At 37.8% G+C, this 72,089-nt stretch overlaps 2 protein-coding genes and 1 long non-coding RNA gene across 3 annotated transcripts; 2 read left to right on the top strand and 1 right to left on the bottom strand.

Annotated features, from left to right (window-relative positions):
- Nucleotides 1–32,149: 32,149 nt before the first annotated feature.
- On the bottom strand, nucleotides 32,150–40,552 carry LOC133777492 (uncharacterized). The gene is made up of 3 exons (XR_009868616.1): nucleotides 37,721–40,552; nucleotides 34,457–35,903; nucleotides 32,150–33,624 (listed from the first exon to the last, which is right to left on the bottom strand). It is a non-coding gene; the product is annotated as an uncharacterized LOC133777492 (long non-coding RNA).
- A 16,301-nt stretch (nucleotides 40,553–56,853) lies between these two features.
- LOC133777494 (protein TRIGALACTOSYLDIACYLGLYCEROL 5, chloroplastic) lies at nucleotides 56,854–58,745 on the top strand. The gene is made up of 3 exons (XM_062217131.1): nucleotides 56,854–57,140; nucleotides 57,970–58,144; nucleotides 58,364–58,745. Exons 1-3 carry the CDS (start codon nucleotides 56,996–56,998, stop codon nucleotides 58,455–58,457), a joined length of 414 nt encoding a protein of 137 aa, XP_062073115.1. The 5' UTR covers nucleotides 56,854–56,995; the 3' UTR covers nucleotides 58,458–58,745.
- Nucleotides 58,746–59,108: 363 nt separating this feature from the next.
- On the top strand, nucleotides 59,109–60,946 carry LOC133777493 (chlorophyll a-b binding protein CP26, chloroplastic). The gene is made up of 6 exons (XM_062217130.1): nucleotides 59,109–59,424; nucleotides 59,519–59,603; nucleotides 59,709–59,759; nucleotides 59,851–59,971; nucleotides 60,219–60,353; nucleotides 60,455–60,946. The coding sequence occupies exons 1-6, from the start codon at nucleotides 59,205–59,207 to the stop codon at nucleotides 60,713–60,715; spliced, it is 873 nt and encodes a 290-aa protein (XP_062073114.1). The 5' UTR covers nucleotides 59,109–59,204; the 3' UTR covers nucleotides 60,716–60,946.
- The last annotated feature ends 11,143 nt before the right edge of the window (nucleotides 60,947–72,089 follow it).

Genomic DNA, 72,089 nt, shown 5'->3' on the forward strand with positions numbered 1-72,089 from the left:
TAAAAACAAGTCACAATGTAATAGTACATAACAATCACAATCTAAATTGATTAATAACCTTTGAGATAATAAACTAGCCTCGGGGACCACGATTTCTACTAAATCGGGTATTAGGATCCTTCCTGAGTCCCTAAGTTTGAGTTACTGGGCTTAAAACCCTATTGTGACCAAAACCCTCTCTTTGCACCGTGATGCCCTCAATTAGAGTAGTAGTAGTAGTAGTAGCAGCAGCAGCAGCAGCAGCAACAACAGTTAGTAGTAGTAAGCAGCAGCAGCAGTAGTAGCAGGAGTAGCAGGAGTAATAGTACAAGAAGTAGTAGTAGTAGCAGTAGCAGTAGCAGTAGCAGTAGCAGTAGCAGTAGCAGTAGCAGTAGCAGTAGCAGTAGCAGTAGCAGTAGCAGTAGCAGTAGCAGTAGCAGTAGCAGTAGCAGTAGCAGTAGCAGTAGCAGTAGCAGTAGCAGCAGCAGTGGTGGTGGTAGTAGTAGCAGAAGTAGTAGTAGTAGTAGTAGTAGTAGTAGTAGTAGTAGTAGTAGTAGTAGTAGTAGTAGTAGTAGTAGTAGCAGTAGCAGTAGCAGTAGCAGTAGCAGTAGCAGTAGCAGTAGCAGTAGCAGTAGCAGTAGCAGTAGCAGTAGCAGTAGCAGTAGCAGCAGTAGCAGTAGCAGCAGCAGCAGCAACAGTGGTGGTATAGTAGTAGTAGTAGTAGTTGCGATATTTTTGCTATGCAAGTGCACACAGTCGCAATTTGTAATAAAAATGGTAAAAACCAAGTATCGTCCTCAAGGACTGATTTATCAATTACCAATCAATCAATCTTTTTAATTCTATTTGATCAAACAATTTTTAGAGATTTCAAATAAAGAGGAATACTAACGAAGCACAATGAAGAATTAAACAAAATAACAGAGAAAATAAAATTAGGACAATTATGATCCTCTATTTTCCACCTTTTAATTTCCTAATGCAAGAATTATATCCCCTTCTCCCTATTCAAGAACAAGTTGCAAAAACACTTCATAATCTGGTTAAGATTTATAAAATTCAATCTAAATGACAACTTCCTATATTTCTATGGTAAGTTGAATCATGAAGAAGGCATTAAACACGCAACTCAGAAAAATAGGCAAACAATTTAGATACTTTCGTTCTAAATTGAATTTGCATCCAAACAATCAAAGCATATCAAATTTCACTTTTCAGATTTCAATTTGATTCATGAAATAACAATTAGAGGTGATCAATCAATAATCGCACAAATAACACAGATTGTAAGGAATTGAAAGAGATGAAGAAGAACATCAATTTTTGCATTAAACCATAAAAAGGGTTTCCAAAAGATTCACATAATAGCCCTAAAGAAGAAATTAGCCCATAATATTCATTCTAGCAAAAAGATAATTCAATTACAAACATAAAATTTAAAGAAAAAGATGAAAAACTCAGGGATGAATCCTCCAAGATAGTCCTCTCACTCCCAGCCGTCGAACCCCCTTCAGCCCTCTTTCAGTCGCACCTATGTTTCTCCAAAAATCCCTACCAAATCCCCCAAGTGAATGGACCAAATTGCCCATCAAAAAATGATCAAATCTGTGAAAACCGCGTCTCTAGCGCTGTAGCGCTACTTCTGGAGCGCTATAGCGCTATTAACAGTGGCAAAATACCTCAAAATCTGGTGCACTAGTGCTGTAGCGCTCTTATTATGGCGCTGTAGCGCTAAAGTCAGAATCGACAAAACTCGGTTCGAACAGCCTGCAGCGTCAGCTCATCGTATTTTGATCATAACTCCTTCGATATAACTTCGAATTGAATGATTCAAAAATATATGGAAAGCTAAGAGAAATATCTAAAACTTCTATTTCAAGAAGTGTTTCCAGAAAGTGAATAAATCATGGTAAAAATGCGGCTTGAAGTTTCAGACTTGCGTTATAGAGCATAAATGACGTGTGTTGAGCATCTTCAATGTAGTATTTTCCACACATAATGTCATGAAACTCCACAATCAACACAAAATCCATCGTATTTATCATATTTAACATGTTTCTTCTCATTTCACTCCATATTATGTAACTGACCATTAAAACCTGAAACAAAAAGAAAACAGGCATAAATCTGCGCTAACTAAAAACACAACTTAAAACGATCTCTAAAACAAACCTAAAATAGTAGTAGTAGTAGTAGTAGCAGTAGCAGTAGCAGTAGCAGTAGCAGTAGCAGTAGCAGTAGCAGTAGCAGTAGCAGTAGCAGTAGCAGTAGCAGTAGCAGTAGCAGTAGCAGTAGCAGTAGCAGTAGCAGTAGCAGTAGCAGTAGCAGTAGCAGTAGCAGTAGCAGTAGCAGTAGCAGTAGCAGTAGCAGTAGCAGTAGCAGTAGCAGTAGCAGTAGCAGTAGCAGTAGCAGTAGCAGTAGCAGTAGCAGTAGCAGTAGCAGTAGCAGTAGCAGTAGCAGTAGCAGTAGCAGTAGCAGTAGCAGTAGCAGTAGCAGTAGCAGTAGCAGTAGCAGTAGCAGTAGCAGTAGCAGTAGCAGTAGCAGTAGCAGTAGCAGTAGCAGTAGCAGTAGCAGTAGCAGTAGCAGTAGCAGTAGCAGTAGCAGTAGCAGTAGCAGTAGCAGTAGCAGTAGCAGTAGCAGTAGTAGCAGTAGTAGCAGTAGCAGTAGTAGTAGTAGGAGTAGTAGTAGTAGCAGGAGTAGCAGTAGCAGTAGGAGTAGGAGTAGCAGTAGCAGTAGCAGTAGGAGTAGCAGTAGCAGTAGCAGTAGGAGTAGCAGTAGCAGTAGGAGTAGCAGTAGCAGTAGGAGTAGCAGTAGCAGTAGCAGTAGCAGTAGTAGTGGCAGTAGCAGTAGGAGTAGCAGTAGCAGTAGCAGTAGCAGTAGGAGTAGCAGTAGCAGTAGGAGTAGCAGCAGCAGCAGCAGCAGCAGCAGCAGATCTCTAAAACAAACCTAAAATGAACCTAGTAGTAGTAGTAGCAGCAGCAGCAGTAGCAGCAGCAGCAACAGCAGTGGTGGTATAGTAGTAGTAGTAGTGTAGTAGTAGTAGTAGTAGTAGTAGTAGTAGTAGTAGTAGTAGGAGCAGCAGCAGTAGTAGTAGTAATAGCAGTAGCAAGCCCCAAGAATATGTTTTATAGTCGCTTGGGCATATGACTTGCTTAGATAGCAGGCCCCAAGGATTTTTATCATTTTCATGGTATAAAGTTATGATTTACCCTACCTCGATTAGTAGACAGAGGAACGAGATGGGTTATCATATACTACCATGTGATCTAACCTACCTCGATTAGTAGACAAAGGACCTAGATGGTAAATCACATGCCATGTTAATGAGTTAATGGCCATTAATATTGTAGTCCTATATGTTATACGTTTTTATAGTCATATGTTTAATAGTATATGTATATATTATAGTCTTATGTTTATGATTTATGTTGTTAATAGATTTTCCTTGTTGTGTCTTAGGCTCATTCCTTTATTTTTAGCTTGATGCAGGGAAATGATTATGGAAGGCGGAAAGATTCATGGTAGCTTAGCTTGTGTGTTGAGGATGAATGGATTGAATGGACTGCGTGACGATCAAAATCGAGGATGACGTTGTTTTTAAGTCTTTTTATTTATGTCTTTATGTATTTCCTCATTAAGTATTTAAACAATTAAAGTTTATGTTTTATGTTTTATGTTTTATAAACAATGGGATCCCATACCATATCACATTTTATTTTATATTTTTACCTTATCTTGTATTGGTACAATATTTTGGCTTTTAAATAAAGTTACATTATTTAAAATGTATGTTTCCCAAAATAGTAGCTATGTCTAGTAGTTTTAATGGTCCAAGGTCTTAGAAAGAGTTGGGTCATTACACCTCTACAAGTCAGAGAGCCCAGCCCTCAATTTCTCTGGACATGCGTCGCGGCGCGCGCTAAGGCGATTTGGCGAATCCCCTTAGGCCTTTAAGTTCATGCAGGCTGCAGTGCTCAAGAGCAGTGCCGCGGTGTGACCTTGCGAACCCAAAATTTTCTGCAATTTCATAATCGCAAATCCTTCCCAATCCATCCCAAACTCAATCTCTAACCCTTTTTCAACACCAGAATTACACCAGCAATACAAAACAGTCATCAAACACCCTCTAAACACCATTAAATTTAAAACTCTAGGATCTCAACCAAAACACCAAAAACAACAAACTAAAAGCTTGAGAATTGATATTACCTCTTGGAATTCAAGTTCCCCCAGCTGGATCCTTTAGTTGACAGCCTCTAATTCCCAAAGCCTAGCTCCCAGCTCCCAACTCCCACCAAAGACAGCCCTAAGTTTGAAATTCAAAAAATCCCTTTCACCACCTTGAGAGAACCACTTGCAAAGGGGAGAGAGAGAGAGGAACGTGAGAGAGAGTTCTGAGAAGTTCAAAATTATTAAGTCTATCCCCATAGCCAAATGACCAAAATACCCCTTAAGTATGCATTATCCTTTAGTGGCCCCAAGGGCAAAACCTTCATTTGCCACCTTTATTGCCAATCCTCAAGTAGCCCTATAAATTCCCAATTACTCCCGACATACGAAAATAATCATTAAATAATTACCCACTACCCGGTAAACCCCAAATACGAACTACATTCCCAAAATACCCCTAGGCTCACCCCGAGCCGGGTATTTGACCATGTTATGACTATTCCGCTAATCTGCTCACTAGGATCACCTCAGACCACACATCCCAAATAAATCTCCACAATATTGTGGTCTCAATCACAATAAATACACAATGCAAATATACCCTCAACAAGTCAAAAATTACTAATATGCCCCATTTTACAGAAATGGGCCCACATGCATTTTTAATACACATAAACATGCATATCTAGTCATATTACCACATGAATCATTAACATTGCATAATCACACATATATTAAATTAATTGCACAAATAGGCATGATTATGCCCTCTTGGCACAGTAATCATGGTACTTAGCCTTAATAGCAAATTCAGGACGTTACATCAAGCAAAACACTATCGAGAGCTTGAGGAAGTTGCCCTCAAGACCATCGAAGAGCTATGAAAGGCCAAGAAGGATGCTAAGAAGGCAACGTCGGAGGTTTCCCGGGGAGTCTGGGAGATTTCCCAGCTTCAGGAGAAGCTTGAGGAAGCCAACGGCAGAGCCGAGCTTGGCTAGAGGAAGGCCGTTAAAGCCATGGAGATGAATAGGTCCTCTCACATCAGGTGGACACACTCAAGCAGGAAGTTGATACAATTGTTGAGGACACATTTTTTCATGGCCTAGTTTCATAATCGGGAGATGAGCTTAGACTTTACGAGAGAACCCGAGAAGTACAAACTCCTCTTCCAAGAACATCTATGGGCAACTCAAACTGCAGAGGCGACTTAGACTATGGTTTGCAAGGCCGGAAAGGCTCCGAAAGTTGACCCGATCATTGACCTGGTGGAGGTGGTCCTAAAAGCCATTTGGCATGAATCTTATTTAGGCTTGTGTGCCATAGTTTATTGGGGTATAGACAATTAATGCTCGAACCCCCGAGCTCTGTTGTAAATATGTTTCCATTTAAACTTATATAGATTGCACTACTTTATTGCCATGATTTCACTACTTGGGTTCTTTACTCTTAGGGTCGATTCTTGACTCCTAGTGCAAGTGACTCGAGTCCCAATTTGCATCTTGATATTGAGGGACTTGGTTATTACTTCTCGAGCACGAAATCCATGGAAGTTAATTATAACGTCCCAAAATTACCTAATAAGGCTTAGGGCCTTGATTAGGAGGCCAGGATTGCAATATATGGAGTTATATGCTAATTTTATATATTTTTTTGTGATTATGTAAGTTATATGAAAATATAACTAGTGGTGCATGTGGGCCCGTTTCTTATTAGAAGGGAAACTTTCATAACTTGGCCTGTTATGGGCATAAATGTATATATATATAAATGTGCATATATGTAATATATGTGTGAGACCACATTATTATGTGGGTTTATTTGAGTTACTCGGCACAAGATGATCCTAGCGAGCAAGTTAGCGAGAAAGTCACAACAGGACCCAATACCTGACTCGGGGTTAGCTTAAGTCACTTAAGCCCCAAGGAAACAAAAGACAAACACAAAAATGCTCCTCACTGTACCAACTCACTCTCTCACCTCACTCTCTTTCTCTCTACGCTTCCCTAAGCTAGTCTTTGAAGAATTGAGAATAGAAACCAAAGAATTGAAGGCTTGGGGTTGGGATTTGGAAAGCTTGTTGTTAGGGGATCATCATTCACAGCTAAGGTAACAATATAATCCTTGTGTTTAACTAATTTATGTAAGAATTTTCAGTTGTTTTGAGTTGTTCTTGAACCTTCTAGTTCAAGAATTGAAATTGGTGATTTGATGAGTTTAGTAACTAGATTTTTGTTGGGTTTTGCTGCTGGAAAGATATTAGAACTATTGTGGTGATTGAATTATGGTTTTGGGGTGAAATTGGGATAGTTTGGGTTGAATTTAGTTGTTGAAAATTGAAGAAAATCTGGGTTTGCAGGGCCAAGTCGCGGTTCTATTCTTGAGGGGTCGCGACCTAGTTGAACCCAGGGCCCAAGGAGGCCTCTGTCTGGGAGGCACGCTGCGACCCTCTTGGGAAGGTTGCGGCCTGCATCCCTTTGGTACAGGGAGAGGGCCTCTGATTTGAAGGGGCGCGCCGTGACCCTCAAGGATAGATCGCGGCTCGCCTGGGCAGTTTTGGCTTTGGGGAGTTTTTAAGGACGGGAACCTTTTCCTTAGGGCTCAGAATCGATTCCACTACCCACTTTTGTGGAATTCGAGGCCCCAGAGTTTAAGACTCGGTCCAGAATCCTTTATTGCTCATTATTAATGGAATCCTATATTATGGCTGTTACTAGGTTATTGCTAGGGGCTCGGAACCGGGATCGTGCTCGAGGGTCGTCCCTATTTTACGCTATACTTAGACCTGAGGTAAGAAAACTTCACCCAATACGTGTTATATGTGATCAGGGCTTGGCCATAATATTTTAGTAATTATGATTAGGGCTTGAGCCCCTTAGAACGTTTATGTTTATGTTATTGTTTCACGTGTTGATTGATCCTACCTGAATATTCTATACCTGCTTAAGTGTTTCATGTTTATTGCATGAATTCTGTGTTTAGGGTCTGAGGCCCTGTTAAATAAGTATGATTAGTATTGTGAGTACGGTTACTCGATGGTGTTATGTGGTTAACATACATACATGCTCGTTTTGTTGGGATATGCCTATTTATATCTGTTTCTGTTTTGAAGTTTGAATACCTGATTGTGAAAATATTATACGCAAGTGCACGCAATCTATTCAAGTAATATATGATAAGTAAAGTATCGTTCCCTCGAAGACTATCTTCCAAGTACTATTAATTGTTTTTTATATTTCTATTTGGCAACTAGGACTTTCATTTTCTAAATTAATTTTAAATTTGAAAATAACTTTAAACAAAAAACAACTAAATAAAAGAATTAAATCACTATGAAAAAGACCTAGGGTGTTAATTTCATCAACTTTTCATTATACTAATTTTATTAATCAATTCTAGATTTCTTTCTTCCTATTCTAATAGCAGATTAACATAAATTGATTCCTATTCTTTTTCAAGATATAAGACCTCAGCCTATATGCAAGTTTTCTACATCTCTATGATAAACTTAAACATATAGAAGGCATTAAGCATGGAAACCTAATTACTACACAAGCCATATATGTACTTGCGTCCAATATGCAACATATGTCTATATAATGATAGCATATTCAATTCTCATCTTTTCAATTTTGAATCAAAATCATTAAATCAAGCAAATAGTGATCAAGTATTTACTAGCATTAATCACACATTATATAGACTAGAATATAGAAGAAAAATCAATTGAACATCATAATTCAATTTATAGAAATCCAAGTGACTACATTAAACCCTAGATAAAAATTGTTTAGTTCATATCAAACATGACTAAATCAATAAAATAATAATTAAAGAACATAAGATTCATAAACTTAAAGAAGAAAGAAAAATATAAAACTGCAGAATTACTAGCCTAAGAAACAAAATTAGTCTCTAAGAACGTAATTAAAAACTGACCTAATGACTAAATTAAACCCTAAATACAAATTTATAGTAAAAATTAAAAGAATTTGTGTTTTTCCATGTGCGGGCCGTGACTTGGCCTTCTCTGGGTCGCAACTTGTGTCTGTTTTGGGGCCTTTCCTTCTCGTGTAAAGTCTTCAGGCGCCGCGACTCAAGAATCTCAAGTCGCGGCCCGTGTCTGAGTTTCCCCTTAGCTGATCCTCTGTTTCCCTCTTGAGTCACGACTTGTAAGCCCAAGTCGCAACATTAATTCCTTCCAGCAAGCATATGCGGCTCTGACTTCACCTTGAGTTGCGACTCATAAGTCCAAGTCGCGACTTTAATTCAATTTTTTTCTCATATTAGATCTTTCATCTCATCTCTTCATCAAAAACCATCCTTTAAGCATCATTAGTATCATTTTTAGTCCAATAACCACCAAGAGCCTCGTTTTTCGACCATTTTCGCTTCTTTTTTAATTTTTCACGTGATTCATCGCACCAACCTACGACAAAGACAAACAAAAGTGTAATCTTGCAAAAAACACACATAAAAACTCAAGATTACCACAAAAATACCTTCTAAAATGACCCTGAAATGAAGTTATCAAACTCCTCCAAACTTACTCTTTGTTCGTCCTCAAACAAAGGACTCAAAACAATCCTAAATTCTAAAAACATGAACTATACCAACAACAACAATTATGCCTCAAAATCATGAATGTTAATCATATAATTCTCAGAAAACTACTCAACAGTTTATTCAATCTAGAATTTTGATCAAAACACTCCATCAACACACCTTAGTCTACTAACATTTTGGATTATCGAATCATGATCATTAAATAAATGAATTTGAAATCAATAATGCTCACCAAATTTCTTTCCAATTGATCCATTCAAACCAAATAATTTCATAAGCTTACTTACTTGCTATTCTCCACTAATATAAATCATGATATGCATAAGAATCAATAGGACTTTTATAGGCTTGTAACGATGGCTTAAGTAAAGGTAGATGAAAAAGGAATTTTTAAGCTCACTTTACAATAAGCACATGACCCAAAACTCATGAACTTTACTTCCATAATAATACAATCTCATAATCCCCTTTATTGTTTTTTTTTCCTTTAGATATATATATATATATATATTTCAATAAAAACTACACTCCCCCAAACTTGATATTTTCTATATATTCATATTGGGAGTGTGTTGAAATATATATTTTTTTCAATATATATACTCTCTCTCATTCTTTTTTCTTCTCTTTTTCATTTTCTAAATTGACTCAAATTACAATTACACCCCATTACACATCAGTCCCCAAAATATTTCTCAATCATATGCTCATAGTATATCAAGGACGGATATATAACAAAGTTGCAAGTATTAGGCTTAAATGATGGTTAAGAACAAAAAGGATACAAAATTAGGCTCAAAAAAGGGGTAAACAAAGGATTAAGTAATTTAAGGTTGGCAGGAAAAGCTCAAATGATCCAAATGATAGCCTAAATCATATTCGTAAGCATACATGATATATTATTTCACCTCAAATAACAAGTAAGCAAGTTCTAGAATTGTTGAAAGTTACTTTCACTTTCCATTCATCATTCTACTAACCAATTTCAACAAGCATAATCAATGTCAAGAACATTGTATGCCCTAAATATCCACGAGTTATTAGCGAGCTGGAAAATGGCATAAATCAATCCGCCACGTGGAAACCGTCTACCCGGAGCTGCTGTTACGAGTCTCCACCTCTTTAGCCCAAGCTGATCAAAGAGTTCGCAAGTATACTCGAAGGCAATGGGTCAGCAGTATGGATATCACGAGCTGGCGCTACATCAAGCTCGAGGTGCTGCATAGATCTGGGATCCCCAACCATTTGTGAAGTCAACCACGCAATGTAAACGTGCGCATATCAGACATCATGTATCTATTCCATTCCTGAATTCTCGGACACGCAGCATAAACGTGTGTGTTCAGGCACCCCACAACTGGTTTGGGCCATGCAGCCCATTATCCCCCTTACCTATTGATTAGACAACACCTCATTGACAGGTTTTAGGAATTAATCATAAGTGTCACAAAGATGACATGATGGGTAAGAAGGTCACAGGATGACCCCCTTTACCAACACCCAGATATCCTCTCCCTATAAATATCGAGACCCTGGGCGTTGCAAGGAGTTGGCGTTTTGATTGTAAATAAACACTCTGTAAGGAATACACGAGAGATATCAATAATATTGACTGGTGGACTAGAGGGATTTTAACCTTCGAACCAACTAAAAGGAAAGGAGTGATAACCTTCCCACAATACTAATTTCGCCAGTTTGGAATAAAAATATTTACATATTATGGTTCACTATTCAGAACTAATCCATCTCGTTTATTCGTATAATTATCTGTTGGCGAAGAACCGTGTCAACAAACATAAATTTAACATCATGCAAAATATTCAACAAATGTTATCTAAACTAAAATGTACTAATGGAGTGTTCAATAAAGTACACAGATTTTGTTTCAGATTTCATTTTCTTTGAATTATACTCATAACATTCATTTTATTCTCATCGAGAATTGTTGTCAATTTTCATTCATGTTGGTACCAAACTAAACACACTAAAACAAAACTCTAAACACTATCATAAACAAATCACAAAAACACAACAGTAACGATAAAAAATAAGCTCCCTCCCCCAAACTTAAACTAAACATTGTCCCCAATGTTTAAAAGTAAGTAAAGAAAAGAAAACTTACCTGGTGCGAATCACTTTAGAATGGTGGTGGGTCTGGATATGGATGCCAAGGCGATAGATTAGGGAAGTACTGGCGGTCCGCCTCTTAGTTTGACCATTGGTAAACCAGCTCGTTCTGTCTATCAACTTGAGCTCTATGAAAATCATGAAGCTTGCCCAAATAATTGTCTGAATGCTAGTTCTGCCGAATGATGCAACCTACTCCGACCAAGTGTGGATCTGGTGGAGCCTCCAGTGCCAAATATTGAGGGTATTCTTCTCTTCTCTCTTCCCCAGCTATGCGCACTCTCTCTGTTTGATCATTGGTTGGTATGGGCAACTCAGCTGCTTCTCCTTCCCTACCAACTCTTACATTTTTGGGTATTGGTACTGGTGGCTTTAAGGATGGGGCATTTAATTTATTCATTATAGCCCGAGAAATAGCCCCCATCGCCTTCCTAAAATTACCACTAGGATATTTCAACACCTCCAAAACCTCATACAGATCGATAATCATAGAACCATGCCCCAACCCAGCAGTAGTGCTTAACCTACATAAATCCCTTATGATTTGGCAAATAACTCGCCCTATATCAATTGAAAGCCTTGTCATAATGGCATACACCAAAAGACACATATCAGACCCCACTTCAGACAAGTGGGTGTTTGGCATAAGTCGTGCACTCACAAAAAGAGTCCAAGCTTTAGCTACAGCATTCATTTGGTATCTTCTTAAATGTTTCGGCTCCCCATTCTGTATAACAAAGGAAGCACCAGGAATTCCTAAGGTCTCAGCCACCTCAGTCCAATTTACCTCACTATGATATGCCAATTGATAATACTCTTCCTCTTCTGGAGATAACTTAGGTACATTAAATAATTCATCAATATTATCAATGGCGCATTCAACTGAAAAATTGGCCCCATTGATAAACCAAGGAGCAATTGGCTTTTGGCATCTTATTGTCCACAAATAATTTCCAATCTCGGCGTAAAATTGTATTCCTAATAAAGTAGCAGCAGCAGCAGCAGCAGGAGTAGTAGTAGTAGTAGTAGTAGTAGTAGTAGTAGTAGTAGTAGTAGTAGTAACTTAGTTGGACACTCGTAGCAACACTTGTAGATTTTATAAGTTTAACCTATAGTTTAAGAATATTAATTATAACCTAAGGTTTGATTAATATGACTGATTATGAAGATGATATTTATTATACTATAAGGTTTAGATAGACCGAATAAGATAATAACACTTGTCATGTGCATGTTTAATGAGAAATTAAGTATTTTTTAGGAATAGTTTATTAAGAGTAATATTTGAAAATCCCAGAGTCTACCAGCAGCTTTGAAATTGTTATAGGACTCAGTCAAAGCAGTTTACTCAATTCAAATTAGGCTGAAAAAGTGTAATTACGTGTATAATATTTCAGCGTATGCCGATATATCGCAGCTCTAGGGGGCGATATATCGCCACATGGAGATACGAAAACACTTAACTTCGCATGACCACTTCGACGAGCCTCAAGAACATAAGCCCAGGCAATATATCACCTAGCATGGGTGATATATTGACTCTAGGGCCTGATTTTTTAATAATTTTGAAATCGAGCTCATTTTATTCCATAACCTCTTGATAAGTCCAGAATATTTTTGGCCGACTCTTAAGCCTCTGCTGAACGAATATTCAAATGATTTTCAATTAAAAAGTCATTATTTTTATTCAAGCTAAATGAAGATATTTTCATTCTTGAACTCTATAAATAGGACCTAGTACCTAGCCATTTCTTTCATTCTTCAAGCTAAGTTCAGAGCCTTCAAGCAGCTAGGTTTACTTTAGAGTGTTAAACACTTGGGTTGGGGTTATAAGCTTTATCATCTTAAGCTTATTAAACACTTGGGAAGTAAGGTTCATAGTGTGTATTTCGATTTCGAGGTGTAGTTCGGTCATAGTGCATTCAAGGTATTCCTATTTCTAGTTCTTTTCTGTATTGTTTCATTAGTTTTTATAGTTTTTCTCTACTCAATTCCTAACTCGCTATTTTCCATTCATGGTTAGGCAATTAAGTTCTTTGAACTTAAGGTTTCATTCGGTAAGTTCTTTTTCTCGGTGGTTTCCCTTTTTCATCTTCTTCTTTTAGAATACTCACCTCTCTATTAATGGTTTTCAGGAATGTTCCAAAATCCCGTCCTTGTTCTCACATCCCTGTATTTGGTAAGGAAAATAGGATAGTTCCTATGCGATATGTGCTATGTTATATAATATGTTATGATTATGCTATAGTATGATTTTATGTGTTATGATATATGTATGTTTTGGGGCTTATAGTTGCTATATAGCAAACCCCAACACTTTTATGTTTTTGGGGCTTATAGTTGCTTAACTAGCAAACCTCATTGTAGTTTGAGGCTTATAGTTGCTTAGTTAGCAAACCCCAATAGTTACCATGTACATGGGTTAGAGTTAAGATATATGTTCATAGTTTATGTGTATGATTATGTTTCATGCTTGTAGTAGATTTTCCTTGTTGGGCATTAGGCTCATTCCTTTATGTTTTATATGTGCAGGAAAATAGTTATGGCGGCGGGATGATTCTTGGAGGCTTGGGAATGTGTATTGAGGGAGAATGGATTCGGTGGACTGCGCGAACGATTCGAGGATGAAGTTGTTTAAGTCTTTTAAATTATGATTTCTATGTATTTCCGCACTTGATTTTGTAACCAATTTCTTTAAGATTTAAGTTATGTTATGTTTATTTTCAAAACAATGGGATCCTATATCCTAACCGAATTTTATGTATTTTAACTTTTTACAGTTTTAATGAAGTTATGATTTTTTCATATGTATGTTTTCTTAAAGATTAGTGTCTATGTATAGTAGTTATTAATGGTCCAAAGTCTAGAATAAGTTGGGTCATTACATTAGGGTATAGTTCTTCTTTAAAGTCCATCCCACATTCTTGAATAACTGGCCACTAGGATAGCCTTTGATAAAGATCATGGGCATCCTTGTTAATGAAGCGTGCGAGATCATATTCTAAAATGTGCTTAGGTGCTGGCGGGTTTGGCTGGGTTTCGGGTGGTTGGGAACGGGATGAGGAAAGGGGACTAGTATTCTTTGAAGATGCTTCCCTAGTGGGTTGTTTCCTTGGTCCCATACCTTCACAATTTTTCAAAAATGGCACACAAAAATTTCTGCAGCACTTCCCCTAAAACTCTGAAATTTCCTTACTAAAATCTCCCAAAATTTTCACCCAATAACACCCAATATACCAACAAACAGTCCAAAAATCCAAGGCAATCTCTTAATATAAATGCAACTCAAGGAAAATTTCAAAAAGAAAAACTTACAAGCTTTGAAAGTTGACAAATATGCCACTCTTTAATCCTCCTTCAATTCCGCAATGAGAGAAAGAGGGAAAAATTGTAGAGGTTTTTCTTAAGGAAAATTGATTTGGATTGAGAAAAACTGAAAAATGAGAGAAAGGATTTGAAAAAAATGATTTTTAAGCTTTTTTCCTTCTGTCTGACACAGGCGCGCTGCGACCTAGCCTATTCAAGTCGCGACCAGTCCTAAATTTTTCCAGCAGACTCGCTTCAAAGTGTCGCAACTCAAATCATCAAGTCGCGGCCCGCCCCTATATACCATAAATCCTTATTGGGTCGCGACTCATAAGCCCAAGTCGCGACCCGCCCCTTCTTTATATTTGGAATAGCTCTCTGACTTTTATAATGTTGCAACTTGCTAGCTCAAGTCGCGACTTGGCCCCTTGACTAATAAAAAAACCATATTTTTCACGATTTTTACAAACTTACTTAAAAATAAATAAAATGAAAATAACTAAACTTTACAAATCCAAAATAAAATTAAATAAAATTTTCCACTAATTAAAATTAAAAACAAAAAATTAAATTAAATATAGGAATGCCTTCTATAGCACTGTCGTTAACGTCATTTAGGCAGACGCTGAACACCCCATTTAAAGGGGTTCCAAAACCATCACTTACACTTTTCCACCTGTCCTTCCAAATAATGTTTTAACCTCTGACCATTTACTTTAAAATGCCATGTTTTCTCACTATGAATTTGTACAGCTCCATAAGGTAACGATACCACAACTGTAAACGGTCCCAACCATCTAAACTTTAGTTTTCCTGGAAACAGTTTCAATCTAGAATTAAATAACAGATTTTTATCTCCCGGTTGGAAATCCTTTCTGATTATTCATTTACCATGAAAAGCCTTAGAATTTTCTTTATAAATCTTTGCATTTTCATAAGCTTCGTTTCTAAATTCATCAAGCTCATTCAACTCTAGTAGCCTATTCTGCCCAACCATAAATAAGTCCACATTCAACTTTTTCACCGCCTAATAAGCTCGATGCTCAAGTTCTACTGGTAAATGACATGCCTTCCCAAACACCAACCGATATGGAGACATACCAATCGGAGTTTTAAAAGTTGTGCGATACGCCCATAGTGAATCATCAAGCTTTTTCGACCAATCTTTCTTTGATGGGTTTACGGTTTTCTCTAAAATACTTTTAATTTCTCGGTATGACACCTCAGCTTGACTATTAGCTAATGGATGATAAAATAGAGCTTTTCTGTTATGAACTCCATAACGATCACATAAAGATGTAAATGATTTATTACAGAAATGACTACCTCTGTCACTAATAATAGCTCTTGGAGTACCAAACCGAGTAAAAATATTCTTATGAAGAAATTTAAGTACCTCCTTACCAACACAAGTAGGAGTTGATGCAGCTTCTACCTATTTAGAAACATAATCTAATGCCAGCAAAATGTACTTATTATTATAAGATGATGGGAAAGGTCCCATAAAATCCATGCCCCACACATCAAACAGCTCAACACTCTAGAATTTCAGTCATTGGCGTTTGATCTCGTCTGGATATATTACCGGTCCTTTGGCAATGATCACAACTCTTAACAAAGGCATTAGCATCATTAAATAACGTAGGCCAATAAAACCCACATTGCAAAACTTTTGCTACTGTCCTTGTTCCCCCAAAGTGACCACCACATTGTAAAGTATGGCAATGAGTAAGTATGGATGTCATTTCTTTATCTGGGACACATCTTCTAATCACTTGGTTAGCACAATGACGAAAAAGAATGGGCTCATCCCAATAATAATGCTTCACTTCCGAATAGAACTTTTTTAGTTGCTGCCTTGACATGTCAGGAGGCACAACTTTAGCTACCAAATAGTTAACATAATCTACAAAACATGGTATCTTCTCTTCACATTCAATTGAAAATAATTTTTCATCCGAAAAATTTTCATCAATTGACTCTTCTTTTACACTATGCTCTTCTTCTTTTTCCAATCTAGATAAATGATCAGCAACTAGATTTTCTATCCCCTTCTTATCACGAATTTCCATATCAAAATCTTGCAATAGTAAAACCCATCGAATCAGAGGAGGTTTAGCATCCTTTTTAGTCATAAGATACTTAATAGTTGAATGATCTGTGTAAACTATCACCTTATTACCAATTAAATATGGCCTAAAGTTGTCAAATACAAAGACTATTGCAAGTAATTCCTTCTCAGTAGTTGCATAATTTAATTGAGCATCATTCAAGGTTCGACTAGCATAATAAATTGTTTGAAATACCTTATCAACTCGCTGTCCAAGAACCGCTCCTACTGCATAATCACTAGCATCACACATTAATTCAAAAGGAATTTCCCAATTCGATGATACAACAATTGGAGCGGAGACTAGTTTTTCCTTCAATGTATTAAACTCCTTTAAACACTCATAATCAAAATAGAATACCACACAATTCATAAGTAAGGTAGATAAAGGCTTTGACATTTTTGAAATATCCTTTATAAACCTCCTATAAAATCCAGCATGGCCCAAGAAGCTTTGAACCCCTTTAACAGACACTGGAGGCGGTAAATTTTCTATTGTTGATATCTTGGCCCTATCTACATCAATTCCATGGCGTGAAATTGTTTGGTCCAAGACTATTCCTTCTGTCACCATGAAGTGACATTTCTCCCAGGTTAAATTAAATTTGACTCCTCACATCATTTCAAAACCCTTTCCAAATTAAATAAACATCCATCAAAAGAGGGTCCAAAGACTAAAAAGTCATCCATAAAAATTTCAATACCTTTTTCCAACATGTCCGAAAAAATTGACATCATACATCTTTGAAAAGTGGCAGGAGCATTACATAACCCAAATGGCATCCTTCTAAAAGTAAATGTTCCATAAGGGCATGTGAAGGCAGTCTTTTCTTGATCCTCCGGTGCTATATGAATTTGATGATATCCGGAATATCCATCCAAGAAACAAGTAATAAGGATGGCTGGCCAATCTATCGAGCATTTAATCGACAAAAGGTAAAGGAAAATGGTCTTTCCTGTTGGCTTTATTTAGTTTACGGTAATCAATACAAATTCTCCACCCCGTCACCGTACGAGTTGGAATAAGTTCATTATTATTATTTTTAACCACCGTCATACCACCTTTCTTTGGAACTATCTGGACAGGATTAACCCAAGCACTGTCAGATATTGGGTAATTTACTCCATCATCCAACCATTTAAGAATTTCTTTCCTTACCACTTCTTTCATTGAAGCATTTAGCCTCCTTTGAGCATCAATACTAGGCTTACTATCCTCCTTCGTGAATATATGGCGCATTACTGTCGAAGGACTAATACCATTTAAATCTTCCAAAGTCCATCCAATTGCTAATTTGTGAGCCCTTAATACCCTTAGAAGCTTCTCTTCTTCAGTCTCAGATAAAGAAGATGAAATAATAACTGGAAGAGTATCATTCTTACCCAAATAAACATATTTAAGTTGATCAGGTAAGGTTTTTAATTCAAGGGTTGGTGGCTTCTCAATGGATGGAAGAGGTCTCTAAGGCACTTACCCAAATTCTTCATATTTCCTTTTATATATTTTCCTTGATGAATTCAACCACTTAACATACTCACCAGCTTTAGTACCAGCACACTCTTCAGGACTTTCTATCAAACTCAACTCCATTGAATCTTTAATAGACTCAACCCCTTTACTTGGTTCCTCCAATACACTAACATAAAAGCAATTGTCACTAGCTGAAGGATATTTCAAAACTTTGAAAACATTAAAAACGACTTCATCTCCTTGTACTCTAAGCCTTAATTCTTCTTTCTGAACGTCTATTAGTGCTTGCCCCGTGGCTAAGAATGGTCGTTGTAATGACCCAACTATTTCTAAGACCTTGGACCATTAAAACTACTAGACATAGGGTTGACCCTTAAATTGGTCAACGACACGAAGTCGGATAAACGATAAAAAATGAGAGGAAAACAAGAAGAGAATCAAATGGAAAACAAACGACACAAACGATTTATAGTAGTTCGTCCCCAATTGGATGGTAATGACCTACGTCCACTTAGTGTTCTTATTGATATTGAATCCCAACACTGTGATCAATGAACTAGGGTTCACGAGTTTCACAAGCCTTGGGAAGATTACAATTTCGATGAATAATTACACTATATTCTTCTCTCTGAGTACAAAGATCAAAAAGTTCAAAAAAGTCCCTTCCTTGAGCCCTTTCATTCTTATTTATAGACTCAAAAAGGTTACATGGGCTGATGGGTCAAGTTTTTTAAACTTTTACCTTAGGGAAACTCTTCCAAGATCAAGGCTTAAGCTTCAAAGGTTTCTTAGGGTTTTGGTAGTTGAAAATGATGAGAAAACTTATGTCACTTTGTGTCATTAACATTACTTTGATGTGATTAAAGCTTAAATCACTTTTCTATAACATTTTTCACTCTAATAAAGTTTTTTTTAAAACTTAAAACATAATAATTAAATTAAATGTCTCTCACATTTAATTTAATTAATCACACAATACAATTTAACCTAAGGTCCATTTATGGAATAAAATTCCACAATTAGGCAAAAATTTAAGCATTTAACACAAAATGCCCTAAAATTTCCATTTCCTCTTAGGTTTATTATTTTTTACCAAACTTTAATTTTTATGAATGTATTTTATGTCCAAAATATATTTGCTATAGTTTATCATTTATTTTTCGAGATTTTTACCCGATTAGGGTTTTTGTGTCGGTCCAAGACCGAAATTTTTTTCTTGACTTTTAATCACACAATTCATAATTTGGCTAGCAATAACTCATGGAAATAAATTCTAAAAAAAAATATTATTTAAAATAATATTCTTAACTCAGGGAAAACAATCCCGACCCGAGTCGTTTAAAGGTACCCGAAACGCAAGGTGTTATAGTCTGAGTGTGGCGTGCTCCATCCCAAGCATACTGGCTAAGGTTTACCAGTTTTATGAGGATTTTTATCTCATCCTTGAGTTGGGGGCACTCATTGGTGTGGTTCCCCACATTGTTATGAAAAACGACAAAACATGTTGGGATCTCGCCTTTCCCTATCTCTTCGAATGTGATGTGGCTTCCGGTAAAAGACGTTGTAAAGCCCTGGATAGCCAAGACCATTAAACTGTGTGTTTATAAAGTGCCAGACTTGCTAATCAAGTCATTTAAATAAAATCGTGTTATTGAAACTACAAAGGAACTAGGGTTAAAAGTGTTTTGGTCTCAAAAACCACATTTTCATTAAAAAGCATCATCTGTTACACGGGATCCCAGAAATATTAAGTTCAAAGACCGTTTACATAAGACACAAGGTTTATATACAATACCCAGCCATACTAAGGCAAAACAAGCAGTTAGGTAATCCCTATCCTAGTCCACTCCTCAACCATGGCGGTCGAACAGCTGGCTATGTACATTCCACCTCGGAGTTCTCCACCTCAGGCTTGGTCTAGCTTGCCTTTGCCTTTACCTGCACCACATAGCACCCGTGAGCCAAGGCCCAGCAAGAAAACACAACAACAGAGCATAAGCAATCAACAGACAAATCCATAACTCACATTGCATCATAAGTTCTCAAACATGTAATCATTCAACATGACCAAGTATTCAACATACTAAGCTCATCAATTCATTTCTCATATCACAGCACAAATGATAACTAGGGCTAGCGCTCTCAGGCTGCTCCCTCTGTTATCCCACTGACTCCGGCCTAATTAAGCCGAGCTCAGTGAATATTCTCGGCTACCAGTGGCCAAGCCGCGCCCTGTGCACAAATACTATGTACGGCACTCTTAGGCCGCTTTACATTCGTGTGAAAATAAGCATTATGCTCATAAAATGTTAGATCAATAAGAGTGTGAGAAAGTATACTTAGTAGGGACTTATGAAATGTCTAGAATTTCTAAGTTAGAAAACTAAGTACTCATGCGAAAATATAAGGCATACATTAGAGCGAATTTACTATTCACAAAAAACTTATAATGTTTTAAGTCTAAAAAGACTTAGAATGTTTCAAGTTAGTAAAGAAAAGTAAAGTATAAATGCCAACAGCTCGGTCATACGAGAAAAATATCAAGGCTACTAAGCAGCAATTGTCTTCACAAAAGTACGAGAAAAAGAAATAAACTACTAGCTAGGAACAAAGTTTTCACTAGTCAAGTTGAGCATGGCCTCTGGTCGGCCAAACATGCTCTCTGATCAGCCCAACTTGCTCACTGGTCAGGTAGACTGTTTCCTGGCTGGTCAACACTGTCCTCAGCATCAGGGACCTCCTCTGATCGGAAGGATAAAGTAGGAGAGGTAGGCACAGTGCCACCTGGGAGAGCTGCCTCCTCGGCAGCCTTGGCTTCACATTTAGCTAGCTCCTCGGCCTTTGCTTCTTCAAAAAGAAAGTCAAGGTTAAGAGGTTTGTTTAACTTCCAAATCTAGTAGAAGTAGTTGAAACATATTTCTTCATAACGAGCTAGATTAGCTTCCTTGTCTTGTTTCAGCTCTTCAATCTCTTGAATATTTTTCTCCTGTTGGTCAGTTAATGTATTGATGTTTTGGATGTGCATGTTGTTCTCATTAGTCAACTCCTTCAAGGTTCTATCCCGGTCAGCAATTGTTTTCCCTGTCTGCTCCGTCTTCTCTTGAAGATCTTTCTCAGACTTGGTCAAGTTTTCAATCTTCGCTTGAGATTCCACCAATTGATCATTCAAGACTTTAATTAGCTCCTTATAGTCTACTATTCGGTGTTGAGCATGACTGATAGTGATAAGTCCCTAAAATAGATAACTATTAACTATTTAGAATAAAAACAATTAATAAGAAAGTGTGAGCTCTTGATGATAAGATTCTTACACTCATTATTTGAGCGAGGCCTCTTTGCAGGAAAACTTCAACACTGTGCCAGGGTAAAATCTCAAAGGTTTGAGTTGTTGTTGCATGATGAAGAGTGTGGTCTAATAACTCCTTTCCATATTCACCAGTAATGCGAAGGGGGTCACTTAAGTCAGTTGGTCGAGTAGTTGTTAAGCTAGCAGAAGGAGGAATAGATGGAGGAGTCAATCGTGGGATAGTGATAGGCTAGTCGGATAATCTCCCCTGGCTGGTCAGTACAGTCTTCGCGACCTTACTCGAAGGGTTTGAGCTACTACCTTCACCAGGTTTCCTCTTTTGGGCAGAGGAACTATTGAATTGCTTAAACATGTCTGGATCTGCAAAAAAATGAAGCACAAAACTGGTCAGTGGAAATGAGAGATAAATATAAGTAAATGAAATTTTTACTATGACCACATGACTTTACATATTTCATACAAACTATGGTTATTATTAGTAGAAAACCCTGAGTTCAGAATTTCATCGAGAAGGTCATCTTCATCTTCAGATGATGAGATGTCTTCTCTAAGGAGTTCAATGTTTTTTCCTTTCCCAGGCCTGGTAGGAAAGGCATGTCTACGAGGATCTTCAGGAAGAGGTTGCCTAATAATAAGATCACCAGGTCAGCCTGACTGGGGAGATGGTATATGAGAAAAATGGTTGGTCACTACTTCGGTATCGGCATTAGACTGATCAGTCGTACTGCCCATAGAAATATCTTGGTTGTTCAGTAACAATCTCACCAGTCGGAGATTTTCCAAGGAGACCAATTGCTCAACGTCCTTTTCCTCTAGGGGCATGTTAGCAATAACTTCTGCTTGAGCATGCATTTCCCTGGTTGGGAGAGGTTGATCAAAAGGGCTTGCATGCGTAAAAGACAGGTTGTTGACTTTAATGTCTGTAGTAAGGAAGTATTTCGTATAATACTTCCCAAGATTCGATTTATGGGCTATACCATGAAGGTACTTTACCCCTTTTTGACTATGAAAGAGGTAGAAAAAACCTATATTCTTGTAGCTGGGGTTAGTCCTAAAAACTGAATAAATAGTGTACCTCGTGAGAGATAGGCGGGTTCCGGCCCTGGAAGTGGTAGAGAATATATATAGAGCAAACAGGGCTTGTACCCCATTTGGATCAATCTAGAAGGGAGACACATTAAAGTAATTTACTATTGATCTAAAGAAAGGATGCAAGGGGATTTTAGCTCCTGCATAAATGTGATACTTAGACCAAGCACAATAGGCCCCACCAGGATTATTGGCTCTTTGATTTGGGTGTGGACATATCACATTCGCTCCTTCAAGACCCAAAGTCTGAAAATGCTTATCAATCATTTTGGAGTTTAGCTTAGAAGGTTTAGCTGCAAATCAGGAAAGCACACGATCTTCTTCTTTCCTCAGCTTAAGTGTAGTTGATTGTTGAATCTCAATTGTAAAAGTTTGGGTAGCCTTTTTCCTGGGTTTACTAGCTTTTCAGACCTGACGAGAAGGCCTTGAAGAAGCTTCAGTTTGAGCTTCTTTGACCAAGTGTTCTCTAGCTACTGGATTTCATTCCACTACCTTTTGTGTCGCTCTTTGAGCTACTTGAGGATCTTGGTCTTCAGGGAGTCGATTGGATTTTTTACCCTCATTGGCGGATGTTGACACTGATTTTTGAGAAACTGCTCCTCGTGAAGGAAGTATAGAGACGACCGAGGAAGGATTTTCTTGAGATGACAAAGGCGATCCTCAAGAGTACGGTTGTTAGGAGATTTGGATGAAGAATCGATGCTTTGAGGAATGTCGCTCGATTTAGGAGGTGAAGAATCGGAGTCTAAATGGTTGTCACCTCCCCTGTAGTCGAAACGATTCATCTACAAAAAGTATGGGGAGGTGAGTGAACCAAACAAACACGAACAAATGAATGCAAAGAAAAAATATTTACTACCCAGTAAAATATTTTCTCTGAGCAGTAAAAATATTTTACTACCCAGATAAAAATGTATGAGAGCAACAATAATAATCAGAAATTTTTGGTGCCTAAAAGCATGAACCTTAAAGTTTTTTCATAAGTCCGAGGGGTTAAAAGCATACAAAACCGAGCAGCTAGGTGCGTGACCAAGCGGCTATAGTGTCCGAGCAGCTAGGTGTGCGTCCGAGCAGCTAGTCGTGCATCCGAGTAGCTATGTGTGTGTCCGAGCAGATGGGTGTATGTCCAAGCGGAAAAGCTATGGTGTTCGAGCGGCTAGGGTGTGTTCGGGGAGATGGGTGTATGTCCGAGCAGAAAGGCTTAGGGTGTTTGATCAGCTAGAGGATCCGAGGAGACAATGAATCTCAAGGGGATTAGCTGCAAGAAGGTCAAACAGGGGTCTGAGCGGCTAAGAAATTATTTGGGTTCCGAGGGGCCAAAGGAATTCGATCGGCTAGGAATGGCAAAAGAAACAAGTTTGATGGGCTAAAGGGTATGAAGAATAACGTGATGCATAAACATATTGTCTTAATCTTGGACTATGCAAACAAGATCAAAAAGTGGAATTTTAAGAGTTCTACAAGTCTCAAGAAAATATCATATGCTCATCTCAAACCCATGAACCCGAAACTACAATGTGGAATGGGAAATCATTTTTCTTCAAAATTTCATGAAATTGAAGGAAAAATTCACTAACCCAAAGCCTAAACTATACTAAATCAGCCACAAAATCTCTATTTTACAAAGATTCATCACAAAAATTCCAAGAATGCATTCCAAAAGAGGGTTTCGGCATATACAAGTTCTAACAAGTTTTGGTGTAGAATTTTTAAAGCTTAAAATGATTGAAAGTAAAGGTCAAGAAGAGAGAACTAACTCAAATGGGTGGAAAGGCTTGGGTTTCTTGAGAACTTCCTTTGAAATTGCTTGGAGAGACACGAAATCTTGGAGAATAGATTGGCCACGGCAAGAAGAGCTTTTTATGATGTTTGTTTGGTATGAAGGGGAAGGCAAGCATGGGGTTATTTGTAGGAAAAAGAGGAAGTCCTCAACTCCTCATTTCCGTGTATCCCATTTTCTGGGAAATTGGTAACTGCCCTTTTAATAGACTGAAATTTTTAATTATACTTTTATTTGCAAAAGGCAGGAGAATGTCAAAGGTCATTTTTAGAATTTTAGGACACAGTAATTATTAAATTTACTGCAGATCCTTACGAGGATTAAGAGGAAAATTTTATCATATGAGAAAATCATATAATAAACTTGGGGGGCAAATGTTATCCACAAAACTTTGTTCGATGACGTAGCAATCGGATGGACAAGTGGCAATGCATGGTCAGTAAATGACACATTAATAGTCAATAAATTTGTTGACTAAAAGAGTGCAAAGGTTGGGAGTTGACCCGCAGAGTTATGATATTACTAGTCAGGAAATAGATTTACCTGGTCCGGAAGTGATTTGCCCGACTAGGTAAGGCTTTTGACTGACCAGTTAGGAATTCTACTAGATCAGGAAGTTATTTTGTCCAACTGGTCACTTCGGTAAGATGTTGCATTTGACCAGTCACGTTAGAGAATCCGACCAGTGAAGTGTGTTGGCCGACCAATTACTTCAGGAGGTGGTTTGGCCGACCAGACATCTCAGGGATGGAGCTCACCCGACCAGACACACAATTTGGCCGACCAGTCATCTCATCCGACCAGCTATGTCAAATTGAGGGTGTAGCCGACCGGATGTGTCAAAATCTCGGGAGTTAACTGCCCAGTGACTTCTTTACAGAATCTCAGTAACAACTTCAACCCGAATAGCTCGCAACTACCGCGCGAATCTCTCGAATAACCCGAAGTAATAGCTATATTGTTGTAATTTAAATTTGTTTATTATTTATTAATTAAAGTTGGTTGAAACAACCAAAGACCTCGTCAAAACGGGATATTTTCATGTACGATCCATGAGTCTATAAATAAAGAGCTCATGGCATCATTAGGGGGATCTGATCTTTTGGAGACTTTTAGACTCTCTAATTTTGAGATTTTGGGACTGTAACTTGAGGCATTCTGGGAGCATTTCTTGAGAGTTTAGAGAGAGAAACATTGTACTTTTTTACTTACACTTGATAAACTCAGTTGACTCAGGTTCATCTGATCTTAAGTGTAGTCTACATATATCACAACTCCAAGTGGATTAGGCTATTACCAACAAATTGGGGTTGAACCACTATAAAATTATTTGTGTCATTTATTTTCTATTCAAGGCTTACTGTCGTTTTTGCGTCTACTCACCGTTGGCCAAAATCGTGGTCAACAATAATACATTCTCCTGACCGGGAAGGCAAAAAGCCTTTCTTGGATTTTCGTAAACTAAAACATTTAAGCTTTTATCTATATAAGTCACTTGAGACAATGCGGGAGGATTATTCTTTCGATCTCTACAGAATTGAATGTATAGAACATTCTTGGCTTTTCTAAATCTAATATTTAGAAATGTTCAGCTAACAATTTCTTTTCTATTGACGATTTCTCTACATCATTTCTGATGATTAGAATGTTGTCAATATTAAGAATTAGAATCACAACAAAATCTTTCTGGTCGAGATCTTCAAATTATTTTGTCATGTTAGCCATTCAATAAAGATTACTTAAACATCCATTTAAATTAATCTTATAATTCATGCATAAAGCAATGGATAAGAGTATGTAAACATATTTAAGTTTGGCTACAGTAGAAGATATTTATTCGAGTAATAAACTCTTCTTTCTGTTCATAGGCTTATGCTATTAACCTAACTTTGAAAAGTTTGTACTTTCCTCTATTCTCCTCTTCATCTTGACTATCCTATTCAAAATAGAAGTTAAATGAACTTTAGTTGGATGTTCAAGAGTCCAGATGTTATAGAATTCTAAATTCCATTTCTAGATCCATGGTGTTTCAACCACTGTTTTCCGTAAAAACTTTTTCATTTAATATACTAGTATGTGAATGAAGTATAGTTAGATTGTGTTACACACAATTTAACTATCTATACATTTTTAATGGAGCAGTTACTAACTAATGCTTCCACTACAACAATGCTTTACAGAATTTGTGATATTCTTTAGTTTTATCATTGTTAATTATCAGTAACTTGCTTACTTGACTTGCAGTCATTATTTCTAGTACAATTTAACTAGAAAATATAGTGATTATAATAATCATGCTTCATTAAAGTAGCATTAAAGAGACACAAACTCTTTTGTAATATTTTATGATTATTAAGTTGTTTCACTAAATGACTTCATGGAAAATTTTAAATTTATTCACATAACCACTTGTGAATCCCAACTTCTAAGTCTTTGATGTTGTACAATCAAACATGTACATAGTATAGCAAGCGTTAAAATTATAGAAATAATAAAAACGATAATGATTACTCATTATCTATTTAATCTTATCTGATATGATTATATTCCATTTCCAAAATACTAATTTCGCTTAGCATTCTAGTTGTATGTGAGTTGAGTTTGAACTCCAAGTTCATATGCAAATTACTTGAATTTCAAATTCGAGTTTAGACTTCTCTTTTATCAGATCAAATAAGTATTTAAGTGACTTTACTTTGAATGTTGCATGAAAATTTCTATAAATTTTCTTTGCATTTAATCAAAGTTAAACATATCTAAAATAAATGTCAATTAATATTGACTTACTATTTAATATTTCTTTTAGTTGTGAACATTGAAAGGTTCAACATAAATCTCTATGTATTAGCTAAATGATTATGTGATTCTTGAGCCTTTATTAGAGAAATATCTTTTGGTTAACTTTAATTAACAGATTACGCAAACAAGGAGAGAACCATTTGAATGATTGCAATAAAAGATTGTCTTTTATTTGTTTTATGTGTCTAATTAATTAGAAGCTGATAAAAAATAATTCACATATATGTTTCACTTAATTGTGGTTGGAATAAGATGTCTTATTAAATCTATGATTTGCATAATAATAAACAATTCATAATTATCATTTATACTCATTGATGAAATAGGTGAAACAAGTATATTTCAAAAATAACAACTGAATTTATTATTCAAAAGAAATACTAAACTTGTTAAATCATCAAAAAAGGAATCTAAAAGGATAGTTTCTAGAAAGAATTCTAGAACTATTTTAAAGAAAAAGAACTTATTAATTTCTTTCACAATGAAAATCAATTATTTCAAAATGACAAAATTTTAAATTGTTTTAAACTAAACAAAATAAATTTCTAAACTAATCTTTTCTTTATTCAATTGTCTTCATCATTTCTTCTTCGCTTTGGTTTCAATGCAACTACTCTTTTTCTCAAAAGATTTATGCATCCCTGAAAACAAAAATATATGAAAAATAATATTAGTGGCATAATTTTGAATCAACCATTCAAAAATATTAAAGAAGAGTTTCTGAGTAAATCGAATTTACCCTGTATTTCAAAAATTGAGCATGTGCTATAGCATCATCCTTTATCATGGCCCACATCTCGTATGCAGTTTCAATAACTATATATATTTCTTTAATGTCGCCATGCATGGTCGATAACATGCATTGACGTGCCAGGTGATTCAATCTCATCCATTCACCATATTTTTGATGTTCATCAAATCTGGATGAAAAGCTTGGAACCTCTGGTGGTAGATCATAGATCGCTACATACAAGTTTTGTGTTCCGAAGACAATGTGAATCTCATCATACCATGTTCTTATGTGGTTAAGACTAAATGGAATCATTTTCAAGAGTTTGTCAATGAGGCATGTTTGATTTTCCAAGTTTTCAAGTACATGATCAGGATTAAGAGAATTAACCATTGTTGCTGGAAATAAATAAATAAAATATAATGAATTAAAACATATAATAAGTATCATATTTTATTTAGAAAAGTAAACATGATGCATAAATGCAACATATAAAAACACATAAAAATATATATACTAATCTACGATAAATTAATTTAAAAATTAATGGACCGCCTTGGGGTAGGTCAGACTAACTCCAAATTAATTTTGAGACAAATCTCAATTTCATAAGTGAAAACTTAAAAACGCATTTTTCTCTTTTGACTTGTGAACTACCGCTAGTTTGGTCAAGATGCACTAGTCGTGCTCAAAAGCCTAGATACACCTTTGGAGTGTAACCCATTATTTTCAATCAATGACTTAACTCAAGAGTGTGTCTTAGGGTCAGTCAAACTTGAAATACATCACTAATTATATTTTCTTAAGAGAAGTCAACCTTGAGATAAAATAAACATATTCAGAAGTCTTTCCTTAGGGAGGTCACAAACGGAGGCGACACGAGACATTTCCTATACCTCTCGGTGTTCAACCAATAGTGGAGACCATGGACTTATTGTCATAACTCCCTCTCCCACTCACTATTTTTTAAAAGTGTGTTTTTCACAAAATCAATATTTTTTAATTATGTTGTAAAAATAAATTTAATTATTTTTTAGCAAATGATATTCTAATAATTACTAATCCAATTAAGCAAAACAAAAAACAAAATTGTGCCATGAATTCTAATTCTAAAAATATTTTCATTAAAAAAAAAATATATTTTTATTTTAATAAGATATTTTTTATTGAAACAACAAATTAAACAACTTTAATTTTGATTTACCATCTTAACTAATAAAATATTTTTCTTTAAAACAACAAATTAAACAACATTAATTTTGATTTACCATCTTAACTAATGAAGACTAAATTTATTATTATATGATTTATCATATATAAACATATAACGAAATATAGGAGGTTCCTAATAGCATGTTTCTACACGAATGTAATGCATGCTAATTGCATATTGTGTAGGTATATGAATTGCATGTTATAATGCATGACAAAATATTAAATATTTTAATCACATTCAAACATTAATAATAAGTAAATAAAAGCCGGTACAGTAACTTTTGGGTATTTTTAGAAAAAATTACAACACTTGCAAAAATACATGAAAATGTAACCAAAACTATCTAAGGCCTGATTAAGAGCACTTTGATCTTCAACCTTGAGATGTAGTATTGTTGAGCAAATGTCACCTTTTTTCCATATCCATTTTGAATTATACAACTTTTTAATTATTTTAAACAAAATTTTAAAATAATTAAACTTTGGGTTTTAACACCCAAAAGTTTCTAAGACCCAATTTGAATTTGGGTAATTTAATTCAAAAATAAAATTAAACAATTTAATTTTAATTTTGGATATTTTAATTAAAACAATTTTAATTATGGAATATAACAATTAAAACATTTTTAATTAAGGAAAATAATCAATATTATTTCAATTAAAGAAATTTCCAAATTAAAACTATTTTAATTCAATTTCTAATTTTTTTTTAATTAAATGAATAATTAAAATAATTATGGTAACAACACACTAGGGTTTGTAAAATACAAACCCTAGGTGTGTACCAAGGGTGCGGCGGCAGAAGGGTCCGGCGGGAAGCATGGCTGGGCAGGCTAGGCGCGGCCTAGGGCGCGGTGCCTGGGCACAGGGGCACGGTGCCTAGGCGTGCAGGGGAGTGCGACAAGGTGCATGAATGGAGGTGCACGGGCACGGGCTGGCAGTAGGTAGGCGCACAGGCAGGTGCACGACTCAGGGCTCGGGCTCAGACCACAACAGAATTTTACCCATAATTTTTAAAAGAAAAAATTACAAATTTCCTATGCCCCAAAATGGCTTACATATTTCATCTTGAAATTTTAAGAACAATTCATAAACTCAAAAGCATCATTATAAACAACCCTTAAGAATCTATCATCATGAAAATAAACATTCATCCATTCAAACATATATCACATATAATATAAAAATGCATATAATCCAACACAACAATTAATAATATGCATAATTTAATGATCTGCTATGGTACCAATTATTGGAAAACATTCAAAGCATGTAAGGGAATAGGCGTGGTGGGCCCATTGTGTACAACAATAAAAATTCTCATCATTCATATAAAGAGTTTATATGAACAAGAAATCATCCAGACAGAAACATCAGCATACAATATTATTAATCATGCAACATATATATCAATATACAATATATTTATATCTAACACTTAAACACAAAAATATTCAAGAACATAAGTATTTACCTCTTGAAGTCTATCAAGTGCCCTTGAGTCTTTTCGTATATTTATCGATCTTCCTATCCAACGCTTTGAGCACTCAAATCACGATCTTCCGGAGTGTTCTCTACACCTCAAGATGTGTGTGGGCACATAGAGAACATGGGCTTGAAATTTTAGGAATCACAAGTAATTCTCAACACATGAGAATTTGGATTATGGTCTGAGAATGGTTAGAATAAAGAAGACGAAGAAAGACTTTTTGTTTGACAAAAATTCTAAGAACTTGTAACGCCCTGGATAACCAAGACCGTTACACTGTGTGTTTAAAAATAGTGCAAGACTTGCTAATCAAGTCATTCAGACAAAGTGTAAACTCTATACCATTATCAGAGTAAGAACAAAAAGATTTTGGTCACAAACAGGCTATTTTCATTAAAAATGACGGTTTAATACATGGAGACTCAAAACAGGGTTTAGGTGTCTTAGTTACAACAAATTCTAGAAGTTACAAATAGTTCAAGCCACTCTAATGGCAAAATATATACATTTTAGGTTTCCGTTCCTGTACAATTTGTCGACCGTGGCGGCCGAGCAGCTGACGTTGTACACCTCGCCCCCAGAGCTCTCCAACTCATGGTTGATTCAGCCTACCCTTGCCTTTACCTGCACCACGTAGCACCCATGAGCCAGGGCCCAGCAAGAAAGCATAATAACATAGTAAGATTAACATCAATAACCAAATATTCCACAGTGCATAACCAGAAATTCATCAATTCATAACACTTATTCAAGTAGTGATAACGGTTGTCATCCAGACAGTCAACTAACTATATCCATAACACAATATTCACATTCACAAACAGTAAGTTGTCATATCCATCAAATAACAATCAGGGTTGGCGCCCTTAGTCGCACCCTCTATTTAACACACTGTCTTCGGCTCATTAGGGCCGCCCCCAGTGTAATACTCACTGACTCCGGCCAGCTTAACCGAGCTCAGTGATAAATAAGCTGCCTCAGCTACCAGTGACCGAGCCGCGCCCCAATGCGCAAATATTGATTCCGACACCCTTAGGCCGGTAATCGCATATCCCATGGCATAATAACACCATCTCACGACATGATATACAAATGTAGGGAGCTCTTAGTCCCATCGTGTCCACATGGTTAATCACATTCACATAACAATGCATACAAACATAGGGAACACTTAGTCCCAACCTAACCACATACTCAGGTGCAGCTTTCTTACCTGTATCCCGAGCTTCCGATGCCCCAAAGCCGCGAGCACGGTCCTCTATCCCGAGCCTCACCAAAGACCTAATCACAACACAAACGAAACATCCTTTATCACTAACCAATCCAAAACTACTTCCCGGAACCAATCCCACACTCTCGGAATCCCCAAGACCTTAAAACAATACCCCGGAGACATCCCCCGAACCCCCGGAGCAAAGGCCCAAAATTGCAAAAATTCATGCCCTGAAAATGGCCTAGCACCGCGGCGCTGCCCTATAGGGTCGCGGCGCCCAGCAAGTCAGAGAGCTCGCCCCTTCCCTGAAACAGCCTTGCGCCGCGGCGCTCCTTCGCGAGCCCAGAATTCTGGGTTTTTCCTTCACGTTTTTCTCGAGCCTAACTTACTCCAAATCACCCCAAACTCCATCCTAAGTCCCAAAACCAACTCTAAATCCTTAATAAACCTCACAGCACCCTAAAAACATCATACCCAAGCCCATTCACACAACTATTCCCAAGATTCACTCTTGAATTTCATGCTTAGTAACTCAAACCAGAAAATTAGAAACAACTTGAACCCAAACACAAACCACATTCCAAACTCCCTAAACCTCAACAGAAATAAGCCTAATAATTACACAGAAACCTTACCTTGAGTGGTGAGTCCAACCTCTAGCTTTAAACCTTCTTCCCCTTTGATTACCCAATTCTGAGTTCATACAAAACCAGCCACCAATTTGTTTCAATTCACATTTATCAACCAAAAATCAGACTTGAAACTTACACAAGTTATAGACAAACCCTTTGTAACGTCCCTAAGGTAGGGTACGTCTGCCACATACTCGTAATTCTAGGGTTTACGAGTATGTAAGGCACTTGACCAAAAGAATTAAATAAAATGATACGAAGAAATACAGAAAAATTTAAAACTTTTATATAAACTTATTAGAAGAAATTATTACACGTATGAATACTTTAAATTTAAGGCAGCCATATGAAAACTCTAAACCATTATTGCATTGCTACTGAGTCCGTGCTCCACAAGTTGCTCAACAGCTAAAGCCACACCTGGAAAAATGTTGGAAAATAACATAATGAGCTAACGCTCAGTAAGCAAATCTCATGCATACACATACACATGAATGTCGTGAGTTTGTAGTGCACATATATTAATATGCTGACTTATATACTTATGCATTCCATTTATTGCTCATGCACTTTCAAACTTTACTTTTATGCTCTTTCTGTTAGTTTCACATTTTTATGGGCCCAATATCACTTGTGCACACTGTTTGATTCAGCCAATGCCTGCAGGGCTTGTTACACATATCATATAGAATCCCATGGGTTCTCCTCCGGCTAGCCATCATCTCAGCTAGGCTCATCATAACACTCATTTCATCGTTGCCATAGCTGCCATACTTATTACACATATGGAGGAGAAAGACGGAAACATGGCAAACATATCTGAATGGTCAACTCTGACCTAGCCCACACTAGTGGGCAGCCACTATAAGTCTTATAGACTTCCGTCTTCTTTACTGAACTTACTTGATTGCTTCATCAAAACAGTGGCACCCTTTTTAAACATCTTATTATCACTTTGCTTAAGCCTTGTGTCATTAAAATGTTTAACTTTACATAAGACTTTTCAAGACATTTCATAACTTTTCTCATATCCATATGCATGGTCTTATATCACATAATAATGTATCACATAAATGTACATGCCATGCATACATGCTGATGCTGAAATGCCAATGTTCGTGTTCATGACTGATGTTGATGGTATTCAATCAAGGCATTGTATCACATCTCATATAACTCAAAACATCTTTAGTCATAATACATGAAGCTTTGGGTTGGTGGCGTTGTTATACCTTAACGTAGAGCTATGGCTCAGGTCTAAGGTTTCCAGCCTAAAAACTTAAACGCTTCATATATCATAACATATAACAAATCATGAACATAGAGTAATCCACATATCCATCAACATAAGAACACATACTTGCACATAATTCATATCATTCTTAACCAAGTAAGACATCTTTCACATATCACAGAATTCATCAATTACATATCACACAACACCCTTATGGTGTTCATATAACCATTCTTCACATACTTATCATATGCATCATCATCATACCATACTTAACTCATCAGATGTACACAATCAATGTAGTCATGCATCTTACACTTAAGCACAAAAGGTGAGATTTACTTACCTTAGGTCCTTAGCTTATTTTAAAACGGCTCACCAAGAGTCAATCAATCAAATCCATACAAATCCTATTCAAGGCACATAATTTATTAAATTCTATCTAATCCGTAAATATACACTATTGATAGTGTATATTAATCATACCAGAAACTATATAAATAATAATAATAATTATAATCCTAACAACAATAATAATTATCGTCTATAATTAAACTTATTTCGATATTAATAACAAAATACTTCAATAGCAATACGTATATGGATGTATATATTCAAATAGTCATTTTATAAAAGAAATCATATTTGTAACATAAAGTTGTAATAATCAATATAATGATAATAATATAAATATAAATATTTATATTATTATTAGTTAGTCATAATATCAATTCCAGTGATATAATAAATATACTTTCTCCAAACTTCACCGGTCTTACAAATATCAATAACTGTAGGAAACTAATATTTGATATTATTTTAATATTCAAATATTAATATACAATAATAATGGTTAGATAATAGGTTTACTATAAATCATACTTTTCATATATATATATGAATCTGTATTCTTGATTTACTTAACAAAATAATAACAATAATAATTAAAATTACTTAATCATAATAATTTCCATATTAATATAAAATCAATTAAATATGTATTTTTATACTTGATTTAATATCTAATATTTTCTAGAAAATTAGACAGCACAACGGCTATAAAGTGGACAATTCCAAAATCAAAACCTGTATAAAAAATATATATAATCCCAGACAGCCAGTAAATTACAGAAAATATTCCATATATCAATAATATATAATTATATACCATAAATACACATAATAACAATTACTCTAATCAATCACAATTAAATCACAATATATAGGTTAAAGAAATTATACCAAAATGATCGGGTTCCACAATAAGTCAAACGATGATTTTCTGAGACTCAAAACGTACTTCGGAACCTCGAACACTAAGTTTCGACCGTCGGTCTACGGTGGATCGCGGTGGCTCGTGGTGGGCCCACCACCCAACTATGGTAGATGTAGGAACAAGTTATTGGGTTTTGAAGCCCACAACACGAGGAACACGATGGTGGTGACGGATCGGCAAACGGATGCCCGAGGTGGCCGAATCGCAACTTTGAAGTCGCGGGGTGGCCGAACTTAAATCGAGTGGTTGAGGCGTTTAATCGGCGAGTGAGCTCTAGATTCCCGCGTGGGTCGATAGTTCGGAGGCCTCTGAATCCAACGGTCCAGCGCGTGGCTAAAAATGGTGGCCGGAAAGTACTCCTGCGTCGTCGGCAACAGTAATACGCAGAGGAGAGAGAGAGAGAGAGAGAGAGAGAGAGAGAGAGGGAGAGAGTTTCTGAGGAGAGAGAGAGAGGGGCTCGGGTAAAATGAAAGGCTGAAGCCTTTTATTTTATTTTTATTTTATTTATTTATTTATTTATTTATTTTTAAAAATTATACTTGGACCCAAAATACTAAAATTCTTTTCAAATAAGCCCTTTAGCCAAACTTTCTTAATTTTATAAAAATCCCCAATTAAAATTATATGACATTTGGGTCCAATACTTGACTACTCAAGTTTCTCTTTCTTTAATCTCATTAAAAACATAAAATCATATTTTAAACACTATTTTTCCATTACTATTTCTTAAATTTGTAAAGTTGTACATTTTATGTATTAAAACTTTGATTTATAATAAATAAATGTATTATGAAAATGTTGGATATTACAATCCTTCCCCCGTTAAAATAATTTCGTCCTCGAAATTTCAAACTAAAATTTGATAATCGGAGACAAGAACTACCATTACAAATAAACAGAACAACATTTCACAGCATAAGATTTTATACACAACACTTACTTTCACCCCGAAAACAAAACTTATTCCTGACTTCTTGTAATCCTTATCATATATAAAAAGGCGAGGATGTGTAAACACCTCACATGAGGACTACAATATAGATAGAAAGGAAATAAGCTATAACAATAGTATAAATTACAATGAATGTATACGAAAATACAAACGAATCCTCATCATCCATACTTTTGAACACAAACCACATAACGTAAGAAGAGAAAATGACCATCATCATGAAAACATCCTTGATCTTCATGTTTTACAGTCAATTTTTTTTTTTTTTTTTTTAAGCAGATGCAAATGACTGGTTATACCTTGATAATAGATGCTAAATTGAGCAACAAGTTTGTTCAATAGAAAGTTTTTCGGCATAAAAAAAATTGGATAACTAGAAAACAATTATATAGCCGATGAAGATTATTCTTTAAAACCAAGTCTCTGTGAAACCCTTTCGTTGTCAAAACCGACTTCTTGCCCTGAATGAGAAATAGTGAGATAGGCCATTCATTAGGTACCAGTTCAGAAAAGCCTGACTTTCATTCTTTCTCTAAGAAAACATTTAAAAATCAAAATTGTTTCCAAATGTATAAAATAATAAAGGGCATATTGATACTATGCTAGAATGCAAATAACCGTGGCCACTCGGAAATTCACACACTTAGCTTAGTATCCCTTCATTGAATAAAACATGGGATAAGTCTTGACTGACCAATCCACCACTTCATCTACGAAAACGAATAATTCTCACATGTCTAATAAGTTGGACATGTCTCATTTCAACACCTATACCAATAATACTCAGTCATCACTTCACACAAGTAATACATTATCTTACTTTCGGGATAAAACAGCTAATATACTATAATTTAATCGCCGAAAGTAATTCACACTACAGAGTAATTCAGTAAATAACATTTATCACCTCGATTCATTCAACAATTTACAAATTGTTTCCATGTTCAAATCAGGATCGCAAAATCAATAGAAGTGATTTCCATGTCGACAACATCTAATAAGTTTGACTTTCATCATCAGAGAGGATAGCGTAACACATTGAACAAGATAAAATCTGTGATATCTATCTTGAAAACAAACAAATTCAAGGATCCAATGACCCAACAGTTCAACACATTTTTCTATAAATAAAATTCATCACATACACACTAAAACACAATCAATCTCAAGCTTTTGAAAACCAAATCATTATTACTTCCGTCCATTACTCAAGCTAAGCAATCCATGGCATCCTCATCATCTCAGCTGAACTTAGACCTAACTTTAGCTTTACCTGAGCCAAATCTTCCCACTATCGAATCTTCACCACAAATTTCTGCACCCCTACCACAGCTAATGGTGTATCCTACGGTACACATCCCAGAACGAAATACTCAATTTCCCAGAGTTTGGCTTCCCAAATTTTATTCTGATACTGGCCTTGTCACGGTGGAGGATTCAGCTATGCTCGATAAAAAGGTGGCCATTAGTATAGGTCAAAGCATACTCACCCCTAAAGACCAAATAATTTTATCCCATAGGTCAGACCTACAAGCTGTAAAAGATTCCTTAGTTCTTACCACTCAGGCGGCAGCATCGGTCTCAAACCTAGGCCAACGGGTTCTTGCAAGAGAACAAGAGGTTGACCACTTGAAAAGGTATATAGAAACACAAAAACAAGAGATGATAACCATTAGAAATGCCAACAAGGCATTGACTCGAGAGAAGGAGAAGTTGGCTAAGGAGAATGGGACTTTAACTACACTTCTTGCTAACTACTCAGTCGATATGAAGGAAAAATTTCAGACACTGCAAACTACTGGGGAGACCCTTAGAGTTGAACAACAAAAGTTGATTGACGAGGTAGAACGTGTCCAAAACCCCAATCCTTAATGTATTATGTATTTTTTTTTTTTTCTATATATTACTACTGTTTCACTAAAGTCTCTTATTGTGTGTGCTCTCAGCAACAACCTAAAACTCTGCTCTCCAAAACACTAACCTGACATATTAACCCTTAACACACTAACTGAACTGATAGATCACTTTCAAAGCTTGAGAATATCAATTAACAATCCAAACATCGACATCGATAAATCATCAATTATTTATCACATCAATAATAAAGGCATGCATTCAGATAAATAACAAACTTCAATTTCTCTACCGTGCATGAGAATATTCATTTAATCCAAACTCATACTTATATCATGGAAACTCAAACACACAATGAGTTTCTAATACAATTATACAACATCATTAACATACATTAACTAAAATATGGATAAATTATACTAACCATTAACGTGTGGCTTGTCTTGTGGCGGAACTCAGTAGCATTTCAGATCCCAAAATCTAATAACATAACGAGTATACGACATCTACAAACTCAAAGCTCTGATACCATTTGTAACGTCCCTAAGGTAGGGTACGTCTGCCACATACTCGTAATTCTAGGGTTTACGAGTATGTAAGGCACTTGACCAAAAGAATTAAATAAAATGATACGAAGAAATACAGAAAAATTTAAAACTTTTATATAAACTTATTAGAAGAAATTATTACACGTATGAATACTTTAAATTTAAGGCAGCCATATGAAAACTCTAAACCATTATTGCATTGCTACTGAGTCCGTGCTCCACAAGTTGCTCAACAGCTAAAGCCACACCTGGAAAAATGTTGGAAAATAACATAATGAGCTAACGCTCAGTAAGCAAATCTCATGCATACACATACACATGAATGTCGTGAGTTTGTAGTGCACATATATTAATATGCTGACTTATATACTTATGCATTCCATTTATTGCTCATGCACTTTCAAACTTTACTTTTATGCTCTTTCTGTTAGTTTCACATTTTTATGGGCCCAATATCACTTGTGCACACTGTTTGATTCAGCCAATGCCTGCAGGGCTTGTTACACATATCATATAGAATCCCATGGGTTCTCCTCCGGCTAGCCATCATCTCAGCTAGGCTCATCATAACACTCATTTCATCGTTGCCATAGCTGCCATACTTATTACACATATGGAGGAGAAAGACGGAAACATGGCAAACATATCTGAATGGTCAACTCTGACCTAGCCCACACTAGTGGGCAGCCACTATAAGTCTTATAGACTTCCGTCTTCTTTACTGAACTTACTTGATTGCTTCATCAAAACAGTGGCACCCTTTTTAAACATCTTATTATCACTTTGCTTAAGCCTTGTGTCATTAAAATGTTTAACTTTACATAAGACTTTTCAAGACATTTCATAACTTTTCTCATATCCATATGCATGGTCTTATATCACATAATAATGTATCACATAAATGTACATGCCATGCATACATGCTGATGCTGAAATGCCAATGTTCGTGTTCATGACTGATGTTGATGGTATTCAATCAAGGCATTGTATCACATCTCATATAACTCAAAACATCTTTAGTCATAATACATGAAGCTTTGGGTTGGTGGCGTTGTTATACCTTAACGTAGAGCTATGGCTCAGGTCTAAGGTTTCCAGCCTAAAAACTTAAACGCTTCATATATCATAACATATAACAAATCATGAACATAGAGTAATCCACATATCCATCAACATAAGAACACATACTTGCACATAATTCATATCATTCTTAACCAAGTAAGACATCTTTCACATATCACAGAATTCATCAATTACATATCACACAACACCCTTATGGTGTTCATATAACCATTCTTCACATACTTATCATATGCATCATCATCATACCATACTTAACTCATCAGATGTACACAATCAATGTAGTCATGCATCTTACACTTAAGCACAAAAGGTGAGATTTACTTACCTTAGGTCCTTAGCTTATTTTAAAACGGCTCACCAAGAGTCAATCAATCAAATCCATACAAATCCTATTCAAGGCACATAATTTATTAAATTCTATCTAATCCGTAAATATACACTATTGATAGTGTATATTAATCATACCAGAAACTATATAAATAATAATAATAATTATAATCCTAACAACAATAATAATTATCGTCTATAATTAAACTTATTTCGATATTAATAACAAAATACTTCAATAGCAATACGTATATGGATGTATATATTCAAATAGTCATTTTATAAAAGAAATCATATTTGTAACATAAAGTTGTAATAATCAATATAATGATAATAATATAAATATAAATATTTATATTATTATTAGTTAGTCATAATATCAATTCCAGTGATATAATAAATATACTTTCTCCAAACTTCACCGGTCTTACAAATATCAATAACTGTAGGAAACTAATATTTGATATTATTTTAATATTCAAATATTAATATACAATAATAATGGTTAGATAATAGGTTTACTATAAATCATACTTTTCATATATATATATGAATCTGTATTCTTGATTTACTTAACAAAATAATAACAATAATAATTAAAATTACTTAATCATAATAATTTCCATATTAATATAAAATCAATTAAATATGTATTTTTATACTTGATTTAATATCTAATATTTTCTAGAAAATTAGACAGCACAACGGCTATAAAGTGGACAATTCCAAAATCAAAACCTGTATAAAAAATATATATAATCCCAGACAGCCAGTAAATTACAGAAAATATTCCATATATCAATAATATATAATTATATACCATAAATACACATAATAACAATTACTCTAATCAATCACAATTAAATCACAATATATAGGTTAAAGAAATTATACCAAAATGATCGGGTTCCACAATAAGTCAAACGATGATTTTCTGAGACTCAAAACGTACTTCGGAACCTCGAACACTAAGTTTCGACCGTCGGTCTACGGTGGATCGCGGTGGCTCGTGGTGGGCCCACCACCCAACTATGGTAGATGTAGGAACAAGTTATTGGGTTTTGAAGCCCACAACACGAGGAACACGATGGTGGTGACGGATCGGCAAACGGATGCCCGAGGTGGCCGAATCGCAACTTTGAAGTCGCGGGGTGGCCGAACTTAAATCGAGTGGTTGAGGCGTTTAATCGGCGAGTGAGCTCTAGATTCCCGCGTGGGTCGATAGTTCGGAGGCCTCTGAATCCAACGGTCCAGCGCGTGGCTAAAAATGGTGGCCGGAAAGTACTCCTGCGTCGTCGGCAACAGTAATACGCAGAGGAGAGAGAGAGAGAGAGAGAGAGAGAGAGAGAGAGGGAGAGAGTTTCTGAGGAGAGAGAGAGAGGGGCTCGGGTAAAATGAAAGGCTGAAGCCTTTTATTTTATTTTTATTTTATTTATTTATTTATTTATTTATTTTTAAAAATTATACTTGGACCCAAAATACTAAAATTCTTTTCAAATAAGCCCTTTAGCCAAACTTTCTTAATTTTATAAAAATCCCCAATTAAAATTATATGACATTTGGGTCCAATACTTGACTACTCAAGTTTCTCTTTCTTTAATCTCATTAAAAACATAAAATCATATTTTAAACACTATTTTTCCATTACTATTTCTTAAATTTGTAAAGTTGTACATTTTATGTATTAAAACTTTGATTTATAATAAATAAATGTATTATGAAAATGTTGGATATTACACCCTTACCTCTGAGTAACCTTGATTTATGCTCAATTTAGTTGCCTAGAACCATCAAAGCTCCCCTCCTAGGTCTCCCAACTTCAGCTTTCCTCTTCTTCTCTTTTCTTCTATCTTTTCCTCACATTTCAGCATAAATCAATTCCCCACCAAGTGTTATACGTGACCCCCCTTTCCTTCAGCTGAAGCAATCCAATTCCTTGCCTAATGACCACTTTACCCTTCCATCTATTTCCCATTCCAACTAAACCTCAAGGCCCTTTTTGTCATTCCTACTTCTTACAATTCTACCACTTCTTTTAACCAATCTTGTTACTCTCTATGGTTACTAGCAGTTACACAAGTTACCAAATTACCAGTTACCATTATCTCACAAGAGCTAACTTACAAAATCCCCAAAATACCCCTAGACTCCTCCCGAGCCGGGTATAAAATCCCCGTTGTGACTTTTGAGTTATCTAGCTCTCTAGGACCGTCTCGGCACGTGCATCGCATTGATATCACCACACCCACGTGGTACAAATCACATCACATAATTATCACACTTATGCCCTCAACGGGCTAGAATTATCACATATCATAATACACATAGTCATGCATCTCAGATACTCAAATAGTCATATAACATGCTTAAAATCATAATCATGCGTCTTAATCATTAAATTCACGCATACTTCCCATTATGCCCTCCAGGCACGCTAATCAAGGCCCTTAAGCCTTATTAGCAAATTTGGGTCGTTACAGAACTATTCTAACTTTTGTTTTGTGTTGTATGTTTTTCTTCTTATTATTCTATATCATATGTATAGAGATAATTATTTTACCTTATTATTCCTAATAATAATAGTAATATAATAATAATATCATAATGATGATAGGAATTTATTTATGTAAATATCTAACTTCCCAAATTTGAAAAACTATTTTCAAATTATTAATTAATTAAATAAATAAAATGAAAACAACACTGGTACAATATCAGTATATTGATACACACATGGCACAGTCCTTGGACTATGTCATGCGTGAACTGTTATATCCCTTTTTCGGGATATTGCTTTTTTCTTTTATTTGTTTATTTAACATAAATCAATCTTCCATACAATAAGGTATTAATATTTTTAAGGAAAAGATGACAACCATATTTCAAATTTTAAATTTTAAATTCAAAATTCAAAGTGTTGATCATCATTATCATCATCTTTTAAAATTCAATAAATATAGTGGTTCGGCCCCAAAATCTGGTAACAACCTACGTCCACTTGAACTGTTATTGATATATAAATCAAAGGGGTGATCAAAGAACTAGGGTTCAATGAGTTTCACCAACCTCTGAAGAACAAGACAATATATCAAATAGAATAACACTAGTATCAGATAATTCGAAAGCCAAAAGTCCCTTCCTTGAGCTATCTTTCTCTATTTATAGGCTCAAGGAGGATTACATTAATTTGTTACAGATATTCTTTCCTAAATAATTGGATACTCGGGAAATCATGGGAGTAAATCTCGGGATTGACTAAGATCTTTATAAAATTATCATGAGATATGCGGAACCTGCGACCATACTAGTCGCATGTAAACTTCCACTGCTTTTTTACTTGCAAGGTCTTTACTGGTCGATACCCTAGCAGAACTCCGCCTGGTGTCAGCCACGTGTCCATAAATTACTTGCCACGTCATCCGTGCCTGTTTTTTGGATAACATTTGCCCCCCAAGTTTATTTATTACAAGCAATAAATAAACTTTTGAGGAAACGACCCTTCGGTTACCCCACCATACTTGTCAGAACACTTCGTGCAATCTTGGAAAAAGCAACCTACCCTTGTCTAATCACGGCTTTTCGATTCCCAAGTAACCTTTCGACGGCTATCACCCTTCCCCATGCTTCGAAAAAGGGGAAGCTGATGATTACTTCCTTTTAATGCTTACGGACAAAAATATATATATAGTCTCTTCAAAGTCTCCTTTTCCTTTTTACGCAAGCCATCACTCTTTCAAGAAACCCTAACACCAGAGCCCCTGTTTTCCTCTGAAGACCGTCCTTCGGCCTTTCAAGATTCAGTCCGTGAGCCCTTTTATGCCCAAAAAATTTCTCAAATCTCCATGATCTTCATCCTGGTAAGTTTCTGGACTCTTACGCTTTATATTTTTGCCGTGCATGCTTCTGTAGACCGACTGTTGGGTTCATTCGTTTCTGGGTTGAGATGCATGTCAAAAGGGGGTTTGATAGGTGATACTGCATTGAATGATATTTTTATTTTACTAAGGAGTTACATGTTAGTTTCATAGTTAAGATCATGACTTTAGGACGTAAAACCGAAGTAAGAATTCGATTTTTATGCTAGCTGAAAAACTAGGTTTTTCCCGCCCTAAAGGGAGTTAAAAAGGCTTTTTTTTTTAAAAAAAAACTTTTTACTTTCACTTTTGATCTGTTTCTCAAACTATTCGTGTGAAAATTTTTAGTTTTTTGTTAGAATGCTGTTGTATAAAAGCTTAACTTTTATACTCGACCAGCGTTATTCTAAAAAACTTTCAAAATTCTTCATCCTCACCTCCCCATTCTTCTGTTTGCAAAATTTAATGCCAGATTTATGGGGAGGTGAGTGGCCCATCGATGATGATCTTCTTGCCCAGCTGCTCGAAGGCGAAGAACAACCGATCGACCGAATTCACGAGATTCCATTTTCACGATCTTCCTTTAGACCTCATCCATCGCCATCTCAAATGGCCCGCTCTAAATCTCTAGGCAAGAAAAGACCTGACTCTGAAAACAGTCCAAATTCTCTTGCCCAGCCTGATTCACAGGCTAGGGTTCCCTCAACTATTGGTCGAGAAAATGCCACCCCAAACCCTCGTATCCAAGTCAGGGCCCGCCCTCGGCATCAAAACCTTCCTGATGTCGAGTGGTATCTTTCCCCCACTAGCCAAGTGACTCCTCGGATGCTTGCCAATTATCGCAGGAAGTATCCTCTTACAGGAGTCAACCTCACAATCCCAGCTGCTAACCAAAGAGCTAACCTTCCCGGAGGTGTCTATAGCGCTTGGTCTAGATATCACATAGAGGCGGGGGCTATCCTCCCTCTACATCCTTTCTATCAGGGGGTGGCCAACTATTTCGGTGTCGCCCCCTTTCAAATTACTCCAAACGGATATAGAATGCTGGTCGCACTCTATATCCTCTATAAGCTTAAAAAATGGCCAGAACGCACTCCTCATGAGGTCAATTTCCTCTTTGAGCTTAAGTCTAGCCCTCAAAAATACGGGACGGGCTTCTTCCATCTCTGTCACCAAGAGACTAGTCGAACTTTCCTGAGTGACACTACCCACATTTCCAACGTGGGGCAGTATAGTAGGGTGTACTTCCTCACGCCGGACATGACTACGAACAACCTGGCCTTCGCTCGCGGAGGTAAATGCTTTTTTCACTGATCGCTACTTTTCCTTAATAAATTCTCTTGAACCTTTCTAAAGTATACTATGCCTTTCAGGACCATGGTTACGTCCGAACCCAACACCAGACATGGTGTTGAGGTCCAACGCTCTGGCCAGGATGGCAGACGCAGAAAAAAGCGTCAAGTCCCTGGTCACCGATCAAAATCTGAGGCTATCTGGCCTCCTGGCTCCTCGCCATGAAATAAGAGGACCTGTGGTAGTAGATGCCACGGCCGAGGGGGATCCCGAGCAGCAACCCCCAGCGTCTCCTCCCTGAAGGAGGCCAACGGGGGTTATGATAAGGGAACCCACTGGCGTCCCTTCAGCAGAGAGGCCTTCTGCGCCCCAAGGAAAGGGGAAACAAAAGGCAACAGATTCTGTCATAGACCTAGATGAATCCTCAGATGAAAACGGTATTGTTATCTTGCTTTTAAATAGCTTGCCAATTCCCTGTCACTTATTTGACGGGGACGACAATTTTACGTATACTCCAAATCTAGGGCCAGACTTCTTCGTGCCAGATAGTGAGTATATGACTAATAGAGTCAGTAGTATAGCGACCAGTAGTTGTAGCTCGGGTATTAAACTTTGTGACCTCTTTTCTGTTTTACTAAGAATTTTCATCCGCCTTCATCTTACCATCTGCAATTCTTCTTTGTACGCAGAGATGGCTACTCCCAACGTTTTCGATCTGTATCAGGCTCAAGAGAAGGCAGAAGTCCCCCTGGTTCGATGAAAGACATCCAGGAGGCATAATGGCGAATCAAGCCAAGGACCCCCAGCCAAGAAGGGTCAAACTGAAGATCCTTCCAAGGATGCGCCAACGGGACAAGCTTCTGCTCAGCCTTCTGCTCCTGCTGAGAAAGAGGCTACCCCTGCTGCCAACCCTCTGCCTACGGCCCGAAGGGAGCACACCCCGCAAGCAGAGCTTCCTGGGACCAAGCTCTAGAATCGCTCCCTGCGATCAGCCAAAGATCGCCTTGCCCATATCTTGAAGCACAACCGTTGCAGGGAGGCAATGGCTGAAGCTGAGAGCATGGGGGTTGACCAGATCCTCAACAGGGCCCTTAACGAAGTGGCCAGTGTAAGTATTGTTCCTCTTGAATTTTACTTCTCCTTTAGGTAGTATAGTCTAACTTTTATTTCCCTATCTGCAGGCCATGCTGACAATAACTGCTGCTCGCACCCGTGCCCTGGCTACCATCGACCAGGCTCGGGCAAAGGCCGTCGAGGAGTTCCAGGTGAGAGCCATCGAGGAGCTTCAGGCTGCAGAAGCCAGGCACGCTGGGGAGTTGGAGGTGGTTACTCAACAGAAGGATGCTGCGGTGGCAAAGCTGGCGGAGGCTGAAGCTTCTCAGGCAGCTATGAAAAAGCAGAGGGATGAATACCAGGATTCCAGCCGAACCCAATATCATGAAGTCAAGAGGCTCAAGGAGGAGCTCCTTGCTAAGGACAAGGCCATAGCTGTTCTTGAGAGCCAGGTGGAGCAGCTAAAGCTTACCAATGCTAATAATCTAGAGAGGTACAAGAATGCGACACTTCGGTGTTTCTACGAATTTTGGAAACATAACCGGGGTGCCAATTTTAACTACCTTCCAAAAGATGCCAGGAACGCTGAGTTGGCCCGATGTAATGCTCGATTGGCTGAAGAAGAAGAAAGAGCAAGGGTTCCTGCTTCCCCAAGCATCCAGCCAGCCGCTGACACAGAGGAGGGAGGAGTTGTTGAGAATGCGACCAATCAGACTACTGAGCAAGACCCTCTTGCTCCTTAAACTTATTTCTCTCTTTTTTATTTTTCTTCAATTACACGACCCACGGGTTGTGTTGTAAAGACAATTTTTACTTTTAAATTTGCTGCATGGGCAGCAAAATTTTCCTTTTACTTTAAACAATTACATCCAAGCAGTGATGCTTGCGGTGTAAAAGAATGCCTTATGATATTATAATATTTTCTTTTTATTATAACATTTGTTCGCATGACCGAACTTAGCATAGTACTTTGGCTTGACTTAACAAAATATAAATTTTGAAAAATACTCTAAGTACCGTAGCATGCTTTCACTTATTTTGTTCATGTGTTTACATACCTTTTGGTATGCTTTGCTATCAATTGTACCTTTTATGCCCCCCAAGTGATCGAGGAGCTTTAGGTCCTTGGTCACTTGCCTTGACCACGACCTGTGCGAACATTACTGCTTGATAGTAAACATAACACTTATAATACAGCAAAACAACACACGTAATGAACAAATACTTGTAAAAATAAATTTACAAAGGTTGGCAAGAATGACGGGCTGCGCACAGTCCCTTATAATCTCGTATTAAAAATGGACTAAACATGTCTTTACGAGTGATCTTAAAAGATCTTACACTTATAAGCGATTAGCCATACATGTGGCTAACCCTTTTTCGAAACTTGTAAAAAGTGAAAATTAATACAAGCCAGTTCTTTAAAAAGGACTGTTTATTGGTAGTACTTGCACAGGTGTTCACCGTTCCAATAGCATGGAACGAGATCTCCGTTTAAGCGTGCAAGTTTGTAAGTGCCCGGATGAAGGACTTCCTCAATCTGGTATGGTCCTTCCCAGTTTGGTCCGAGCACTCCAGCACTAGGGTCGCGGGTATTCAAGAAAACTCGTCGTAGCACTAGGTCGCCGACGTTGAATTTTCTTTCTTTCACCTTTGAGTTAAAATACCGGGCGACCTTTTGCTGGTACGCAGCAACTCGAAGTTGGGCTCTTTCTCATATCTCCTCAATTGAGTCTAGGGATTCCATCATCAGTTGGTTATTCTGGCTATGGTCGTATGTAATGCGTCGATGTGAGGGAGGATCTAACTCGACAGGTAACATAGCCTCATATCCGTATGCTAAGGAAAATGGGGTATGACCTGTCGCTGTTCGATGAGAAGTTCTATACGACCAGAGGACTTTGGGCAACTGTTCTGGCCATGCTCCTTTAGCATCTTCGAGCCTTTTCTTCAGGGTGTCCTTAAGCGTTTTATTCACTGCTTCAACTTGCCAATTTTCTTGTGGATGTGCAACTGAAGAAAAACTTTTAATGATCTCGTGTCTTTCGCAAAAGTCTGTGAATAAGTCACTGTCAAACTGGGTGCCGTTGTCTGAGACAATTTTTCGAGGCAAACCATATCGGCAAACATTGTTTTTGATGACAAAGTCAAGAACTTTCTTGGTCGTTATGGTAGCAAGTGGCTCAGCTTTGACCCATTTGGTGAAGTAGTCGACTGCTACAATTGCATACTTCACCCCTCCTTTTCCCGTTGGCAGGGATCCAATCAAGTCTATACCCCATACTGTGAAAGGCCAAGGACTCTGCATCTGTTTTAACTCTGTGGGCCTCCACAGATGGTTAACAATGTGCCAGTTACGGGATCAGGCTGCAAAGGTGGCGAGCATTGGCGTGTGGGCGCTTGCTCGTTGCCACCTGGAGCTTCTCGTTGGGAATTTCCCGAGGCTCGTCTATACCTTCTCAAGTGTCCTTGTCTAATAAGGAACTCAATCTCATCCTTCAGCTGGTTGCATTCATTGGTATCATGTCCGTAGTCGTTATGATAACGACAGAACTTGGTAGTATCTCTTCTCGAAATATCCTTTCGAATGGGAGCAGGTTTCTTATAACGCACACTGGAACTCGTGGCTTGATAAACCTCTCCCCGAGACTCAATAAGGGCAGTGTAGTTAGTGAACCGAGGTTCATAACGATTACCCTTGGCTCGTTTATTGTCAAAGGTGGAAGGCTCATTGTGCGGTCGTTTCCCCCCATTCTTGCCATTGCCATTGTCGTGCCCGTTGCCTTTGCCGTGCCGTTGGGTTTTGACCCATTGGCAGCTTTGGCGGGCTCGGCTGTCCCCTTGTCCTTGCCTGGGGGCTTCCCTTCATTAGCGATGGCATCTTCGAGCTTGATATATCGATCAGCTCGATCCAAAAATTCCTGGGTAGTTATGACCCCATGTTTTCTGAGGCTGTCCCAGAGAGGCGTGCTGCGCTTAACCCCCACGGTTATGGCCATCATTTTTCCTTCGTCTCCCACTGTTTTCGCTCCAGCGCTGGACGTAGTCCTTCAGTGGTTCTCCGTCTTGCTGGCATATTTCAACCAGCTGATTTGCCTCAGTCGAGTGCACACAATCCACATAGAACTGTCCGTAAAACTCCTTTACGAACATTTCCCAGGAAACTATACTTGCAGGAGGGAATTTGAAAAATCACTCCTGTGCGGCATCAGAAAGTGTTGCAAGGAAGATCCTGCACCGAGCGTCTTTGGACACTTTCTGAATGTCCATTTGTATCTCAAACTTGTTGACGTGAGACAACGGGTCACCATACTCGTCAAAGTTCGGAAGCGTAGGCATCTTAAACTTGCTAAGAGTTTCTGCCATAGCTATCCTCTGGACGAAAGGAGTGCCCTTCCTCCTATAGTGGTCGATATAAGATGTTCTCCCCCTAACCAGTTGCTGCACTGCCTGGTTGAGGGCATCTATCTGGGCTTGCACGGCGCTAGGAATTGTCGGGGACTCTGGTGCTGGGAGGACGTACTCGTCGTGCCGCTCCCGGCGATCGTTGAGTACATCTCTTAAATCCTCGTCTCTCCTCCGCTGCTCACTAGCTCCAAGCCAGTTGAAGACGTTATTATGTCTGTGCTGCCCCCCAGCGTCCCGTCTTTCAGGTTGGTCATCCCGAGGTGGCAGGCTTCTACCTCCACCTCTTTCTTCATTCCTCCGACTGGCATTTCCTCTGCCTGAGTCGGCCTCGTAATAACCATGGCCATCTCTGAATCTTGATTGGCTATGGTGGGATCGACTGTACCCTCGGTTTCCTTCCCGGGCTGGAACCTCCTGAGCGTTAGAGGGTGGCCTACATTGGTCGGAAGGTCCCCGTGCATTATCATGCCGTGGGGGGCCTCGGACCGCAGAGCCTAACTCTGAGTTCCTCCTATTACCAGGAGGATGTTGTCCTCTGCTCGGAGGGTTTGGCTCGTCGCCCCTATGGCGTCTAGGACTGCGAGGCGGCGGCCCGGCCCTATTCTGCCTCTGCTGCGGGGGATTGCCGCAACCAACTTGGGATAGAGGCTGTGCTTCAGGGTCCCTTAGCGGGACATCTTCCTGAGGAATCAGTGGCTGCTCGGGCCTTTGTGGGCTCGAGGGTTGGATAGGCAGGCTAGGATTAGGACCCCTCTGTGGCGGCCCATTCGTAGGTTGATCAGGCTGCGAGGCAGGTGCAACCTGGTTCCTAGCCAGTTATAGGGCTGCTTTGAGGGCTGCCATGGCCTCCCTCTGGCGACGATCCATCTCCGCCTATCTTTCACTCAGCTCCAGGCGCTGCCATTCAATTTCCTATTGCTGCCACGCCATGATTTCGGCAGCACTTTCCTGGCTGGCCCTCAGATTGGCCAGTTCATCCTGCAATACCCCCAGGGTATTCTTCAGCGTCTCGGAGTCCTCATCGAATTCCAAATGTGGCTCATCCTCAGCCACGTTTGGAGGAGGAGGAGGCGGGTGAGATGGTGCAGCGCCGACCGCCTGTCCAGTTTTCTTGGTAGTTTTCACCATTGATCTTTCAACGATAATGTATCAAGCTCTCAATGAAAGCACCAGAATGTTGACCCTGATTTTGGCCAACTGACACGGAGTCAAATTTTCTTGATGCGGACAAATACGTTGAAATGAATGTGATGACAAAAACGATAAAGAACACAATAGTTTATAGTGGTTCGGCCCCAAAATCTGGTAACAACCTATGTCCACTTGAACTGTTATTGATATATAATTCAAAGGGGTGATCAAAGAACTAGGGTTCAATGAGTTTCACCAACCTCTGAAGAACAAGACAATATATCAAATAGAATAACACTAGTATCAGATAATTCGAAAGCCAAAAGTCCCTTCCTTGAGCTATCTTTCTCTATTTATAGGCTCAAGGAGGATTACATTAATTTGTTACAGATATTCTTTCCTAAATAATCGGATACTCAGGAAATCATGGGAGTAAATCTCGGGATTGACTAAGATCTTTATAAAATTATCATGAGATATGCGGAACCTGCGACCATACTGGTCGCAGGTAAACTTCCACTGCTTTTTTACTTACAAGGTCTTTACTGGTCGACACACTAGCAGAACTCCGCTTGGTGTCAGCCACGTGTCCAGAAATTACTTGCCACGTCATCCATGCCTATTTTTTGGATAACAGATTTACCAATTTTATTTTTTTCCCACTCAAATAAAATAATTAATTCCAAAAATGAATTTATATATATGAATTTTAAAAAAAAATTATATTTAAATTAACAAATATATTTTCAAAAATTAATAATTAACTCCAAACTAATTATTCAACCTCAATTATCATATAATTGCATACTTGATCCAAAGAATAAAATTCTTCATAAATCCCCAAATTACAGTTTTACCCTTGTATCAATTCTTACCTTGATATGGAGTTGATAGAGCCACCTAGGGACCTATGGACCTAATATCAAAGCTCTTTGATTAAATAATCATATTTATTAATCTCATGATTACTCCACTATAAATATGAGATTGAACTCTTGATAATTATAGACATATATTTACTGAGTACTTTATTAAACAATAAAGTATCCATTGATATAATCATTACATATTACGTTAATCCTCTATTAATGGTTCATAATTAAAAGGGAATAAAATTATCGTTTTACTCTTTTAGCTATATCTTGTTCCTAGAGTGCCATTGACTTTACTAGTGAAGTTTGTTGCACAACAGGTTTGCGACGTGGGCACTCATAACCTTTCAATTCCAAAAGTCAACCCAATAGGGAGCCATTATTCAATCTATAAGAAGGTATAGATTCCATATCTGTTAAACTACGTCCCCGACCATATACATCATTGAGTCCCCAAAACAATTGTTCTTAGCCTAATCATTCTGACAAATCTTAATGCATGAATCAAAGGATCGGATGACATATATAGGAGTTCATAACAACCTCAGGATTAAGATCATCATGTATATGATCACCGTTTGATGTATTTGATTAATACTATGAAACAGTGTTTAAACAAGTATTAAAAAATCACATCTGGTCCAGTTCTATATATCACTATATATAAAGTACATTCACTAAAGTGTCCTACAACACTAGCGACCCAAATCTAGGTCAATTGTATTCATGATACTAGCGAACCGCACTAGCAGTAATTAATCTAAAGATTTCATAACTTTATTATACTGCGAACTGTTTTAAGTTTATTATCTTAATCTCGATCCTCTCATACCAATATGAGATTAAGACCACATAGATAAACTTTGGAATTTTATGATATTTACTTAATATTATCAATATAATATCAGACATAGTCTATATATATAATAATTCAATTCAATTATTTATTTTATTTGAAACATTTGTTAACTACAATTGCTTTAAGGGCACTATTCCCAACAACTTTATGTTGGCCAAAGCGTTGACCTCAAAGGTCACCTTCCGAGAAGCTATGAATTGTCTTCGAAGTGAAGACGAAAGCTGATTCCATGAATGAATGGCTCCTGGGCTTTGTTTCTTGAACCATTCATCAATTGCTTTCATCAAGGTTATAGGGAACATATGACACTTGGCGTCTTCGGAGACGCGATGTACTGACATCAACCTATTGAACTTCGAAAGGTGGTCGATGGATCCGTACTGCCATCATAGAATATTATGGCAGGCATCTTAAAGCCTCCCTATAACAAGGCTTATACAATGTGAGGAGCACATTGCTCCCCATCCTCGTCCTTCGAGTCGAAGTAATGGCATTGTCAACTGACCATTCTGAGCATTATCCACTTCAGGCTCTCTAACTCCGCGCGGAGGGGGTCGTGATCTTGGTTGGCACTTTGTGTCGGGTTATCCCTCTTTCGGGCATTGAGACTATCCTAGAAATCTTACTAGCCCTTTCTCTCAGGTTTGCGCATTCATGTAGTCTCGTAGGTCAGGACTCAATGTTTTCATTGTTAACTGAGATGTTGATGCCGCGTTCTTGATTAACGGTGATGTTTTGCCTGTTGGCTCCTTGGCCATTGTTCCTGTGGTGATGGCGAGGTGCTCGGGGGACACCACCTCCAGGCCTCGCGCGATCCGTATTGGTGTGCCTGGGCAGAACGCCCTGGGCTCCACGGGCGCTGACGGCCTGGCGGTGTCCTCGGGCACCTAGGCCTTTACCCATACTAGCTTGCCTCGGGGCATGATTGTCTTTGGTGTTCCGACGAGCCTTATTTTGCTTGGGAGTAGGGTTGTTGTCGACCTTACCCTTTCCATGATCTTGTGGCAAAGGTGGGGCTCCAACTCTAGCTGGGTGCACGGGGAGCATGCCGATTTCCATATCAGCTAGGTGCTCGGGAAGCACACCAGCTAGGTCGATAGGTGGCACTCCAGCTGAGTGCATAGGTGGCACACCAGCTGGCTACCTAGTTGGTACTTCGCCATGGGGGTCCACTCGCAGCCCTTGGGCCACTAGAGTAGCCCTCATGGCATTATCCACTCCTGTAGGGCGACAATATCACCATCTTGGGTGTCGAGTTTCTGTTGCTAAGTGGCCACCTGATCGCAAAGTGCCACCACTTCTGGCGTCTCCTCGGCATCCATGGGCTAAGGATTTTCCTCCTCATAATACTCGTCATTTGTGCCATCGTATTCGACGTTTTCGTCGTAGTCTTCCACCATCTTAGGGAGGTCCTGCGGTGGTGGACGGCTGGTTTCTCCTCCCTCAGCTCCGGCTGGAGGGGCTGCATGGTATGGTGTGTTTCTTCGAGTGTTCACCATGACTATATTCTTCAATCTTTCTTCATGCACTCAATGAAAGTGCCAAAATGTTGACTGTCTTTTTCGCTATCAACCTAATCTGAGAGCTTAAAGAAAATAATGGAAAAGAACACAAGGATTTTACGTGTTTCAGGCTATAAAAGAGCCCTAGTCCACAAGTCTTTGGTATTTAGTGAGCTTGAAGCTTATTTGAGCAAGCTTCAATGGTGGTTCTCAGGCAGCGTATATGTTGCACTGAGTTACCGAGCTTCTCTCTCTAAAAATCTGAACCCTTTACAAGGAGATACACCAGCTCTATTTATAGAGGTTGGGGTCATTAATATTAATCATCTATCCTTAATACAAATTCCCCCATTCTGGGGTATTAGTGTCGAATTAATATATAAAGGGTTGCAATAAATGAAGATTACGAGCCAGGCAGATTGCTTAGGGCCCATTGTAGAAAGTTGCGTACCAACTTTATGGGGAACGTGCCTCTGACTGTTAGGGTGCGGCGCACATTCGCCCATGTCAGGCGACGTTGTGGGAAATGCTGATTTTCAAGGGTACGAACTTGACTCCACTAATCAAGGCAAGCAAAAAGTTTTCAGAAGATCTTCTGGTGGCCTATACCCGCAATGACTGACACCTAACATCTACTCCAGGTCCGAGGACCAGAATCCTAGACCTGGGAGATGGGCGAGTGAAGAGAGCTTCTCGGGACATGGCCTCGTACAGAGACATCCTCGCCTTGAGGACCTCGAGGCGTGGCCTCACTTGGAGACATCCATGACTTGGAGTTAGCTTGAGACATGCTTGGGACGTGGCCTCACCTGGAGACAACCTTGCCTCGAAGACAGACCTCGGGGCGTGGCCTCACTTGGAGACATCCATGACTTCGACGGTTTAGGTTTCCTCGAAGAGTTCACACTCCAAGAACCTCATGACTTGTCTTGTCGTTAATTACTCCTAATTGCCACATGTCGGGTGATGAAAACACGGACAACAACAATGAACTATTTTAAATTATTCCACTACAATTTTAATCTTCTTATACCAATACAAGATTGTAGTCACATTAATGAATTTATGAATTTTCTGATATTTATATAATATTATTCAGACAATAATATAAACACAATCAATATATGTAAAAATTCATTCATTTTATTTATTTCATAAAAATAATGTCCACTAAATATGCTTTAAGGGCACTATTCTTAACAGTTTAAACATCCAGGCGACATGTCGCAACACTGCTGGTCAACTTCCTCAAAAGTAACCTTATTAAACTCATAACAGTCAAACTTTTTGGGATGCTTAGATACCTCATTGTAATGATCCATAAAAGTCAATTATGAATGCCTATAACAAAACTCATAATTTTTACCTTAATATAAGTGAATATTATTAAGTGTTTTACAACACATTGTGTAAGCGACTTATCCATTAAATTTAACAAATCTCAACAGAATCACGAGCAATTAGGTCCCGAGCATCAATCTTAAATCAATATTCATTGATTTTGTATTGAAATCAAACACAAACAAACAAAACGTTAACGCATCGATACTGCATCGCAATATCATCACTCTAGCATCAAAATGGGTATGACATTTCATATTTTGTCTTCCTGCATCGATCTAGCACCTCATTATCGAAAAGCATTATGAAATTCATACACTTGAAATACAATCGATTTGGCATTGAAATAACATTGATCAAACATAATTACAAAAAGTCTAGTTTTTTAACCCATTATTAGCTTCAAGTAAGTCATTAATGGATTTTATTCCAATCTAGTTACTGAAAGACATTCAAATTAATATTTTAAACATGCTCATAATCATAGTTTCAATTTTAAACAAATTAATACTAAAAAGAAAAAAATAGCATGTGAAATTGTGTCAAAGATGAAGAAGGACGATGGGACCTTTCAATAGTAATGAATAAGAACGAGGAGGACCTTGGTTTGAGCAGTAGAGTGAGAGAGAGGGAGATCCCTTCAGCCTGAGTAGAAAGAAAGAAATCTGAGAAAGCAAGACAAGGAGTGGGTAAGAATAGTAATGGTGCGGATCGGGGACGTTTTTTCAATTACTATTCCCACCCCGCATAGGTTAATTATATAACCATACCTGCCCCATTAATCATTAGGGACATTGCATGTATGAACCAATAAATAATGGGGAATAACCATGGTTACCCATACCCATTGATAATAATAAAAGAAAAAGAAAAAAAACTTATTGATTAAATGAAATGATCATCAATTTAATTTTATATTTTTATAATTTAGATTCCAAAATAAAAATAATATCCTAAATATTATCAAACTTAAAATCTAATAATCATTTCTTTTAGTAATTAAAATCTAATAATTTTAAAATATCATACATTTAAATTTTTAAGTAAAATATAATAAAACATAGAAAAATTCTTTTAGTTTTTATTAATATTTCAATAATTTATTATTGTACGCCCTGAATATCAGCACGTACTTTGTTGAGGCAACTCGGGAAAAGCGAACTAACAAAAAGCCATAAGCAATACGCCACGTGTTCACCATTCATCTGGGGAAATCTGGTACGATCCCCTAGACGAATAGTTCGAACTGGTGAATCATTTAGCAGCTTATCACCTGGAACCATTGTATAAACATGGCACCAAAAGACACGAGCTAGATTTACATTAACCTCGTGGTACCTCAGAGGCCTGACATACCCGAGGGTCTTTGTAAAGTTGACCACGCAATATAAACGTCCCTATAACAGACATCACGTGTCTGTTTAATTCCCGAATTCCCAGATATGCAATTTAAACGTGCGTGATCAGACATCACGCACCTGATTAAGGCCATGCGGCCCATAACCTTTTTTTATCTAATTGATTAGACCGCACCTCAGTGTAAAATTTAGATATTAATCATCAATGTCACAAGAATGATGTGAAGGATCATGAGATCACGGGATGAGCCCAATACCTACCCAGAGATCATTCTCCTATAAATACCAGGATCCTGGGTAGTGCAAGGGGTTGGATTTTTTTTGTAATGCAAATACTCTGTAAAAATAACAAGAGAGAGAAACAGTAATAATATTGACTCGTGGACTAGGGGGATTTTAACCTCCGAACCACGTAAAAAGGAGTGATCATTTATCTCTTCATAGTTGACTTCCAGCATCCTTGAGTATTATTATTTTCTTATTATGATTTATCATTAAGCACTAATTCATCCTAGTTATTCATATAATTCACTATTGACGAAAAACCGCGTCATCAATTATATTTTTAATAATATATAAGTATAATAAAATTATATATATTTATAACATATAAAATTACATAATTAAATAAATTAATATATATATATTAGTGCGGGAATAGGGCAGATTATGATAATATCGTATCTGCATCATCCCCGTATATATATATATATATATATATAGGGCAGTTATTCTCCGGTCATTTTTCCCGCTTGAGTAGTTTTTCCCCACCCTATTCGGATCGAATAACTATAGGTACCCATAACCACGTGTTATATTGTCATCCCTGGGAGCGCGACACAAGGGAAGTATGAACGGTATTTTTGTCTATTTATTGAAGAATAGTTTTTAAATGTTTTAGTATGTGGGCGTATTTATGAAATAAGGCGTATTAGGAATCATAGAACCTTGAAAGAATTTCCCATATGAACTTGATTTTGGGCTTTAGTCCACTGAATGTACGAGACAACTAACAGGCGAACCCATTCTTATAATATTTTAATCTCGAGAGGGGAGAGAGACAGAGAGACATGAAAGGGAGAGAGGAGAGAAAAGGAGATAAAGGGTTGGTGTGGAAGCTTCCGGTGGTGAAATCCAGGCACCTGGGGAAGGTTGGTCCTGCCTTCGGCCTCGGCGCTGGCTGCGGTATTGGCTTCGGCATCGGCCTCCTCGGTGGTATATAACAAAACCCACTTGACTTTTTTTACTTTTTATCTTTCCTGGTTTGAACTCTGCTTTTTATATGCCTTTTTAATAATTGAATTACATGCTCTCTGCTGTTTTCCTTATATAGCGTGGGGCTTTTTTTTAGGTTTAATTTTCAACTTTTGGCAAAGCATGTATTCTTGTCATGATTAGTAATACATAGTTGATTACTCTGGGAAAGATTTAGTAATATGTATTCTTGTCATGTTAATTTCAAATTAGAGATCAAATTAACTTGTATTTGTTATTAAAATACACATTCTGGATTTTGCAAATTATTGAGTGCTGGGATGTAGTTGGAATTGTTTTCTTTATATAGTTGGGATTATAGGTTTATTTTTCTCTTTAGTTGCTTTAATCTTTTCTCATCATATGAGCACAGCCTGACACCTCAAAACTTGTTTGATTTCTTATTCTTAGGGTATTTTTCTATTTGGTTATATGTTTATGCAAAGTTGTTATCGGTGTTATGTAATAATTCATTAACAGCCCCCGCCCCATTTGTTGGTATAAAAAATGAATGGCATTGAGAAAATTTTACCTTCATTTCTCGTTAGTGACTTTCACCAATAAAATGTGATTGAAATTTGGAATACCAAAACATCTTAGTGACTATTCTTTTAGAGAAAGCTGTTAGTTTGTCCTATCTTTCTGCAATTGGTTCAAAAACATTTCATTATAATAAGGGGGAAGGAAATAAACATTTAGTAATGCCCGTGAGTTGTTGCTTTAAACTCTTCTACAGGTATTCCTGTTGGTATAATTACTAATAGAGATCAAATGATGGTTTCCTCTTCAGGTGCAGGTTTTGGTCCGGGAATTCCAGGCTTACAACTTGGCCTTGGCATTGGTGTTGGATGTGGGGTTGGTGTTGGATTCGGCTATGGTTTTGGGAGCGGCATAGCACAGGATGAGGACCGGAGATATTCTAGTATTGGGAATCTTAACTATGGTTCTAGAAATTTTCCTACGCAGTAAGAATATTATTAGACTATGCTTGCTTTCTTTTAGTTAGTGCTTTATTATTATTATTATTATTATTATTTGGTATGCACTGGATTGCCTTATTGGACCCTTGTTAAAAGGGGTTGTGCATATACAAGTAGAAGACGAATTTGAGCTTATATTGGTGCTTTTAGTTGGTACTTTATTCACTTGGGAATTTTTTTTCTTTCTGTTCTTTTTCTTTTCAGGGATGAGATTGGTGCACTTGTAGATGACCTTGTAGATAATACAAAGAAGCTTGTAAAGGCTACTTCAAAAGAAATAGACAAATGGAGAAGATGAATTTATTGACTGTCTTTTTTGTGGGTGACATTTCGAAAAGGAAAAAACAAATTGGGTCACAATTTAAATTTTCACTTGGGAAATAATATCTTGTAATTCGGCTGCGTAACCATGAAATGTGAAAATTTATGCCGTCTCTTGTAACAAATTGTCTTGGTAAGTTCGCCTTGTAAGGGTGTCTTTGGCGATGGGCATAGGATCTTAATATGTATGAACTTTTCTCTTATGTTCCCAATATGTGAACATATTGACGATTTTTCTAATGAAAATGTTATGTACATTGCTGAAGTGGTGACAAATTAGAATATCCATTAGCTCTGAAACATATAAATACATATATATCAAAACAAATCCCAACAACGCCTAATTGGAGTAATAAGAACGGAATATATAGACGCGACTACATAGGATTTTACCCTAGCTTGGAAATGAATGGAGGAGAGTATGATGGAGGAAGCATGGATCGGATAGGGCGTGTTATCCAGTAGAATGTGCACGTCAGCACCATCATCTGCCATATAATAGAAGCTGGCCAATCAAAGGAGGACATAGGATTGCGTGCGTCCACTTCGCACCAATGAAGAGGAATCCGACGTGGCACGTGGACATCCACGGGCTCAAGCATATAGTGTATATTGTTTCACCTCTGTGCATCCTCGTTCTCGCCTCCAGTCTCCCACACTATCGCTATTCTACAACTGACATTGTAGTATAGAGGTCTGCCAGTTCTCTCTCTCTCTTGGTGAAATGGCTTCTCTGGCAGCATCAACGGCAGCTGCCTCCCTTGGCGTGTCGGAAATGCTTGGAAACCCCCTCAACTTCAGCGGCGTGGCCAGGTCGCCTGCTCCCACTGCCTCCAGCCCTGCCACCTTCAAGACCGTCGCTCTCTTCTCCAAGAAGAAGGCCGCACCAAAGACCAAGCCCGCTGCTGTTGCTCCGGCTGATGACGAGCTCGCCAAGTGGTATGGTAAGTATGAGGAATTTCTACCAGCTATTTGCCTTTTTATATATATGTTTGTGTATATCATGTAGTTATAAATGTATGTTTTGGTTCATTTCAGGTCCTGACAGAAGAATCTTTTTGCCCGAGGGACTTCTGGACCGGTCTGAGATCCCAGAGTACTTGACAGGAGAAGTTCCTGGAGAGTAAGATATAATGTCTTACTTTCTTTCTTTCTTATTTTTTGGCTTTACAAATTGTGATATTGGTGGCTGATGGGATCGTATATGCTTTGAATGGTATTTTTCCAGCTATGGATACGACCCTTTTGGATTGAGCAAGAAGCCAGAAGACTTCAGCAAGTAAGTTGCATTTTGTGTACTTGCTAGTTCCTCTGTTTCAACTCTATGAATTAATAGATCAAGGCTTATTCATGTTGGTTTGGCTGTGCAGGTACCAAGCGTTTGAGTTGATCCATGCTCGATGGGCTATGCTTGGAGCTGCCGGGTTCATTATCCCAGAGGCCTTCAACAAATTTGGAGCCAACTGCGGTCCTGAGGCTGTCTGGTTCAAGGTTCGGATTTTAAACAAACTTAATAAATACTAAATTTTCCCTTTAAAAAAAACAAATACTGAATTTTCTTATGTTGTCACTGCTTTCTTTCTGTTCATTTTATTTTATTTTTTTAATGAAATGAGTTGAAACATTATGAATCGACGATCATCCATGTGTTAATTTGCATGAAGTCTCTGAAAAAGAAGACAAATTCGAGTATATATGCTACTTAACTTGATACTTGTTTGTGTACTAATGAATGCAGACAGGAGCTCTTCTCCTAGACGGGAACACATTGAACTACTTTGGCAAGAACATTCCCATCAATTTAGTTGTGGCCGTTGTTGCTGAGATAGTTCTCCTCGGTGGAGCTGAATACTACAGAATCACCAATGGCTTGGTATGCTACCTTACGTTCCCGAGCATATAATAATACTTAACTAGCATTAAATTAGTTTTGAAATAATCTATATGTGGATGATGTTATGAATGGACTTGTAGGACTTCGAAGACAAGCTTCACCCTGGTGGTCCATTTGATCCCTTGGGGCTGGCGAAGGATCCAGACCAGGCAGCACTTCTGAAGGTTAAAGAGATTAAGAATGGGAGACTTGCTATGTTCGCCATGCTCGGTTTCTATTTCCAAGCTTACGTAACAGGAGAAGGCCCTGTGGAGAACCTCGCTAAGCATCTCAGTGACCCTTTCAGCAACAACTTGCTTACTGTCATCGCTGGAACTGCTGAAAGAGCTCCAACCCTCTAATTTTCTTTCTGATTTTTCTCTTGTTTGTTTGTACTCACTTGTGATGGACATGTCAAAGCGCTTTGTCTCTGCTCATCTTGGAAATCAAGAAGTGTTGTTTGTTGTTTTATTTTTTATGAGCAGGTCATGTGGTGCACTCTTTATGTACTATACAAGTATTTCGACATGTACAATTGTGATTGAGACTCCGTAAATTTTATTTTAGTACGTTGTCCCTAATTTGAGAGATAAGTTTGCTCGCAATTTTACTGTCCTTGATGTTTTTGAGGACTTGCTGTCTTTTCTATTATTTAAACGATATGGTTGAATCTCCTTGAAAAGATATTACTACAAGTTCAGTGTATTTACTACAAGATCATGTATTTTATCGAAATGTTTCCAATAATGATTATTGCATACTCTCTATTTACAAATTGCAATTACTACGTTTGGCTCGAATTTGGTCAACCCATGACCAAATTGCCACTTCTTTTAATGAATTAATTGATCTTATTTTGCTTTTTGTTATTTCCAAATTATTTAAAAATATTTTCTAAATTAATAAAGCAAAAACAAAAATAAAAATGTATATTTATAAAAGAAATAGATTAAAAAAAGATTTCATCATTCTACCGTTATTCTTATTTTCTCTCTCGTTCCTATTCCCATGCCTTAGGGCTGAATCTCTGTCTATTCAATTTCTCTATGCCTTAGGTATGAAGATTCCATATAAGTGATATTTTTTTCTCTCTGTTATTCTTCACCATGCCCTAGGTCTGAAGGTTAGTTTATTCTCTTTTCCTTCTTCTTTTCTATTATCTCTCCTTAGATGGTCTACATGCAACCACCAATGGCATCACACAATAGCAACGTTAGCAGCAAGGTTTGAGGTTCAAAACCAAAAAATGTAAATGAGGAAAAAAATGTGTTTCTATCGTTGTTCAAATAGTCAAAGGATGTGATTGTTTTGATTGGTGGAACGAAGAATATTGGAGCTAAGGTAGGGATGGCGGGGTGGAGCAAGAAGAAACTTCAAGTCCATGGGATTCAAAGATGGTAAAAGGTGTAGAGAGATTAGAGGAAAAATTAGACATTGAGAAATTTATACTAATGAGTTTATTTGTATGATGTCTATGGTTGTGTTTATAATCTTGAAGTTGTAATATTATGGGTCTGTATTAGAGAGGTATGGTTTGTTTTGAGGTTTTGTATTGTGCAATACGGGCTCCCAAGTAGGGGTGCACACTGGTCAGGTTTTCGGGTTGAAAAATGGGGTACCAAACCTGCTCCGAATTTTTCAGTTTTTTGGGTAATTTCGGGTTTCGGGTGGGAATGAGCCAAAAATGGGCCTTGGTAAAAAATATTCAAAAATACCAATCTTTTGACACTTTATTATATTTTTTTTACTTTTCACATTTTTTTTTAAACTTTGTTGTTAGTTTTGTTCAATTGATTTTTTACAAATTGGGCCATGGTAATTTTTTTAGAAAGGGTAGGGGGTTATGTTTTTTTTTTTTGTCATCAAATTTGAATTAAAATAAAAAAAAAAAAAATTTAATTTGTTTGGGTTTGGGTTACACCCGAACCTGTGTATGTGTATTTACCACACCCGGACCTGACTCGAACATACACGGGTTCGGGTCTAATCTGACCCGAAATAAACGGGTTTAGTCAAAAATCGGGTTTTTGGGTTGCGGGTTGTGTGGGTTTTCAGATTTTGCAGGTCAAATGTTCACCCATACACACAAGTAGTTGAAAAGTAATATTCGTTTCAAGTTATGTAATGTAATTTGTGCTTTAATATATGTAATGGATTGTGTTAAAAACTCTGCCATCTTCATTATCCATATTCATTGATTAAGCAGTAATCATTAATAAGTATTCAATTCATAAACAATTAAGTTTTGGAAAATAAGTTTTGATGTCCCTCAAAAGTCCACAGATGACGTGACGAATGAGAAAGCAGCACGTGGCATCACAAATCAGGAAAAACGATGAAGTATTGAAAAAAGACCGATGAGCAAAAAACATAGGTCCAGGACCTATAGGGAAGTCGGCCAGGCCTAAACCTCCTAGGGGTGGTCGGCCTGGCCCTAGTCCCTAGGGGTTGTCGACCTGACCCCAACCCCTAGGAGTAGTCGACCTGAGATGTTCAAAAAACCCCTAGGGTGGTCGGCCTGGCCCTAACCCCTAGGGGTGGTCGGCCTGGCCCCAACCCCTAGGGGTGGTCGGCCCACCCCATCCTCCATAGGGTGTTCGTCCTACACTCCCGAAAATGGGCAAAACTCACGCTCGTTCAGACAGAGATCAACAGGCCTAGCACCCAAAAGATCAACATGTAGGATCTTGGAATTTAAATCTAGATGCATGCTTCCTATTATTTTTCCAAACACGAAATTGAAACATAGAATAACATGACATACATATGAACATCAAATTCGTAAATTAACATAAACACAAAGATGTAGAAACTTACGAATACGCAGCGGAACTGGAACAACTCCTTCCTTCAATCTCTCGAACCCTTGATTCCTTTCTGTAGCAGAGTATTATCAAGAGATTGAACTAGATCAACAACACAGTCTTCCTCACCAAGCCTTTGATCAACCTAGAACTAGTGTGGGCTGGTTCTCAACACATGAGATATAGATCTAGAAGAGAAGAAGAGATAGTGGCTAAGAAAGGAATAGAGTGTCTAGGTTTTCACTTACCCAATGAATCAACTGAGACTGACTTTTGAAAAACCTAGATATCATATTCCTTATATAGACAACTTGATGGGCTTCATTTAAATTTAAATTTAAATTTGAATTAATTAAAATAATAAACAAAAAGAAAAAAGCCTTGGGCTCCCACAAATGAACTTGGGCAAAATACATTTATTTTGAATTTAAATCCCAATTGGGCCTAAATTCAAAACATTTTATTTATTTATTTAATTAATTAAATCCTTATTAAAATTGTTATCCCAAAATTTGAAAAGGATGATGTGGCAATAAACTTGACACGTGGCATGGATTAGTTGGGTGATCTGGCTTAGCAGTAGCCCAATGCATCAGAGAAAAATTTGGACTGCTTGTGAGATGCCATGGTCAAGCCAAATACACCCGAGGAGAATACTTGGGCTAAAGGGTGCTTGGCTCGGGCCCTTGTCCGAGAAGCCCAAGTGTTTGGTTCAAACTCAAGTCTAAGGAGTTTGAAGGATGAGTTTGGACTTTGGCTCGAGGGATAGAAGCAGCAGGTCTGATCGGACCTCAAGCTTGAAGAGCTCCTAGGTGCTTGGCTCGGACCTATCCGAGGAAAGCCTCCCAAGTGTTTGGCTCGGACGTGTCCAAGGTAAGCCTCCCAAGTGTTTGGCTCGAACGTGTCCGAGGTAAGCCTCCCAAGTGTTTGGCTCGGACGTGTCCAAGGTGAGTTCCCTAGATGGTTGGCTCGGACGTGTCCGAGGTAAGCTTCCAAATTACTTGGCTCGGACCTATCCGAGGTAAGAAGCCAAGGAGGAGAAGTCCCATGCATGCCAAAAGATGGACTTAGATTTTGGCCAAGGAAAGGCCACACACAGTCCGATCGGACCTTAGTTTGAAATGCCAAAGGAAGTTGCCTCGGACTTGTCCGAGGTGAGATGCCAAGGAGAGTGGCTCGGACCACCTTGGTCCGAGGAGAAGGCCACACAAGGTCCGATCGGACCTTAGTTGGAGAAGGTTGGCTCGAAGTTATTCGAGGTAACAAGTCAAGAAGATTGCCTCAGACCTATCCGAGGTGAGAGGCCAAGGAAGTTGGCTCGGACCACCTTGGTCCGAGGAGAGCCAAGCATGCATGACCTTGGTCCGAGGAGAGCCATGCATATATCACCTTGGGCCAAGGAAAGCTTGGAGGAGTATATCTGACCAATACTTGCATGTAATCAACATGCATGTGTTTGACCAGGAGACTACGTTAAAATCCCCGGAACGACTTCAGCAGGAATCGGTTTGGGCACCCGGGAATCTTTCATTCCTCACTCAAATTGAGGAATCGGTTGTATTTTAAATATTTCTTGTAATTTAAATATAATATGAATAATAAAATATCCCTATCTAAAGGGGATATCAGTTGAGGATCCCAAGCCTATAAATAGAGGGTTGGTGGGATCGTAAAGGGACTTTTGGCAAATTGAGAATTAATCTGTCTTCTAGAGAGAGAAAGTGTGTTTTTCTTGAAAGAATCCCTTTTTTGTATTATGGAATATTTACACTGAAGAAACTCAGTTGACACTGGTTCATCTGATCTTAAGTGTGAATAAGATAATATAATCTCTAAGTGGATTAGGCTATTACCGACTATCGGGGCTGAACCACTATAAAATCTCGTGTTATTTACTCTTATTGATAAAAAACTATCTGTTGTCGTTTACATTCTCTTGAAGGCTTTTCGTATTTGACGTTCTCACGTCGTTGGCTAAAAACACAATCAACAAAAATTAACAAATTATAATTTGAAACTTGATTTAATTTTATTTATTTATATTGCCACAAATTTATCAATATTAATAAATTTACCCAACGATTATCTTTTATTCTCTAAATCTCATATCTCTGTAAATTTTCCAAAATTGACCTAGTCAACTTTAAAAATCCTAATTGATAATTAAATCAATTAATTGAGACATTCTAGATGATTTACTCAATTGTGATGAGGGGACCGTGGATCCATGAAATCAAGCTCCCATAAGTTACTGTGAATTTATTTACGAATAATTTCACTACTTTATTAATTCCTCATGACTCCACTATAGACTCAGAATTGAACTCTTGAATTCATATAACGTATTTTCCAAACCATAAAAATATTATCCATTGTTATAATCATTACAGTTAGTCAATCCTCTATAGATGACTTACTAACGAGCTGGGTGAAAATTACCGTTTTACCCTTCATCAGTATATTATCCTTAACTCCCACTAAATTCTTTATAAATGATATTTCCGTGAAATTAATCACAGAAACAAGATCTCAATCATTTAACCTTTTGAACAAAGCAATTAAAGAAATCATCTTTTCACTTCTCATACAGAAGTTATAGATTTCATATCTATGAATAATACTCCCACTCAATTACACTACTAAATCTCCAAGATGTAAGTATGGGCTAGACCGTAGGGTAAGCTGGTAACGAACAAGTCAAAATATTTAAATAATATAATAGCAAAATATTATCATTTAGAATTACGATCGACTTAACATATGGTCAACGTTGTGACATTGATTAGATTTGATAACAACAATACTATATATCTATCAATAATCAATAACGGTTCTAGTCCGATGCAACCAAATACATCCGATCTTATCTACTTGGTCAATGTCTTGGATAAGACATCACACTCCGAATGTGTAAGCAGATCATATCGTAGATTGCCTAATCAGTGAAAATCCAATGCACTGATCTAATCTTAGGACCATTCTTTTGAACATATAATTACAACTATAATCCACTGTGACCTAGTCACTATAATTGTAACTATCCATATGTTCGGGATTTTATAAATGTTTGTATTATTTCAATAATCATGTAATAAAACAAGCAAGCAACATGGTTGTCAAACTAAATGATTTCTACTACTTTTATCAACAATATAAAATCACGTTACATGTCCGACATGGTTTTATAAAGGCATAAAACCCAACAAACTCCCAGTTTCCTTTTTAAAACAAATGGGACATGTTTCTCAAAACCATGAATTCTACATGCTTCACAATTATGCTCTCTGCTTATATCTTCGTAAAGGGATATGTAAGATTGCCCTCCAATGCTATCTTCATCACCTTCACATCACGCCTTCGCCACACATCCTCGATATTCTCTCTATATGATTTACTCTTTTGTAACATCGAGGTTCTTTCCAATTTTCTATTGCCTCATTACTGTTACTAGACAAAATAAGTGGTTTATCTATTTATGGAATAACACCGAGATTCATATAGAACTTCCTTAGCCAGACTATTTCCTTAGCCACCATAGACGCAGCTATGTACTCAGCCTCCAAGGTGAATTCTGAAATGGAAGACAGCCTAACGCTTCTCCAAATCACAGCTACTGAGATGACAGACAACCTTTCGCTTCTCGAAATCATAGCTCCACCCCCAAGAGTAAACACATTTTTCAGAAGTAGACTTCCTGTCATCAACATCATTCTAAAATCTGAATCTGTGTAGCCTAACAAGTTCAAAGATCCACCTGAAAAGACTAACATATAGTCTCTAGTCCATCAAAGATACCGTCCCCCTCTATTGTTCATTTAAAATTTTTTACTGACACTTGCTCACCACTCCCATTGCATAGCAGATCTCCAGTCACAACACACAACATAGTATGCATTAGATTTCTAATTGCAAATGCATAAGGAATTCGTTACATCTTTTCTTTCTCTTGAGGAGTCTGTGCTTAGAAAAATAAATTCCATGTCAAAACGCTAAATGTTGACACTTGATTTGGTCAACGATACAGAGTCAAATAAAACAATAGAAATTAGATGAATTTCAGTCAAGAAGATAAATGACACAAGGATTTATAGTGGTTCGGCCCCAAGTGAAGGTAATGAACTACATCCACTTAGTGTTCTTATTAATGTAAAGTGAACCTGCGATCAGTAAACAAGGGTTTACTGAGTTTCACAAGCTCAGTAATAGATACAAAGAATTATGTAAGAACAATGATTTTCTCTCCCGGTCTCCCCCAAAGATCCCTCTCAGTCTTATTTATAGGCTCAAGGATCTACCTATGGGCCGATGGGCCTTGAATACATTTAATACAAACATATTTGGAAATTACACTATTTACATAAATACATGATCAAATATCTCTAGAAAATATCTAACATATTGCGACCAGCCCTGGTTGCCTATGAAATATCCCATTTGCTGTGTGAATTCTCCTCTGGTCGATGGTCGACCAGAACATAACTACTTAAATAGTCATGCGCACCTCACGTGTGTACTAATCTTGCCACGTCATCAAGTGAAACTTTTTTTGGGTGAACATTTGCCCCCCAAGTTTATTTTACTGGGACCAGCATTTAATAAACTTACTCGACAAGCTATTCGTCTGACTTGTCACATCTGTCATCACCTTTTCGAAAAAGTAAGCAATCATGACTTTTACAGTTTCCCAAAAATATTTCGACGGTTATTGCGATTTCCCATACATCGAAATACCACTCCCATCATTACCTTTTCAACCGCACCACAACAAGTATAAATATATAACCTTTCCAATTTTCACTTTTTACCGAAGCTTTCTCTCTCTTCAAGAACTCAGAAATTTTTTCACAAAAAAACCCAGAAAACCTCTATGATCCGAGATGCCTTCAACTAGCTTCAAGCAACAATATTCGTGATTCCTCTGCAAACCGCAATCATAGTAAGTTTTCAACCCACCTTCTCTGTTATGCATTCTAGAATAAATTTCGTGAGTTTTTCTGATTGTGCCTCCATTGTTCTTAAAAAAACAAAAAAACTATTCAGGTAATCAAGTTTATACAAATATATATAGAAACATGTTAGAATATGGATTTCAGGTAGTATAAAATACTAGGCGAGGTTTATAAATTAATGTGGGACATAGGAGTATTGATTTAGGGCCCGAGATCGAAGTGAAAATTCGATTTTACTGTTTTCGGTAAAACTGGGTTTTTCCCACCTGTTTTCGGAGTTAAAAAATTTTCTCCAAAAAAAAACTTTTCACTTTCACATTTTGATCTATTTTTTCAAACTGCTCGCATGTATATAGTGTTTATACTAGGATGCTGCTGGTTGTATAAAAGCTTAACTTTTATACACAACCAACATTATCCTTATATTTCTCTTCTTCTATCTATTGGTTGTAGATTCTCACTTCCCCTTTGCTCTTCTTAGATATTCATGCACGATCCCTGGGGAGGTGAGAGACCAATAGACGACAATCTTCTCACAATGCTGTTCGAGGATCAATAACAACCTTGCTTTCCTTTCCTTGAGCCTCCATTTTCACATCACAATCCCACGACCAGTCCTTCAGATTATCAACCACACATGGGTCGTGTCAAATACACAGCTCGTAAGAAAAATAAAACCACAAATTCTCCTTCTAACCAACCAATAACCAATATTGAGGGTCCATCAAATGACCCTCAACCCCTAAATTTCTCACCACCAGACATTCAGCCAAAAGCCCGTTCTCATGATGGCCCCGAGCAGAAACAGACTGGTAAGTTGCCCCTCCTAGTGTCATATCGACCAGGACGGTGGCTAAGTATTCCAAGAAGTATGGGCTTCCTGAAGTTACTTTACACAAACCCACACTCTACTAAAGGGAAAACATGCCTGGAGGTGCCTTCAGCGCCTGGTCGAGGTTTCATATCGAGGTAGGGGCAATCTTGCCTTTGCACGAATTTTTCCAAGGGGTGGCCAATTATTCCGAGGTCACCCCTTTTCAAATAACACCCAATGGATATAGAGTACTATCAACACTCTATATCCTTTACAACCATAAAAGGTTGCATGTGCCTACACCACATGAGATCAACTATCTGTTCGATCTCAAGTCCAACCCCAACAAAAACAACACGGGGTTCTTCAACTTCTGCCACCAGGAATCTGCTCGCATATTCCTGAGTGATGTTACTTACAAATCCAATATAGGAAAATACTTCCAGGAGTACTTCCTTACGATATACCTAGTCCCCGACTACCTGGCCTTTACTTGAGGAGGTAAATTTTTCGATCTTTGGTCGGACCTTTTGGTCGTTTATTTTTGTCGATTTTTCCTTTCATTGTCCCTAGCAAATTGGTGTTGTGCCTAGGTCCATGGCACCGACCAGACCCCACTCCAGAGATGGAGATAAGGGCCACAACCTTAGCCAACATGACGTACATAGAGAAAGCGTCAAGGAGCTGGTAACTGAAAGCAATCTAAGGCTGGTCAGCCTTCTGGAACCTCACCAAGAAGTGAGGGAATCCACTGCGGGAAGTGCTACTGGTGATGAAATCCTCGAGCAACAACAAGATGTGTCACAACCCCAAAGGCAATGACCAACGGGAGTGACCATCCGAGAACCACCCAGCAGTCCCCGGGCTGCTGCTGCCCTGCCCACCATGGGAGGGGAAAACAAAAACTACTAGAGTACACTGACCCTATATTTGAATCCTCTGACGAGAATGGTACAGACCTCCCACTCTTAGTTAACTTGCCTATCCCTGTCACTTATTCGATAAGGATGGCAACTTTAAATTTACGACCAGTAATTTTAATTCGGACTTCTTCAAGGCAGATAGTGAGTGTAGCTATAGTTCTATAAATAATATATCGACCAATAATAATAGTTCGGGTATACCACTTAGAATTTCCCTTTCCATTATTCCATTACTTCTTCAAACCACTTCATCTGATCGTTTGTTTTTGTTTTGTAGTCACGCCTTCTGAAGACGCTTTCGATATGTATTCCAATGTTGAAGCTTCTGCGAGCAAAAAGAAATCGAGCAGGAGGCATCTTGGGGAGAGCAACAATGATCCCTCCAGAAAAAGGGCTCGAACAGAAGATCCTCCAGCTCCAACTCCTTCCAGAACTACAACGTCCCTCCTCCTCCTCGCAATGGCCCTTCCTCCGAGAAGGCAGGGAGATCCCTGCCTGCTGATTTGCTGAACAACGCCTTCAATGCCACCCACCGCCGCAGCCAGGAAGCCTTTTCCCATCTTCCTCTGCTGAAGAACAGCCAGGTCATGAGCTGCGGGCTATCTGAAGTCCTTAGTGTAAGTGTTTTCTTTTTTAGTTTCAGTCAAGCAAAATTTTCTCCAATTGCCTCTAATTGTTCCACTTTTTTTTTTGTTCGCAGGGTATCCTGACCATGAGCCATAGTTGGCATCGTGCTGAGGAAATAGAGGCCAAACATGCCGAGGAGACCAAGATGTGCGAGGAGAAGGTTAAGGTGGCTGAAGACAAAGTTGCTAGTCTAACCGAGGAGTTGAAGAAGAGCATACAAGAGCTGGCCAAAGCTGTTGTTGCCAAAGAAAAGTTCAAGGTGGGTTCGGAGAACAACTTCAAAGAAGCAACCAAACTCCAAGAGGACCTGGTGACCAGCATGAAGAAGGCCACTAAGCTAGAGGGGCGGGTCAAGCTGCTCGAGGAAACCAATTCGCAGAACCCGGAGAAGTTCAAAGGAGCGACCTTCAACTGTTTCTATCTGTTCTAGAAGAACAACCCAGGGGTGAACTTCGACTACCTTCCTGAGTAGATGAGCCAAGTCGAACTGAGGAAGTGCGCTGCTCGCTCGGAAGAGGAAAGAAAGCTCAGGAATCTCCTAAAATTTCCTTAGCGACAGGCGTCGATGGAGCCGAAGAAGATGCGGGGACAACAGTCGACCAACACCCTCAACAAGACCCTCCTCTAGCTGCACAATGATTTATAATTATTATTTTTTTTATTTGTAACTAAAACATACGAACAACAGTTCGTATTGTTGAGAAAATTTCGCTGCATAAAGCAGCTTTTCTTTTAATTATTAATTACATCTGAGCAGCAATTGGTCATGGTGTAAAGACATTTCATTATGATATCATAATATTTGCTACTATTATAACATTTGTTCGTATGACTGAACTTAGCAAAGAACTTTGTTTTGATTTTACAAAATTAAACCAATTTTTTTTAAAAATACTCTAAGTGTCGTAATATGCTTTCCCTTTATTTTGCTCGTGTGCTTACATATGCTTGTTGATATACTTTGCTTGCTTAGTATCTTATATGCCCCCCAAGTGATCGAGGAGCTTAAGGTCCTCAGTCACTTTCCATGACCAAGTCCTGTTCGAGCATTGCTGCTCGCGTACTTATAATTAAAACAATAATATAGCAAAACAACACACGTAATGAGAAAATACTTGTAATAAATACAATAATTGGCAAGAATAATTGGCTGCGCACGGTTCCTTTTATTTCTCATAATAAATGGACAAAAATTGTGTCTTTACGAGTGATCAAATATTGATCTTACACTTGTAAGCGACCAGTCATATAATTGACTAGCCCTTATTCATAAACATGTAAAAAGTAAAATTAATACAAGCCAATTCTTTAAAAAGAATTGTTCATTGATAATACTTGCGTAGGTGTTCTCCATTCCAATAGCGAGGAATGAGATCTCCAATTAAGCAAGCAAGTTTATATGTGCCTGGTTGAAGGATTTCTTCAATCTGAGACGGACCTTCCCAGCTTGGCCTGAGCACTCTGGCAGTCTGATCGCGAGTGTTGAGAAAAACTCTTCTAAGTACCAAATCCCCTACGTTAAAATTTCTTTCACGTACTTTAGAGTTAAAATATCGAGCGGCCTTTTGTTGGTAAACTGCTACTCAAAGTTGAGCTTGCTCGTGCCTTTCATCGAATAG

This window comes from Humulus lupulus, chromosome 5, assembly GCF_963169125.1.
Source record: "Humulus lupulus chromosome 5, drHumLupu1.1, whole genome shotgun sequence".
Classification (NCBI taxonomy): Eukaryota; Viridiplantae; Streptophyta; class Magnoliopsida; order Rosales; family Cannabaceae; genus Humulus; species Humulus lupulus.

Coding starts and splice junctions, on each gene's coding strand:
- LOC133777494 (XM_062217131.1), top strand. CDS start 56,996: ATGAAAGGGAGAGAGGAGAGAAAAGGAGATAAAGGGTTGGTGTGGAAG. Junction 57,141..57,969: donor CGGCATCGGCCTCCTCGGTG/GTATATAACAAA, acceptor TTTCCTCTTCAG/GTGCAGGTTTTGGTCCGGGA. Junction 58,145..58,363: donor TCTAGAAATTTTCCTACGCA/GTAAGAATATTA, acceptor TTTTCTTTTCAG/GGATGAGATTGGTGCACTTG.
- LOC133777493 (XM_062217130.1), top strand. CDS start 59,205: ATGGCTTCTCTGGCAGCATCAACGGCAGCTGCCTCCCTTGGCGTGTCG. Junction 59,604..59,708: donor ACAGGAGAAGTTCCTGGAGA/GTAAGATATAAT, acceptor GTATTTTTCCAG/CTATGGATACGACCCTTTTG. Junction 60,354..60,454: donor ACAGAATCACCAATGGCTTG/GTATGCTACCTT, acceptor ATGGACTTGTAG/GACTTCGAAGACAAGCTTCA.